The sequence below is a fragment of the Lycium barbarum genome, chromosome 11, assembly GCF_019175385.1.
Source record: "Lycium barbarum isolate Lr01 chromosome 11, ASM1917538v2, whole genome shotgun sequence".
Taxonomy (NCBI): Eukaryota; Viridiplantae; Streptophyta; class Magnoliopsida; order Solanales; family Solanaceae; genus Lycium; species Lycium barbarum.
In genome coordinates this window covers 120987221-121059309 of record NC_083347.1, presented here as the reverse complement: position 1 = coordinate 121059309, position 72089 = coordinate 120987221, and the positions used below count along the sequence as shown (strand labels likewise).

Below are 72089 nucleotides of genomic sequence, written 5' to 3'. Positions count from 1 at the left end.
CATTCGCTCGTAAATATTGTATTGAGAAGTGCTTGTAACGAGGTCCAGTGACGGAGCTAGAATTTGTACTAAGGGATTATCAACATTTTCGATCAAAAGAAACTAGAGACTAACTAGCATAGCCAAAGGTACGTAAGTAGTTATGTCAAATACTTTTGATTTGGGAATATAACACCACCTAATAATAAAAAATAAAAAAATAATATATATATATATAGGTCTGGTGATGTGACACTTATATATATATATATATATATATATATATATATATATATAGGCCTAGTGATGTGACACTTCTCTATAGTCATCATTCTTATTTATCTTTTATCTTCTTTTTTTGACCTTTTTTATAGTTTTCCCCTAATTTTTAATTAAATAATTAACATAATCTACCCTATTTATTAAGTTCCATTAAATTCTGCCACATTAATTCATTGTGTATTATTTATTTATTGTTGTATACGATTGGTTTTCTTCTAACAGATGATATGGTCATTGACCCACACCTTTTCCTATACCACCTCATTACTTTACTTCTATATATGTATAATGATCCGTTTCAATTGCCCATTATTTTCAATTTAAAAGAGTTGCCATTACCTTTTGCATTGCTGAGATATCAATATGGAGTTTGTTTCTCTTTATTTATCCTAATTATAAATCTTAAGTCGCCCCTTGATTTCCTTTTCAACAGTACCCTGACTCCTGTTTTTAGGTATGATTCTGCGTCTTTTTAAATTTCCTCAGTTGAGCATCTATAAATTCACTTGATTATCATTTTACCTCTCCAATTTTTTTTTAAAAAAATATTTATAAGAATTAAGAAAAGTTAATCAAGGAAAAGAAATTTCGTGATTTTGCAAAAGAATGACAAATTTTGCAAAAGAGACTCGATGAGGATAACCGGAAATTCAATGTGGGGATCAAGAAAGTAAGTGTCCTATTAATATTTATTTTCCATATTTTTACTTGGGGTCTCCACACATATATGTATCTCTTAGTACTTCTTCTTTTTTCATTCAGTTGATTCGAAAATTGTTGTAAGTTTCATTCTTTTTCTGAATTTTATTTTCTTGTGCTTATGGCAAGGACTTTTAGAAGATGAAAGTGAATGAGAAAAATGGTTGAATATATTTTCTCGAAGGATGGCAGATATAAGAAGATCAATGAAATATTTAAGGAGAATGGAGGAATGGTATATATTGAATGTTGTTGTAATATTATCACTTATTTAAAGAGATTTTTTTATTCATTGTTATCAGGGCCGGCTGGTTGGTAAGACAAGTAAGGCAATGACCTAGGGCTCCATTTTTTTTAATACCCTATGTGGTCGTTTGATAGGTAGTCAAAATTATCCCGGGATTATAATTCTAAGACTAATTTATCCCACTTTTTGGGATTATATTATCCCATTTTCCAGATGGGATAAAATAATCCCAACCTTAGTGGGATAAGGTGGGATATCCCACCCTTAGGATTAGGCTTCATTTTGTATCGTGTTTGGTAGAAGGTATAAATTTATCCCACCAAACACGGTACAAAAAGTAGTATTGAATATCCCGGCCTATATCATGCATCAAACGACCCCTATATATATATACTATTTAAAAAAAATGCATTATACACTTATACGTTAATGTTGGCTTTGAAGAGACAAATTTGGGCAAAAGTAAAAAAGTAACCTCATCCTTTTATGGGGAGTGGGGCCCGTATTAATTGGGAATATTTTTTGGGAGAAATATAACTTCTTCCCTTTTAAGGGGAGTGGGACCTTGGCATAGCACCAAAATTGGGAAACGAAAACACTTTTTTATAGATTTGTAGTATGCTTCTTTATTTGGGTAACTATTCTTTTGCCTATATTTACTTATTCCTTCTTCTTTTCATTATTCTTCTACTCTTAGTATTATTGATAATTCTCAAGTCTCTACACACTTAAATATTCTGCTGCAAAACATAACGCTTACAAAAGATCAAAATTTACTTTTTGGCGTCTTTTTCATATTATCAAGCATTGCAACAAACTATTATTATATTGAAACTGCGCAACACTATTTTGATATCATTATATTAACTTATCAAATTCTTGAACCAAGTTTTATTATTCTAACTTTATCTTATATTAGTCAATTTGCTCGCGCTTCCCGCGGAATACAACAACACAATTAAAATTATTTCATACATCGATATCATGAGTTCCCTTGTTAATCTAGGTTAAACTTCTTCCAAATACGTTAAAAAATACCAACAAAAGAAACAAATGTAAAGGCGAGATACGCACAAGAAAAAACAACAAAATGTTACAAATTAAATAAGTTTACCAGTTTATATCTTTTCAAAGTCTACCTTGGAACTATACAAACAATAGCACATGAATGAAATAAATGAGGGGGAAAAAGAAAAAAGAAAAAAAAAGGATGAAATTATACTACACCAAGATATTCTCCCGAAGAATCAAATACAAATATAAATATCTTAGATAAAGAGCAAAAACAGATATGCATAGAGCCAAAGGAATCTAGAATAAAGAGGGAAAAAGGCAACAAAAGAGAAAAAGGAAGAAATAAAAAAGAAGAAAAAGAATCATACTTGGGGCTAGCCCGACGGGAGAGTCCTTACCCTGCTATCGAACATTGGCTCTTTTCCTGTTTTTTTTTTTTTTTTTTTTTTTTTTTGCGCGGATCGCTCTTCAGTTGGGGTGGTCCTTAATTTTTGCCCTTAAAATTGGTGGTTTTTAAGTTTTGTTCTGCCTAATACCTCGAGATTGTGGATTCGAATCCCAGCTCAGTAAAAAAAAAATCGCAAGGCAGAATTTTGCAAATCTGTCCATGCAATTTGAGCCTTAAGGCAAAATTTGCATGGGGCAGAATTCTACCTTACATGAGCAGAATTTGTAAAACTCTGCCTTGCAATTTTTTTTTTTTTTTAACCGAGAGCAAAGGGCAAAACTTAATGACCACCAATTTGAAGGGCAAAAATTAAAGGTCACCCCCGCGAAGTACAATCCTGCAAATTGCCCCTTTTCGTGACATCAAAGTTCTCTCTTAATTGAGTAATCTGTTGGGGAAGCGCACTGTAAAGTCCAAAAAATAAATTTTGTATGAATGAACCAAGAGAAGTCCTCAGATTTTGATTTTTAAATTGAGATCCAATAGTAATGAAAAAATTAGTTCAAAAATTGTAACTATTGACAAATTAGTTCAAAAAAATTAAAACCTAACAAATCGAACAGTAAAATTGATCTCTAATCAACAATGCTTACATGCCTCTTAAAAATTGATGTGTCATGTAAGAAATAGGAAAAAGTTTGCAAAGACCCAAACGCAGCTTCCACAATTGCTCCATAAGACGAGACTCTAGTCATGTATGAAAAATCTCCCAACTTTATTATAAACTGACACAAGCGGTTGAAGGATTTTTTTTTTTTTTTTTTTTTGTTGGGATATGAAAGCTTTAGTCTGGATCATGAGTAATAGATGAAAAGGGAATAAAATTGATAGTAAATCTTAAAAATCTCCCGGTGTTTTCAGAGAAGAAGAGAAACGACTTTTCGGTGCGTACACATTAGATGGAGAAAACTAAGGGGAAAATTACAATTGTTGGGAAATTGACGGGGTGTAATGAATAGTAGTAGTAGGAGTTAATAAAAGCGACTTTTGGTTTTTGAATAAAGCACCTAAATACGAAAAATAGGGTTAAAAACCCGAAAATCTGAGGAAAAAGGCAAAAAAAAAAAAAAAAAAGGAAAAAAGATAAATAGCCTTTATGGCTTAGGAGAGCGGCAAGTCATTGGGCCTGTGTCCCTGCTTTATATAATTATATAGATTTCATTGAAAATTTGTCACTGTTGATATTCTTATTTCATAAGTATATATTTCTGTTTCAGTTATCATTAGAATTTATTCAATTTAAATATGTTAACTAGAAAATATGATTCTGGTTATGCAAAAAGAGAAAAAAAGAGAAAAGCTGAAGAATTAATTAAATCCCAAAAAGAAGGGTGTTCTTCAAAGGAACAAGTCACTAATATAGTTGAGTTAGATGATAATAACATCCAAGAACAAAATCTAGAAGAAGTTACTTAGAAATCTGACATAGTTCCAAAAAATCAAAAACTCCTAAATGATTTAAATAATTGCATCCCTAAAAATATATACAATCCAAGTCAATGGGATACTGTAGACACAAAGTTGAGAGATCTATTAGTAGAAAAGGGACCAATTAGAATAATTGACATAAATTTTCCAAATGATAAATTCTAAAGACATTTTTCTACAACACATTATATTAAAAAATTGGCAAAAGGATAAAGTCGTTTGTTTTTGTTGTAAATTGTTTAGTACAACTTCTAGTACTTGTAACAGTAAACTAGCTAGTGAAGGTAGTAATGATTGGAAAAATCATAGTGCTAAGCTCAAAGATCATGAAGTAACAAATGAGCATATTATTAATATGCTTGCGTGGGTTGATTTAGAAATGAGATTGCACAAAAATAAAACAATTGATAAAGATGTACAAGAACAAATTAATAGAGATAGAGCGCACTGAAAAAATTTACTGTCAAGAATTATTGTTGTAATCAAAACTCTTGGGAAAAATAATTTGGCATTTAGGGGAAACAATGAAAAGATTTATCAAGAAAATAATGGAAATTTTTTAAGCCTAATTGAAATGATTGCAAAATTTGATCCAGTTATGCAAGAACATATTCGGCGAATTAAGCATGAAGAAATCCATAATCATTACCTTGGACATAATATTAAAACATGAATTAATAAACTTGTTGGCGGGTGAAATCAAGAATAAAATTATTTAAAAAATTAAATTAACAAAGTACTTTTCAATCATACTTGATTGCACTCCAGATGCAAGTCATCAAGAACAAATGTCTTTTACATTGCGGAGTGTGGATATTTCAGCTACTCCAATAAAAATTAATGAATATTTTTTAGAGTTTTTAAAAGTGGATGATACAAGTGGAAAAGGTATTTTTGAAGTTATTATAGATAAGATAAAATTTATTGGACTTGATATTTGATAATTTAAGAGGACAGGGATATGATAACGGATCTAATATGAAGGGAAAACATCAAGGAGTTCAAAAATAACTTCTCGATGTAAATCCTAGAGCATTTTTATACACCTTGTGGTTGCCATAATTTAAATTTAGTACTTTGTGACATGGCTAATTCTTGTACGAAAGCTATATCTTTTTTTTTTTGGAGTGATACAACGTATATATACGTTATTTGCTTCTTCTACTAAGCGTTGGAAAGTTTTAAAAGATTTTATACCCAACCCAACTCTTAAATCATTGTCACAGACACGTTGGGAAAGTCATATTGAAAGTATTAAAGCATTAAGATTTCAAGCACCACAAATAAGAGATGCTTTATTGAAACTAGTAGATGTTAGTGAGGATCCAAAAACTAAAAGCAAAGCTCTACTTGTTTAGCAACATATGAGCTTGAAAATTTTGAATTTTAATGGGGTATGACTATTTGGTTGGTATCATATATTATTTGCAGTTAATTCAATTAATGAAAGTTTACAATCTAAAGATATGCATATTGATGTTGCCATAGATTAGTTAAGAGGTCTAATTTTATTTTATATTGCTTATAGAATAATGTTAACAGTTTCTGTAACTGTTGCCTCAGCCGAAAGAAGCTTTTCAAAACTAAAATTGATAAAATCTTATCTAAGATCAACAATGTCAAGAGAGATTGAATGGATTAGCTATATTATCAATTGAAAAAGAATTGTTAGAACGAATAGATTATAAAACGGTAATTAATAAGAGCCCGTTTGGATTGGCTTATAAGTTTTTGAAAACAGCTTATAAGTTGTTTTCAGCTTTTTTGAATGTTTGTTGACCAACTTATAAGCCATTTTGTGCTTAAAATAAGCCCAAAAAAATAATTGGGTCCGTTTAGATTAGCTTATCTAAAGCAGCTTATAAGCCAAAAAAAAAAAAATTGGGCTACCCCAACTTTTTTTTTTTTTTTTTTTTTTTGGCTTATAAGCTAATTTTTTAAGCCCATCCAAATAGCATCTAAGTTCACATCTAAAAAAGCTAGAAAAGTTAGCTTTAAATAAAAATATATGTGACGATCTTTCCTTTCTTTTAAAAAAAATAATTAAGGCCTCTTTATGAAGTTTGACTTGAGGCCCCAATTTTGTTGAGACGGCCCTGATTGTTATATGTTCATTTCAATTAGATTATCAAGTATTTATCAAACAAAAGTGTCGATCAATTTTATTTTATTTTTTGTTTATTTTTCTTTTGTTGCTCCTTTTCTGTGTATTAAGTTCCTTTTCATTTAATCTAAGGCGTATGCTTATTAGCACATTACTTCAATTATTTATGCATATTATTATTATAATATGCTATTTTTATTTAGTGAAAAACAAAATCCTTTAAGCTTAATTTAGGGAACAAAGTCAATATTTCTTATATCCTTATTTAACTTATTAACAATAGAAAAATTATGTATTTTTCCTTTTAACTTTTTCCAGTAAACCAATTTATTTTAAATAAATAAAATTTAATTATTCAAAAATTACAACAAACAAAGGAAAAAATCAAACCAGGGATTATCTGAGAAATTAAAATGTTATATTTATAACAAAAGATGGAGTTTCAAAAATTATGTGAAAGATTGACTTCAAAGGAAACAATATTTTTGTATTTTTCTCAAAATAAAATAAAATAAAATGTTGATGGTGTATATTTATAACTAAGGGTCTCAACATTTTTGTTAAAACATTTGAATACTTTAAAACTACATAAAAGTGAAGAGAGCGCAGTTGACAAAATTTTAGGTTTATTTATTTATTGAATTTCTCTTTGTATTTGGATATTCAAAGAAAGGTTCATTTCATAATTTATGAAAAATTTAATAAACGCACGAAGCGCGACCCAATTTACTAGTATAAACTAATTAGAAAACCATTAAATTTGATTAATGGTGGTTGCAAGAAATGGAAAGTAAGGGATTTGGAACCTAGGATCACAACTTCACATGAACTCACAAACCCCTCTCATCGAGTCAATGTATTATCTTTACCAAGTCCATGAGTTGGAATCCATAACTAGGGGCGTGCATAGGTCAGGTTGGGATCAGATTTTTCATTTACGAAACCAAATTAATTGCGTCGATTTTTATATCTATAAACCAAATCAATTACAATAAAAATTGTTTGATTTTTGTGAAATATGATATGAATGTCACACTATCTCATACATACCTAATTCAGTTCATTGTAACCAATACACACAGAACTATCAACCACAACAAAGGGAGAAAAGAATCATACATTAGGAACTTTAACTTTTGGGGTGGGGAATACATTCAATTTTGATTTGGATTTCATTTAAGTTAGTATATATATATATATGGATGGATGGTGGGAGAAAATTGCAAGACCAAACATGGTGTTAAAATGTTAAGAAACAAAAGTTATAACAAAGTTAAAGAAATATTGCAAAGTAGATTATAACAAATATTTTTATATATAAAATAATTTTTAAAAATATACATATATAATGTTAGGTTGGTTTGGTCTCCGTTTGATTTTTTTTTTTTAGTTAACACCAAACAAAATCAAATCATTAGTCAGATTGTTTTTTATTTCACTCGATTTATCGGTTTGTCGGGTTTCTTTGTATACCCCTACCCATAAAAAAAAAAAAAAAAATGCACGTCAATGAGTGTGTGCTCCTATTGTAGCAGTGCTGAATGAACGACTGAATTAGAATGAGATCGGGTAACTTTAAAGATGGTCCTGATTAAATTCTGAAGAACCGATGATTTTATTGGTGACTCATTCAAAAGAGGCTAACCGCTCAGATAGTGATGCTAAGAAATGCCAAAATTCAACTTCTTGCATGTTGAGAGAGTTCTTAGAAACTCTTCTAAGAATTGTTGTCCAGATATCAAATTTTCTTTAGTGATTTTATCTTGAGTCTGTCTAGATTTGACTGTAATCATGATGTCACATCCTAATTGTAAAATTTGGCATGAGCCGTACGCACAAATCCAGAGTTTTTTTTTTATATATATAGTTCAATTTACTTTATATATTTCTAATAAATCAAGCGTGGTGAAAACAATAGGGAACATATGTCACTTCAGTGCCCGCAATTCAACTATTAGGAACAATCTTTTACGTAAGAAAAACTTTCAAGAATAATATAACGGCCAAATTTTTATGGTATTAGAATTAAGAAGATACATTTATAAATCGGTAAGATAATTAAGCAATAAGATTTAGTATATTTCTATTTTAACCACAAATCTATTCCGTAATTACTGATAACGTCCAAATTCACTTCTCAAAGAGAAAGTGCAAACGGTCGTCGCAATAGAATTTACCCAATGGTGAGTCGGGGTCGAATTCACAGGGAACAATATACAGGCGATTTAAATAAGTAAGGAATTATCACCAACTAAGCTAAGCTAAATGCTTTTTATATATTTGATTTTCTTGTTTAACAACTAACAAAGATAAAACTAACTAAAAAGCGGGTAAAAGGATCAATGGCCACAAGTATGGATACAAAGGAAATTACGCTCAAGTAACGATCCAATGTATTTCACGATTTTACACCTAAGAGTGAGTTTACGCTAATTAGATAATGATTTCTAAAATCTCATCAAAAGTCTCTCGGCCAAATTGATAAATATCATTACTAAGCTTTCTCAAGCCTTAGAATGTAGACAACATGAACAATCAATATAATCTCAAGTAACTTTCCTATCTCTAGCTTAACTTATTAGATGAGGTTTAAAGCCTCAAATTCTTATTAATTAATCTTTCTCAATCTCAATCTTCCTCTCTCGAGCTCAAATTGAAGTAAATGGGTGGGTCTTAGGATTAGCTTATCCCTTAATAAATATTAAAGAGCAAGATTAATTAAAACAACATTAACTCACTTCATTAGCAATAAAAATCATTCAATACATAAGCAAAACAAGAGTTTCATCTAACACTTTAATCATAGAATATATCCATAAACAAGATTCAAGTTAAGAAAATAAATACTACACACTTAGATATTCATTACAAAGCAATGAATCAAAGAAATGGAGAAAAGTTTAAGAAAGTTCTCAATCCAATCTTCATCCCCAAAGGGTGGTGGAAAAACCCTAGCCTCCAATACTTGTGTTTTCTGCCAAAAATATGTTTTCAAGTGAGCTTGGTTAAGTTTTGTATGAGTTGGGAACAAAAAAACGTGAAATTCCATTTCTGCCCAATTTTGCCAGAAAAGACTTTTTGCGTTGGCGGCTAGACCTTCGCATTCGCGAAGGTTTATTGACCCGTTAACCATCGTGAATGTGGTCAACCTTCGCGTTCGCGAAGGGTATTTCTGGTAGAATTTTCTTTTCTTCGTTTTAGCTCCTTTTAGGCTCGTTTTCACTTGGTTGATCCCAATTCTCTTCATGACTCAATGCACCTAAAATAATAGCAATAAACACAAAGAATAACCTCATATTATAGATTAAGAACACAAAACCCAAAGCAAAGAAACTAAAATAAGTGGTAAAATCACCACTTATCAACACCCCCAATTTAATGTGTTTGCTTGTCCTCAAGCAAATCAAATCACAAACTCAATGAGGATCCATCAATTCAAGCTTAGGGTAGTATCAGTATCATTTTCAAATCACATTCTTCAATTAGGCATAAAACGCATGACTTTGGTTGGTACAAATAATTAGTCTACAAGCATGTGAAACTTTAACCAAATAACTCTCTCATTTCAAAATATAATTTGAAGAATGCAATGGAGATTCAAAACAATCAAGCAACACTCAAGCCTTAAGTGGCTCAAGACCACTAGTTTACTAGATATGCTCATTTGGCTCAACTTGGAATTTTTCAACATCACCAATTTATCGTAATCCATATGCCCTCAAAAGAAAGAAAGTCCCAAAATTACTATATTCACAACAACAACAACAACAACAACACAAGGGACAAATAACAAAAGATGGAATTTCAAAAATTATGTGAAAGATTGACTTCAAAGGAAACAATATTTTTGTATTTTTCTCAAAATAAAATAAAATAAAATGTTGATGGTATATATTTATTTATTGTTTTTTTCTCGAAGTAAAATAAAATAAAATGTTGATTGTATATATTTATAACTAAGGTCTCAAATTTTTTGTTAGAACATTTGAATACTTTAAAACTACATAAAAGTGAAGAGAACACGGTTGACAAAATTTTAGGTTTATTTATTTATTGAATTTCTCTTTGTATTTGGATATTCAAAGAAAGGTTCATTTCATAATTTATAAAAGCAAATAATATCCGTGCGAAGCGCGAACCACTTTACTAGTATAAACTAATCAGAAAACCATTAAAATTCGATTAATGGTAGTCGCAAGCAATGGAAAGTAAGGGATTTGGAACCTAGGATCACAACTTCACATGAACTCACAAACCCCTCTTGTCGAGTCAATGTATATTATCTATACCAAGTCCATGAGTTGGAATCCATAACTAGGGGCCTGCATAGGTCGGGTTGGATCGAATTTTTCATTTACCAAACCAAATCAATTGCGTCGGTTTTTATATCTATAAACCAAATCAATTACAATACAAATTGTTTGATTTTTGTGAAATATGATATAAATACCACGCTATTTCATATAATCATACCTAATTCAGTTCATTGTAACCAATACACACAAAACTATCAACCATAACGCCACAAAAGGGAGAAAAGAATCATACATTGGGAACTTTAACTTTTGGGGTGGGGAATACATTTAATTTTGATTTGGATTTCATTTAAGTTAGTATATATATATATATATATATGGATGGTGGGAGAAAATTGCAAGACCAAACATGGTGTTAAAATGTTAAGAAACAAAAGTTATAACAAAGTTAAAGAAATATTGCAAAGTAGATTATAATAATATTTTTATATATAAAATAATTTTTAAAAATATACATATATAATGTTGGGTTGGCTTGGTCTCCGTTTGACTCTTTTTTTTTAGTTAATACCAAACCAAATCAAATCATTAGTCAGATTTTTTTTTCAGTTTGACTCGATTTATCAGTTTGTCGGGTTTCTTTGTATACCCCTACCCATAATTACAAATAGAAAAAGCATGTCAATGAATGTGTGCTCCTATTGTAACAGTGTTGAATTAACGATTGAATTAGAATGAGATTGGGTAACTTTAAAGATGGTCCTGATTAAATTCTGAAGAACCGATGATTTTATTGGTGACTCATTCAAAAGAAGCTAACCGCTCATATTGTGATGCTAAGAAAAGTCAAAATTCTTCTTGCATGTTGAGAGAGTTCTTAGAAACTCTTCTAAAAATTGTTGTCCGGATATCAGATTTGATTTAGTGATTTTATCTTAAGTCTGTCTAGATTTGACTGTAATCATGATGTCACATCCTAATTGTAAATTTTGGCATGAGTTGTACGCACAAATCCATATTTTTTTTTATAGTTCAATTTACTTTATAAATTTCTAATAAATCAAGTGTGGTGAAAACAATAGGAAACATATGTCACACTTCAGTGCCCGCAATTCAACTATTAGGAACAATCTTTTACGCAAGAAAAACTTTCAAGAATAATATAACGGCCAAATTTTTATGGTATTAGAATTAAGAAGATACATTTATAAATCGGTAAGATAATTAAGCAATAAGATTTAGTATATTTCTATTTTAACCACAAATCTATTCCGTAATTACTGATAACGTCCAAATTCACTTCTCAAAGAGAAAGTACAAACGGTCGTCGCAATAGAATTTACCCAACGGTGAGTCGGGGTCGAATTCACAGGGAACAATATACAGGCGATTTAATCAAGTAAGGAATTATCACCAACTAAGCTAAGCTAAATGCTTTTTATATATTTGATTTTCTTGTTTAACAACTAACAAAGATAAAACTAACTAAAAAGCGGGTAAAAGGATCAATGGCCACAAGTATGGATACAAAGGAAATTACGCTCAAGTAACGATCCAATGTATTTCACGATTTTACACCTAAGAGTGAGTTTACGCTAATTAGATAATGATTTCTAAAATCTCATCAAAAGTCTCTCAGCCAAATTGATAAATATCATTACTAAGCTTTCTCAAGACTTAGAATGTAGACAACATGAACAATCAATATAATCTCAAGTAACTTTCCTATCTCTAGCTTAACTAAAAGCCTACATTACAACCCTTTAAGTCCTAATTGATTTTGAACCAAGTGTGTCTATTAGTGGAGAAATACATGAAGGGCAAGCTTATGGTACTACTTGTGCAATTGAACATCTTTGTGAGAGAAGAGAGTTAATTCTTTCTATTTAATATCCCATTTGTGTTTTGAATTACATTTTCTAAGTGTGGGATTCTCTCTTGAGTGTGAGGGCACATGAGAATTTAAGTTGTGAAATTGTTTCATTTTCCAATTGAGAGGAATGAACAAAAGAAAGTTGTTTTGTGATAAGGAGGCAAATTTTGAAGCTTTAGTGTCATGACTTGATTGCTACTTTGATTAACTTGATGTTTGAGCACTTGAAAGGAAAATGAAGTTTTTAAGAAGAAGTTGGTGATTCATATGTTTTGAATTAATTGTTGGTACCAATCAAAGTCACGTTTTGGTGCTTAAAGTAGACTTTTTAACTTGGAAAAATTGGGAAACATAAAAGGAAGACTAGGGCGCAAAACATTTTCATCTTTTGGCATAACACAAAAATTGGAGGCTAGGGTTTCATCACCAACACCTTGGAAGAGAAGATTTGGAGGCACCCAATGAGAAATTTTTTACCCATTTCTTCATCTCTTGCTATTTATTGAATATTTATGTGTGTAATATTTCATTTCAATACTTGAATCTCGTTTATGGAAATATTCTTGATTAAAGTTTGGATTGAATCTCTTGTTTTGCTTATGTGTTGAATGATTTTATTCCTAAAGAAGTGAGTTATTGTTTCTTTAATTAATCTCATTTTTAATGATTCTTAAGGGAGTAGCTAACCCTAAGACTTGCCCATTTATTTCGGTTTAAACTTGGAAGAGGCAAACTCGGGATTGGAAAAGATTAATTAACAAGAATTTGGGGCATTAACCCTCATCTAATGGAAATCGACCTAGGGATAGGCGACACCACTTGTAGCCATATTCGGGTGTTCTTAATGCTCCTAATTGCTTTAGGGATATTCAATTAGGTAGTCTAGTTAGTCTTCGGAAGAAGCTAATTTAGAGTCATTATCCGAGGCTAAGTAATATAAACTCACCATTATTTGTAATCATGAAGTACATTGGATCGTTACTTGAGCGTAGTTTCCCTTGTATCCATGCTTGTGGTCATTGATCATTTTACTTGCTTTCTAGGTTAGTTTACATTTTTGCGTTAGCTATAATTTTCTCCAAAAACCAAAATATTATCAAGTGTTTGGCTTAGTGTAGAAAGTGAAAATTCCTTACTTTCCTAATCGCCTATATATTGTTCTCTGTGGGATTCGACCCCGACTCATAGTTGGGTAAATTATATTTGCATACGACCGTGCTCATTCTAATTAATAGGGTGGATTTGGACGTTATCAAAAATGTTTTGATAAGTTGGTATTTTACCAACTTATCTCTTCTTTAATCTTATATTTTTGCTATGTTTGCTTGAGAAAATAGTGCATTTAATATCATTTACATCTATTTTACAGGTTTATGTGATTTAGAAGTGATCGGAAGAAACCAAGTGAAAATAAAGTCAAAAAGAGGTCAAATTGGACAAAACTGCACAGTTTTGCAAAACTGTCAATTAGCAATAAAAATCATTCAATACATAAGCAAAACAAGAGTTTCATCCAACAATTTAATCATAGAATATTTCCATAAACAAGATTCAAGTGAAGAAAAATAAATATTACACACTTAGATATTCATTACAAAGCAAGGAATCAAAGAAATGGAGAAAAGTTTAAGAAAGTTCTCAACCCAATCTTCAAATATTCAACCCCAAAGTTTGGTGCCAAGACCCTAACCTCCAATACTTGTGTTTTCTGCCAAAGATCTGTTTTCAAGTGAGCTTGGTCAGGTTTTGTATGAGTTGGCAACAAAAACGTGAAATTCCAATTCTGCCCAGTTTTGCCAAAAAAGACTCTTCACGTTCACGAAGGTTTATTGACCCGTTGAGCATCGTGAGCGCGATCAACCTTCGCGTTCACGAAGGGTATTTCTGGCAGAATTTCCTTTTCTTATTTTTAGCTCCATTTTGGCTCATTTTCACTTGGTTTGATCCCAATTCTCTTCATGACTCAATGCACCTGAAATAATAGCAATACACACCAAGAATAGCCTCATATTATAGACTAAGAACACAAAATCCAAAGCAAAGAGACTAAAATAAGTGGTAAAATCACCACTTATCAACACCCCCAACTTAAAGTGTTTGTTTGTCCTCAAGCAAATCAATTCACAAACTCAATGAGGATCCATCAATTCAAGCTTAGGGTAGCATCACTATCATTTTCAAATCACATTCTTCAATTTGGCACAAAATGGATAACTTTGGTTGGTACAAATTATTAGGCTACAAGCATGTGAAACTTCAACCAAATAACTCCCTCATTTCAAAATATAATTTCAAGAATGCAATGGAGATTCAAAACAATCAAGCAACAACACTCAAGGCTCAGTAAGTGACTCAAAATCACTAGCTTACTAGATATGCTCATTTGGCTCAACTTAGAATTTTTCAAGATCACCAATCTATCGTAATCCATATGCCCTCACAAGAAAGAAAGTCTCAAAATCACTATATTCACAATAACAACAACAACAACAACACAAGAGACATATACACAAAGTCACCCACACTCAACAAAGAAATTCTAGTGCTGACAAATATCACACCATAAGATTGTCCTTATTTTCATTCATCACTAACTCAAGAACATTCAGTTGGAGATCACACAGGGACTTTTTAAGCTTGTAATGTAGGCATAGGAAAGGGTAAGATAAGTATTTGGGATACGAGTGACTACGCCCTCCTTGAACACTACACAATATGTTTTGTCCACTTTCCTCTTCATTTCAAAACATCACTCCTTCCTTTGCATACTAGTTTCGCCAATTATTCCAACTTCTTTTTGTGCAACCATTTTTTTGATTTCTAATATTTTTGTTCTTTTCCAATTTCTTTTTCACAAAGATAGATTTTTTTGCACAAAAAGATTGCAACCTTTTTGTATTTTTCAAATTTTCTTCATTTCTTTTGACTTTTCCACAACACCATTCTTCACCACTTCTCAAGCAACACTAGCATCCCCAACTTAGTCTTTTGGCCTCATATTCACAATTTTAATGTTCAAGGAGGGAAAGGTTCAAAAGAGAGAATTTCATCAAAAAGGGTAAAGGCTTGTACTGTGGCAATCAAAGAAAAGATCATAGGCTCAAATGGGGTTACTAGTGATAATATTTATGCAATGTTAGGCTAGAAAGGCTAAAGAGGCTTTCTCAAAAATCACAAAGATGCCCAAGGTCATCTCTCCAACCAACATAGCCAAAATTAGCATTGAACGACTAACCGGGCAAGTTCTAGATGATAAAATTAAACATAAGAATTATTCAACAAACACTCATCACACATGGCATATGAACTAGTAAAGATGGATCAATTGCACTTTCTAAGCAATAACAAATAAAGCAATATCTCATCATCCAAAGTAAACCCACCTAGTAGGTAAAGAGTTACAGTATGAGCCAAAAAGTTATCACAAAGATCATACTTTCCTATGCACCTTGCTTTTTAACTTTCACAAAAATTTTGGAGGGGTATTCGCATTTCAACATTTCACATGCAAGAGACTAACTCTATTAGTACCAAACAAGCCAAGAGTTTCCACGTTTTTCCTCTGAGGAGCACCTACATCTAAACTAAAAGACTAATTAAAGAAGCTAAGAAAGAAATAAAATAATAAAAGTGACAAATCCACAACATGCCAAAAGAACAAAAATTTGACCATGTTCCTTTTGCAACAACGTCTATCCACAGTCACACCAACAGTCACAAAACAAGCCCGGCAAGGGCACACAATATCCATACATAAGACAAAAGCCCGACAAGGGCACAAATCAAGCATAACCAAAATATGACACATGTCACCCCCAACTACAAACATTGCAGTGTCCTCACTGCACATAATCAAAACAAAACATAAAGTAGTTTGAGGGACTCCCTGAAGTCTGCATCAGACTGGCAATTTTTTTTTCCAGAAAAATTAACCCTTCTCGTTCGCGAAGTATGCTTTCTTAAAATTAAAATTAAAATTAATTTTTTTTCAGAAAACTTAACCCTTCGCGTTCGCAAAGTATGTTTTTCACCTCAATTCTGCAATTTTCAACAGCTACTGGTTTGGGGCTGTCCGGAAATCTCGACCTGCTCAATACAACTCCAAAAATTCTGAAACTTTGCAGATTAGTCAAAAACAATAAAATAAATTATTCTAAAACTTAAAATTTCAAAAACGACTTAAATTTTTTAAAACGATGGGTTGCCTCCCACCAAGCGTTTGATTTAACGTCGCGGCATGACGGTTACTAACTTTACCACTTTTCCTTCCATTTGGAAGATATGAATGTGCACCCCAACTTTGAATCAAGATTATGATGACACTCATGGGCTGGTGGTAGAAAAGCAAAGAGACCAACTCTCAGGTGTCGCATCTTACACTTCTTGGCCTTTAAGTGGGGGATGTCATTTTGTCTTCTTGGCATGGCAAACATCAAAATGAAAACGCTTGGTTATTCATCTCCATAATCCTCCATAGACTCGATTAATTCAACTTCCATTTCACCAACCAAGAACAAGGTTGAAAAATGGTTGGAATATGGTCTAAGGTGCTCCATTTTTGACATCCTCACCCAAAAATGAACTAGAGTCTTCAAAAACCATTTCATGAACTTTTTTATGTAACTCTAGTATCATTTCTTTAATCTCGGCATCTTGCGTTATTTTTGGGTTGGTCGGTTGACAATTCACCATTAGCTCTTGAAAATCGATATTGAACTCTTCTTCAATTGAAACCATCTCAAAATTATGTTCCATGGCCCTTTGATATTGGAGCATCACATGCCTCAATCTTTGCATTCAATTCGGCCTCCAATTTTCGTATAGCAATTTCAAGTAGCTCCACTTCATGACTTTGCTCAACATGCACTTTGAGAAATTTTTCCATCATCCGTGAAATGCCTTCACAGTGATCCCTATAGACTTCAAGTTGTTGAGCTTGATTCATTATCCAATCTTGGCTCAAAATTTCCACTTTGTCAAGTTTTTCTTCATTGTGAGAGTCGTCCAAATCTTGTAAAAATTCTCCCATGGTGAAATCCATGTTTTGGAGAGTTTCATCATCTCCATATTGAACTTCTTCTCACCATTTGACCACAACTTGCATATATTTTTCATTCCTCCCCATTATGCTATTTATTATTTTCTCAATTTCTTCTTTTTGATAATTGGAGATTTCTTCTTCAAGATTTTTCTCTTCTTCTTCTTCAAGTTGAACTACTTCTTCAATTCCACAACTCTCGTTATGGTCACAAGAATTTTCAGGCTCATCTTTTAAATTTGAAATCTCTTCTTCAATCAATTCATTTTGAGGAGTCGACACTTCCATGACAATGGACGAATTGGCATCCTCAAATGAATCATTCATTCTTTTTATAGCTACTCTATTTTCCAAAATGGATTGTTGGATGAGTTTTCACTCCTCCTCCATTTTAGCCTCCCGATCTAAGTATGTTTGGAACATCGCCATGATGCCTTCAAATCTGGCACTTTGTCCTTCACTTGTCATGTCATTGTTCCTATCAAACTCAAAAGCACAACTAGCATTTTCTTTAGAACAACTTGGGAGAGGGGGAGCAAAATAATTGGGACAATCACCCCAATGTCCACCTTGACCACATATATTACAGATATTCCCATCATAGGATTGACGGTGCACACAACTCTCTCCCGGGAGCATTTTCACTATCTTGCCAAAAGTGGGGTCATCCACAATATAAACATGGGTCATCAAAATATGGGTTTCAAACATCAAACCCATTTTCATTCCAAGATGCCATAGTGACACAAGTACAAAAATAAATGACAAAAATAAAAAACTAACACAAAGAAACACGAAAAATCACAAAAACATATTCACAAGTTTGGACCAAAGCAAGCAAGATTAAATCCCGAACTAACCCAAATACGCCAAATTATTCCTTGGAAACGGTGCCAAAATTGATAACGTCCAAATCCACTCCTCAAAGAGAAAGTGTACACGATCGTCGCAATATAATTCACTCAACTATGAGTCGGGGTCGAATCCACAGGGAACAACATAAAGGAGATTCAAATAAGTAAGGAATTATCACCAACTAAGCTAAGCCAAACACATTTTCAATATTTTATTTTATTTTATTTTATTTAAATAAAAATAAAACTAACTAGAAAGCGGGTAAAATGATCAATGGTCACAAGTATGGATACAAAGGAAATTATGCTCAAATAACGATCCAATATATTTCACGATTTTATAACTAAGAGTGAGTTTACCCTAATTAGATAATGATTTCTAAAATCTCAGCAAAAGTCTCTCGACCAAATTGATAAATATCATTACTAAGCTTTCTCAAGCCTTAGAATGCATACAATATGAACAATCAGTATAATCTCAAGTAACTTTCATATCTCTAGCTCAAGTTATTAGATGAGGTTTAAAGCCTCAAATTCTTGTTAATTAATCTTTCCCGACCTTTATCTTCCTCTCTCGAGCTCAAATCGAAGTAAATGGATAGGTCTTAGGGTTAGCTAATCCCTTAAAAAACATTAAAGAGCAAGATTAATTAATACAACATTAACTCACTACGTTAGCAATAAAAATCATTCAATACATAAGTAAAACAGGAATTTCATCCAACACTTTAATCATAGAATATTTCCATAAGAAAATAAATACTACACACTAAGATAGTCATTACAAAGCAAGGAATCAAAGAAATGGAAAAAGTTAAAGAAAGTTCTCAACCTAATCTTCAAATCTTCAACCCCTAAGTGTGGTGGAAAACCCCTAGCCTCTAATACTTGTGTTTTCTGCCAAAGAACTATTGCTTTCAGTAGCTATCCACACAAGCATATGATGTTTAAGTGTGAATAGAGGCCAAGAACTCCAAAATCCGAGGGGTTGACCCTTCGTAAACGTCACAACCGATGACCTATAGCCTTTATTATAGAAACTATATGGTAATTGAAAGACTATAGAACAAAGTATCAACGTCCAGGAAGTTGCAAAGGGATTTCCGAACAACCCTGCATACAGGACGTAAGGATAACAGATAAGGAATCGGTAGCATCTATCCTAAGGGTGAGGTACTCTCATTGCATACCTACGCGAAACAACTTAAAGTAATGAAAAAGCACGGGACCCACCGTAGCCAGCCATATCAAAAAGTTTGGGATGAATTGAATAAAGGAAAATTGTTCAAGCGAGCTTGGTTGAGTTTTGTATGAGTTAGGAACAAAAAACGTGAAATTCCATTTCTGCCCAATTTTGCCAGAAAAGACTCTTCGCGTTCGCGGCTAGACTTCACGTTCGCGAAGGTTTATTGACCCATTGATCATCGTGAACGCAGTCAACCTTCGCGTTTGCGAAGGGTATTTCTGGCAGAATTTCCTTTTCTTCGTTTTAGCTCCTTTTTGGCTCGTTGTCTCTTGGTTTGATTTCAATTCTCTTCATGACTCAATGCACCTAAAATAATAGCAATACACACCAAGAATAGCCCCATATTATAGATTAAGAACACAAAACCCAAAGCAAAGAGACTAAAATAAGTGGTAAAATCACCACTTATCAATTACCTATTAAAGAACTGGCCACATTCAATCCTACTGCAATCAAATATCCTTTTTTTCACAAATTTAATAAGTCTAACAATAAGCTAATGTTCACAAAGCACAACCTTGTTCCAAGGACAACCATTAATTGTTCTAAAAGCTTTTTTGATCATTTGTATAATGGATGGGGACTCTAATAATAATAATCAAGTGTTAACATAGTGTTAAAATGAAACCAAGTATTTTTATTTTTATTTTATTTTATTATAGCCTTTTTAGGAAAATATTTTGATGATTAAGGACTATTACTTGTTCTAAAGCTCTTTGGATCATGTGTGTAATGGATGGGGACTCTCATATGAATTGTTACAACATTGTGTAAATAGCATCAAGTCTTTTTATGTATTTTATTTTATTTAATTATAGCCTTTTTAGGCAAATAGTGGTCCTGGTTTATATATCACTACCAGTAGAGTATAGATCAACTATGTAATCTACAATATAATATACCCTTTGGCTATTGTTAACTTCTGGTCTATGATAGACCTATCCACGCTCCCTTAGATTAACACAGTTTGGGATTTTTTTTTCTTTCTGAGTTTGGGGTTTGGGGTTTGACCTTTTTTATTTTTTATTTTTAATTATTTTTACGAGCTTTACACTTGAGCCCATTCACCAAGCATCTCATTCCAAAACAGTCCCCTTTATTTATGTGGTCTAAAATCGGTCATCAACATGGAGGTCTATAATAGACCATAAATTGTGGTTATTATAGATATGGTATTTGTTTGGGTATTACTCCACTCAAAAAACAGCATTAAATCAACAAAAATCAGAAAATATCAAAAGAATACAAAAATCATAACAAACGCTAATTTCATTAATATAGGTGGATTTAAAAATGAAAAAAACACCACCCAACAAAAATAAACTAAAAACCTACTAAACTAGGGGGATGGTGGGGGGGGGGGTGATCAGAGCATCGGGGTCAACACCCTCGAGCTCTAGAAACACATGCAGCATGTGTATGATTCTGCGGATGGCAGCTTCCAACCGCTCACGATCCTCGCCGAGGCCCCTAAAGAGCCTCTGAAAATCGTTCCTGAGGAGTAGCACCTTAGGATGTGGTGCTCTATACTGGGGGTGACGGTTTGCATCTCTATTTCTTATCCTTCTCGGCATTTTTGATAAACTTTTGGGATTGTTTTTGATAAAGAGTGATGAGATGACTTTTCAAATAGGCTCAGGCGATTTATAGACTCATCACCTCGGTTTAGTGAACCTTCAGCCAATGGATGAGCGATACGTGTAAATACGCATGGATGTGGCATTTAAATATGGGTTTGATTAGACATAACCACAGGCTTTTCCAATTTTTATTCGTGACATTTGGCGATTCGGCAGTCGCTGGGCTTTTAAAGCGATTATAGATCATATACATGGTCTATTGTAGACTAGATTCTAAGTTTATTGTGTACTATACCTAGTAGATATATAGAACACAGTAGTGGTTTATTATATACCATTATACAGTTGAATAATATTGAACTGGCATTCAATTCTCTGAAATATTTATTTGAAGAATCAAAAACTGCAAAGTACAAGAAAAATACAATGAAATATATTGAAAAATACATCAAGTTCATCCCTCTCTATTTTGGCATATTGTTCTCTTGTGGCCGCTTCCCTTGCAAAGTGAGCACTTTTTTCTCCTCCCTTTTACACGTACTTTGGGCTTAAAAGATTTCGTGATGCCAGGGATAAGCTTTATTCTCTTCCTTCCAAGTTTGGGCTCATAAGGAGGTGGAGCAATATACATCTTTGCATACTCCTCGGGCACAACCCATTCAGACTCTGGAGGGACTACATTGATAGTTTCAGCAAATGCAAGGATATAAGACTGAACTTTATACATCAGTGAAGAATACTTGTAGATGCTTAAACCATATCCATTTCCATACTTTAATCTCAAGGCTGCCATGGCGTGAGCACTTCGTAATTTCACCAAGTCATACTCTCTACAAGAACATGTTTTGTTCAGTAGATTGACTTTGGCAGTTCTGCCACTGCCGATAACGGTGAACTCGTCGGCATCCCCATTTATACTACTGATAAACAACCCTTAGTCATCTTTTCCCTTAACGTTATTTCAGCCCAAAGGCACAAATATATTATTTGAATTGCCGATATCTGCACGCATCTGCCTGTATATTTCAGCAAACCTCCTAAAATTGGAAGTGAATATGGTAGACACGGGGTACTCTCATTCATCCCTTAACATTGAGTTAAGCGACTCGGCAATGTTTGTGGTGAGAACATCATACTTGGCTGGAAAATGTGCCCTGCTTCACTTTTCAAATCCAATCTCAAACTCAAGGCACTGAGCTGCTTCAGGGCTTTTATCCCTAAATTGCTGAAAATGTTCATCGAACTCCTCGTAACCATGTGCCTTTGCTGCATTAAAGTATGCATGAAGAGAATATCCACATTGGAAATTCTTTTGGAGGTTTTCAGAAAGATGCTTCATGCAAAGTCCATGGTGAGCATGCTCATATCTCCTAGAAATATCGTTGGCTATGCTCTTGTGTCTATCAGAGATGATGCACAAGTCTGGTTCATCAGCGATTATAAACTTGAGCTCCTAGAAGAAGTAGCTCTAAGAATCATCACACTTTTTGTCCACACCGCAAAATGCAATAGGATAGACATGGTTCTCAGTATCCTGTGCGACGGCAGACAACAAGACAGCCTCGTACTTGCCGTATAAATATGTGCCATCAACGGAAATAACCTTTCTCATGTGGGTATATCCTCGAATGCAAGCTGTGTAAGACACGAAGTAATATAAAAATCGGTTGTTATGTGAAAGCCTGATGCAAATTCTAGAACCCGGATTTAGACTCTCAACTATGTAAGAATAAGCTAGTAAGCAACCATACCCGTGCTCTAGTGTCCCCCTAAGCTAGTTCTTAGCAATTATACCAGCCTTCCAACACTTCCAGTAGCTCGGTTTACAATGAAACTCCCTGAAAACCGTCCTCTGGATTTTCTTTGTCGATGGCCCTTTGTTTTCAATATAGTCATTCATCAAGACTGATGCAATGACATGTGACGAGGCATGCTTATGAAGGCTGGTAACATGTTCAACACCATAAGTGTGCTCCCTAACGTACTTGTAAATGCTAACCCTATCCAATCTCTCGTACTTATTACATCGCAACATCCAGCCACAATTAAGAGATGTACATTCCACCTTATAGTATTTGATACTACTCTTGATCGATACAAAACCGAATGGCCTCTTTATTGCAGCTTTCTTCAACAAATTTTTTAAATATTCCTTGCTATCGAATGTTTGCCCGATGTAAAAATTAGTTCCATCATTGAAGACATGGTTGGTTTGTGATCAACTAGGCTGCCCATCACATTCTTCGACATCAATATCATGATCATCTGTATCCATTGAATGATCACTCATGCTCTCATTTTGCATTAAATTTGCATCGACTGGCTGCTATAGGGGTGGGAGTGGTACTGCTGATGTTGTCGCTGTTTGAGACCTCTCAACAACATTTATTCTCAAAACAAATCTACAACTATCAGCAGCAACATCAAGCATATACAATACCACATGCCTATCATTCGTTATGAAAGAAGGGTGAGCTTTTCCTTTAGCGGGCATACCATTAATCATATAACTAATGCGCAAGTCGTTAGGCTCACAATCTAACTCCCCGCTTTCCTTTACGCTCTCAACCAAATCGTTATACGTACCATTGCGACGCACGGCGATCGGCACTGTCACCTTGCTCAAAGAATTCCAATTCCAACATTTTGGGGTCTCCACTCATTCACCCATGTAATCACCACCTACTATAACATATTCTCCAATCGATGTCATACTAAGGATACAATAGACTATTGCTATGGTCTATAATTAGTCGATGACTAGACTTATAACAGTACCAGTTCCAAACCAAAAAAAAAAGTAGAGATACAGCTTTTTTAATAGAGAATTGACTCCACAAGAGGATTTAGAACCCAAAACGAACTCCACTACCAGTAGACGGGGACGAAATTTGCACCTGATAATTGAGCTTTGACAACAATGGTGAAAATAATTCGAGCTTCTTTTCAATGATTTCTAAGAGGTTTAAGTTACAATGACTGAAGTAGAGAAGAAATCCGTCATTTGGGACTGATTTTCAAATGAAAAGCCGGAAATTTGGCCAGAAACGGGATCCGAAAAGTGCAAAAAATTGGGAGCTTCGACTTTCGAGTTTTTGGGGGAACAAAAAACATTTCGCCTGCTCCAATTGGGGTAATTAAAAGTTGGTGGTTGGGGGGCTGTTTTGTATTTTTTAAAACTATGGGTCTAGGATTGACAACTGGGGAGACTTCATTTGATGATGTCATAAATAGTGGCCTTGTAGCCAATTCTTTGAGACTTATAGCCTTTTACCTAAATAAGTATTGAGAATGGTCTTTTAGCAAACTCCCCCAAGAAATTACGTTATATCTTTAATCTAATTGTTTCACTATAGAGTATGGACTGGATGGGTTGGTGACAACAAAATGTGATGTCTATAGTTACAGGATCATGTAATGGAAATGTTTACAAGAAGAAAGCCTAATGACGAAATGTTTGAGGGAGATCTTACCTTGAAGCAATGGGTGAGTAATTCACCCCCAGAGGCAGTAATAAATGTTGTAGATGCTAACTTGGTAACACTAATTGATAATTACTTGAAGTTAGATTGTGCGGCATCGATCATGAAAGTGGCACTAGATTGTTGTGTCGAATCTCTTGCAATATGGACAAACGTGAAAGATGTTGTACGAATACAATAGAAGATCAGGATTTAACTTCTCGCATGTTGAACTTGTTCTTGGAAACTCTTGTTCCAATTAGTTGTTTTATTGCAAATGTTTGCTAAATTATTGTATCGATTTGAAGAATGAATTTTTATTTTAGCACTTGGGTTGTAAATTGTTCTATTTTAGCTTTATTAATGTTAGTTGAAATAAATCAATCTGACTTTTCCTCTTAAAATAGTGTTTTCAAGATTACTTGATAAATGTTTTCCGAGCATGAATTGGCCAGGAACAATAATAAGATAAGTAACATCATAATTATAAGCAATTAACTATATTGATAAATGTAAACGTATTTTATAATGTTAGTGCGACAATGCTTGGTTGACAATAGAATCAAAACGAGTTCGGTTAGATAAATTTGGGTTTGGTGATTCGTCATTTAGCTTATTTGAGTTAAATCCTTACAAATTAGATATTCTATCCACAAAAATACTAGTAATAATACTAAATTCAAACTTAGACTTCTGCAGAGTCCTCAGTGAGGAAATTATAAATGTAAATTGAATAACTAAAACCAAAGAAATCATCTTGAAGCAGACTGAGTTTTTTTATAAACAAATTGTTAGAGGAATTAACTATATGAATACAAATAGGCAAGTAATACATATGTTTTACATGAGAAACACTAATAGAAATTTCCAACAAGTTAACAGCCATATAACAGCAAGACAACAAATCAAAATGGCAATGACAAAAAAATCCGATCATAAAGCCTACAAGATAAAAGAGGGCAGCTTGGTGAATGAAGTATCTTGCGTTCACGCAGGATATGGAGAAGGGTCGCACCCACGGGTTGTAATGCAAGCAATCTACCCAACACAAATATTAGTGACTGATTCTACAGTTCGAACCCGTGACATGTAGGACCCACAAACACAACTTTATCGTTGCTTCAGAACTTACATGATGATGAATAAAGAAAAGGGATATTTGCATTATCATTTTACTCTCTTCTTTCAATACAGTACGTGTATATATATATATATATATATATATATATATATATATATATATATATATATATATATCCAAATTAAGTTCCAATTATACTCTAAAGAAGCAGAAAATCAGCCTCCATTCTTCAGGATTTTTTTAAACAACCAATTAAGAATAGAAAAAATGTTAATTAGCCCCCTCAATTTCCTTCCCAAGAGAGAAACTTTACCCCGCAACTTTTTTTTATTTTTTATATATTTTTACCTCTAAGGTTTGATTTCTTGATTTTCCACTTGTTCATTGCCCTGCCATGTCCAAACTATATCTTTTAATGAAGGTTTTAAGCCTTGATCACAAAACTTTCTATATTCTGCAGTGTCTCCTGATTTTTTTTTCACTTCCACAACATGAAAAGCTGGAGTAATCTCAAATATCTCTGCATCAATAGCTAGTTGCCCTTTTCTCCCTTCTTTGTTTCCTTGCATTTTCACCATTCCGTCTTTCTTCTTCACCTGTTGAAGACATAATTGAGTAAATAAAGTTTTTTCTCTTTAACAAATTAAGGTTTTTGATGAAATGGTCACAAAAGCGAAACCTCATAGGCTAAAGGTGGTCAACTTTAATCTTTTGGATGAGATGGACCCACAGGATAAGCCACATAGGCTAAAGGGTGCTCAATTGAACATTCTTCGCAGAAATTAAATTGTATGTACAGGTCAAGTATCATATATATTAACCCTTGAACAATCTTAGTGAAAAATCCGACTTTTGGATCACACAACTTCAACATAGTATGAGACCGAAGAAATTGCATGGTTTACCCTTCAAATGGGCTGGTATTTAAGTTTTGCCCTTAGCAATCGAACTTATGCCTAGCGGCGCATAAATTCTTTGCGTGGCATAATTGTGAGATATTATGATGCGAAAATATAAACATATGTCTGCGAAAAAATTATTTGTTATGACGGGCAAATATTAAAACCAACAGAAAATTCCATAAGAGCCAATGACCCCTATGAGACCAGGTTGAGGCCCTGGGTTCTAAGTCTGACTACCATCTATTATAAAATTGAATTTCATGTGCTTGTCTAGTAAAAACGGAATTAGGTCGGCCCATATACGTGTATTAGGTGACATGTCAAAGATAATCAAGAAAAATAAAGTGTGTCTGTTTTTAAGCTTTAAAATGAAATGGTCATGCAATTCTGATACCTTAAAACTCCCCATCGAAGCCACTTCCTCTAGCCTCGATACGATAGTGGACGCGGACTTTTGTGTCGTGAATCTAGCATCCGATCTGTGGCTCTTATCTTTCTCGAACAAGCTAGAGAGATCAAAACCAGGAGAAAGAGAAATGATATCAAAAGCATTCAAACAAGTTGGCTTCATTGTTGATGAGCTCTGTTCTTTGTGTCCTGAAGAACACTCTGCATCCGAATCATCCACAATATCGAAAACACTACGTGGCGAATCGTCTTGTGCTTGATCTAAAATTGGCGTTTTATCAATTTGCTTGAATCCTTTCTTGAACCAATGATTGTCCATTAGCTTAGCCAATGTAATTCTTGAAAATGGATTTGGATCAAGAATTCTTGAAAGAAGTTTTTTCACTTCAGAAGGGAAAAATTCAGGGCATTTGAATTCCCCTTTACTAATTTTCTTGTACATTTCCATTAAATTTGAATCATGGAATGGAAGATAACCAGCTAACAAGACAAATAAAATGACCCCACATGACCAAACATCCGCCTTTTCACCATCATACCCCCTTTTATTTATTACCTCAGGCGCGACGTATGCTGGAGTTCCACATGTCGTGTGTAGGAGGCCATCTTGTCTTTTCGTCTCGAAAAGAGCACTCAGGCCGAAATCGGAAACCTTTAGATTTCCGGTTTCGTCCAGGAGGATATTTTCGGGTTTCAGATCGCGATGATAGACACCTCGGCTATGACAAAAATCAACAGCTGCGATTAATTGTTGGAAGTATTTTCGCGCCGCCGATTCCCTAAGCCTCCCTTTAGCAACCTTATTGAATAATTCACCACCTCTAACATATTCCATTGCAAAATAAATTTTTGTTTTGCTAGCCATTACTTCATAAAGTTCAACAACATTTGGATGTCTTATTAGCCTCATGACTGAAATTTCACGTTTGATTTGGTCAATTAGGCCAACTTTCATGACTTTTTCTTTGTCAATTACCTTCACAGCCACATATTGCCCGGTTTTGAGGTTTCTTGCATGATAGACTTTGGCAAATGTACCTTGGCCTAACAATTTTCCAATCTCATACTTATGCATCAAAATTGTGCCTTTCTTCTCCGTTTTCATGCTCTTCGCGCTCATCTTGGATGACAGATGATGCATCCAAAGCGCGCGAAGAAATTGAAATTATTGGCGAATCATCGCGTATTTGCCAAATGATTTTTTTTTTTTTTTGTGTAGCATGGATTTATGGGAATATTTGTTGAATCTTGAGTAATGAGGATGAGAGAAGGAACATAGGGGAAAATTAAGCGTGGGTTAGAGGTGTGTGTTGGGAGAAATCTAGTGGTATGGAGAAATATCATGGAATCATGGCTAGTTGTTAAAATGGGTTATTTTGGGAAACTAAAGAAAGATGGTTAGATTGAGATATCAAAATTTTGGGTAGTTAATGCAACAGATAATAAAAATAGAAAAAGCCTATATGCATAGATTCATCCATCTCTCTCTCTCACACACACACACATTGATGTTCCATAAAAAGCTTCATTTAATTATAAGCATTAGCCTCAATAAGCTGTAAAATCTCATGCATGTTCTAGTTGATGCTGATCTGTATAATTAAAGGAGAAGAAATATTTTATATGATTAACTTATTTACATAATAGGTGGAGTAGGGATCTGGTAGCTCAGTTGGTTGACTACCTGAACGTTTACCTTGTTGGTGAGGGTTCGAACCCCCCACGTTGTAACCCCCTCCCCCATTTCCCTTGTCCTACCCCTATATGTAATAAAAAAGTTATTTAAAAAAAAAAAAAAACGTAATAGGTGGTCGTGAACACACGCAAAAACTTTTCCAGAGTATTAGTCGAAAATGTCTAGTAGGAACACTCTATCATGTATCCAGGTGCTCATCTAGAATGCATGATATATAGTTCGAATGTCTAAATAAAACTTACTGACAAGTTTAAGAAGCCGTCGATGTATTCAACCAAATAAAAACCAAAGATTTGGCATATATACGTATAACAAATTTAGGCATGCATAATAAATATTCTAATAAACACTAATCCCATACCATAATATAATTGATCTCTGGCTAATTAATTATTACTATGCTCTTGTTCCCTCTTCTTGCCCCATTGTTGCAAGCATAGCCTTATTCTCTTTGCTGCTGCTAAGTATTCCACACCTTGAATTGGTGTCAATATGCGCAATATCTCCTTTAGTGTCTTCATCCTCAACTCATCAGCTTCTTCTAGTAAATTTGCCATGTTATGACCATGTTTATCTAAGGGCTCATTTTCACCTGCTAAGAATTATAATTAAGTAAATAAAAATATGATTTTATAATGCTTAAAATTTTAAATATATAGTTAGTCAAACAACTTTTCTTTTTAGTCTGTTTAAAAAAGAGTATCGATCTTATATTTAGTAGCTCTTTAGTTCCAATATCCTACATGATATGTCTAAGAACACAAGATTCTAAAGGCATTTTAGTACATTAAGTATGCATATCTTTAGTTTAAGATCACAAAATTCAAAAGTCTTCTCTATTATCATAAACTTCTTAACCAGAGGAACCGGGATGTTGAAAACAAAAATAAGTGAATAAAAATGAGGTGACGTGTCGAAGACAAAGTTAAATAAATAAACATGGAGTTTAACTTATAGACATCTTAATGAAAAAAATATTTTACACTATTAGATTACCCAAAAGATATATATATATATACAGGTAACAATAACCCCATAAAATGTGAAATTCATAATTTGAAATAACACATGTTACATGTCAATCCATGATAGGTGTGGATGACTTGATAGTGCAAGAAAAACATTTACATCATCCGCGAATATTAGTTTAATTTGTGATAACATGCTAGTTATCATTTTCACAAAACTATCAATTAATGTTTATGAAGAATTTATCTTTAATTATCCAAAACTTACCTTAATTAATATCTTCTACTCAACTATAATATATAAAGCTATAAAACTCGAACTTTAGACAATTTTGGTCACACGCAATTTAAAATTACCTTCTTCAGTGTCACAATTTTTGGCCACCTTGGCTATCGGTTGATCAACAACATCTTCTTGCAAGCTAGCCAACCTTGAAGAAAGCTTCCTTTCTTCTGCAATAATTTGTCTCTGCAACTTATCAATCATCACAATTTGCTTACCACAAAGCTGACCAAAATCGCCGATCTTTATACCCCGTAACAACGATAGTAAAATTAGCTCATGAAAATATAATATGTCCAACCGCTTCAAAATGTACGAGTTAATAATTATTTGTTTTTTATTAATACCATCCATTTTATTACCCTTACTATGCAACTCATCTAAAATATTTTGTTATATAGTCTAAATTGACAACCTTGTCACAATATTGTAAAAAAACTTTCTTTTGCTTTAATATGTTATATAAGTCATAACAAAGAAAAAAAATTATTACGTAATTAAACAAACTACACTACAAGAAAAAATATGTTTGGCAAATTTCTTTTTGTTGCCATAGATTGATTATTGTTGCAAAAAGTATTTTTGGCAACAAAAAATGCATAGACTTTTTCCAACGGTTGTTATTGCAACAATGCGCAACAACTTTTTTGTTACTGCCAAAAGTACTTTTTTGCAACAATAGTCAATACTATGACAACAAAATTAAATTCTTTGGCAACAAAAAAGTTCATTTGCCAATAATAAAACTAAGTTGTTGTCAAATATTAAATTTTTTGTTGTCTTTTCTATACTTTCTTGTAGTGCTATCACAACAACCATGTTGATACAAAGTCGTCTTTGTTAGAGTTTTTACTCCCAATATAGGACTTTCCGACGGGAATCCAAATTTAGTAGTGTCCTAGTACAGATATCGAACACCAATGGGAAACCAAAAAAAAAAAAAAAAATCACAAACAACAAAACTAAAACTTGTAAAAATTTGGGCAAGTTGGGTTGTGACTCATTGTTCAGACCGTTTTGACCCAAGTCATTTCAACTCTTGACCTTTTGGCGGGTCAAATGACCTGTCTATTTATTAACTAAAATCATTTTGACTCATTCAAATTCAATCCAACCTGCTTATTTAACACCCTTACCTGTAGGTACTCAGCAAGACGAGACTCAATATCGATACCACAGAGCGCATAAATTAGTCGTATGAACGAAGACGGTCTGCACCCCCCGATCCACAGGACCGAGTTCTCCAAAGGAGTGCACCAAGTAGGCGCGTAAAATGGCGATACGTCGACTCGTGCAAGTCGACTACGGCCATTCACGTAGCCCCGGAAGTTGTGCACCATTTTTTCCAGTAGCTCATTCAATTCGACGTTGTTTCGCTCGTTTTTTCGAGCTAGAGCAATGGCGTTTTGAAGCTCTTTTAGTTCCTCTTGTTGATTGTTCATCCATGACTCGTATAAATTTTCTTGTTTATTTCTATCAGTACTATTACAGCTTGTATTTGCCATATTTGGTTTTATGAGAAATTCATGAGCCATATTATGTAGAGGTTATTTTGGATGTACTTGTTTTCTGATATATGATGTGAATTAAATAGGTTTTTTCTTTTTTTCTGGTCGACATATGCAGCAAGAAGATAAACTCTTGTATTTGCTAGGTATTGTTTTTTTGGACAAATCATGATTTTGGGGAAAACCAACGTAACGTCGTTTTGTTCTCATCCTGTATAACAACATGTGATAAAGTGCCGTAAAGCAACATTAGTTCCATTCACAAGTACACAAAATATATGATATTCTCCATGTCATTCTATTAAAGGTATCTAGGATTTTGTTAGAAAAGTTGTGAATAATATCTCCACACACAAAAAAAAAGTCCCTTATTGATTAGGAAAAGGTTTCTTTTTTATTTTATAATAAATTATTTGTTGAACTTATAAAGAGCTAGTTAAAAAGATTGGACTTACGCACGTGAGAAATGGATCTGAAGGCAAAATTGTATTTTGGTCCCTCTCCATATGCACGAGATATACGTGAGGATTTGGATAAGCATTTAGCTCATTAAGACAATTAACGTTATAATTGTTATATATTCTGGCTATTATGACACAATAATCATTGCTTCCTTATCTATACATATACAGGTTTTGGTTTCTCTTCAGAAAGATACTAGAACCTTGTTGTTTTCATTTTGACTTTACGTTTTTCTTATAAAGAAATGAATCAACGACGCGCTCAATCTTAATTTGAAGAATTTCCATGGGTTTCTACAATTATTTCAACCGATATTTATTAAAGAATTATAAATATATAAGTCAGAAAATAATATAGAAAAACTGTAAAAATAAGATATTTATAGAATATTTCAGAATATATTTTTGCTGCATACATTACCGTACTTCATTTTAAAACCCATTATAATAATAAATGGTTTTTTATATAAAAATGTAAGACCGAAGAAAATAGATGAAATGACTAACATGGGTTACGGCGAGATGCATGGTTGGGATACCTTCACCTTTAACCAGAGGTCTTAAGCTCGAGCTCGTGGAAATGGGAAAAAAATATGTTGGGAGTGCCGCCTCTATAAATAGATCCTGCGATACGCGATTCAGATTTCGTCGAGTTCCAATACACATTCCAAACACGGATCGGGAAAAAAAAAAGTATGATGAAGTGCCAAATGAGATATCATGTCTGTCAAGTTTGAGGTCAGCCTCGTTGTATTTGTCCCTCAAACTATAACATCAGTGAAACATAAGGTTGTGTTATGAGCTTCCAACTATAAAGACAAATTCTTGAAACTCAAAATCATGTGATTCTATCATCTTTTAATTTGTCTTTTTTTTTTCTTTTTTGTCGCTTGTTCGTTCCCCCACACCAGCATACTTGTTTAATTTCCCGATGGATTTTGTAAAATTTAAAGAGAATCATAAAGAATATATATATTATTTAAGTAATATAATGTTAAAATCCGAGTAATATAACATTATCTTTTGTCTCAACGAATAGAAATAGAACAATAGAATGTACTAAAAAAGGTAGAATGAGTCCCAAAGTATGGCGTATATCAGATAAGGTATTTATAAAGTATCTTTTTTCGGAAATAATAAATATGCTTAGGCCCCTTAGGCGTTTGGACAATCCATATTTGGTTAAAATTGAAGAGTTATTTTAAAAATAATAAATATAATTTGGAAATGAGTTTCACATGAAAAAAAAAGTTCAAATTTCATGAGTGAAAGTTACTATTTCATCACACTTGAATACTCCTTTTTTTTTTTTTTGGCTAATACTACATTTTAATATTTAAAATATTGGTAAAACATTAATATTCCCTCCGGCCCGATTTATGTGGCACCTTTCAAATTTTAGATTTAGGTAAATTTTTCTTTGACCATGAATTTTTCATATATCTTTTAAATATTTTTGAATTGTCAATTATTCTCATTTATAGTATTATTGTTTTACCTGGTTTTCAAATATGTAAATTTTATGTCAAAAACTTACCTTCTTTGTCGAATACACGGTCAAAGCTAACATGTTTGATTTCGAAATCCGAACAATAAATTGGGACAGAGAAGCTTTTATTTTTCAAATGTTTTGCAAATAACGATTTATCTTATTAAAGTGGGACTTTTGGTACTAATATAATATTAGACAAATTATAAAAAATTGATAAATACAAAAAAATCAGCAATGACGTTATCTCTCAACTTTAAAGTGGAAATTCCTTTCCTTTTGTTTGTCTTTATGTTCCTTAAACATAAATTATGTATGCCGGAAAGAAGAACATAAATAATGGTGGATCCTATACATCATTTTAGTTTTTTAAAATATTAGAAATTAGAATAACTTGAAAAAATCCAAAACAATGGAAATCATCAAACAAGAAATAGAAAACCCTTGTTCACGTGGCTGCTCATTTTCAATTCGTAATGGTAGTAGTAGGAATTTTTCTTTTCTCCTTCATGATAATAGGGAAAAAACAAATAATCTTTGACCCAACTTATGCAATGCTTCTTGACCAAAAATATAAAATTATACTCCTACCATGCTTTGATATGATTATAGGGATCAGTGCACGAAAGAGAACATGCAGAATGACAATGAAGCATATGGAAAAAGAGCACAAAAATACGAATTCAATATTGTATATTTTTTTGTCAAACTTTTAAAAAGTTAAAAGTGGCTCTTTTTAGTAATATATATATATATATATATATATATATATATATATATATTAGAGTAAAAGTGATCAGTCGAGCTTTTAATAAAGAAATAAGTATTTTTAAATAGTAACAAAAATTATTATTTATGATTAAAGCACTGTTTCACTGCATAGCAATAGAGCAGTATCAAATCGAGGCAAATTGAACTCAAAGAGATGGACCGGGTCCCGCGTAAGTAGTGGAGCATGTCAATGACATATGGTACTGACTTTCATACATGTACAGTGAAAGGCATGGAAAAAATCTGGTTTAATTGCATGGTTTTCCCTTCAAATTAAGTCTGTTAACCAGTTTGAACCGGACCGGACCGGTAACCGGTTAACAAACTGGCAGGTTTCTGGTTCAAAAATCGGAACCGGCCACCGGTTCCGGTTTATCGGTTAAATAATCGAAACCAGACCGGTCCGGTTCAAAAGTGTCAAAAACCTCTTCTTCTTTTTTTTTGTATATATATATATATATATATTATAGTATATTGTAGGTATATTTACATATGTTATATAAGTTTATAAGTAAAGTTTATATATTTACTGACTAACAACAATACAACATATACGTATATAATATATATATATTAAGTTATATGCTTAAGTTATACTACATATACCTAAAATATACTAAGAATATACTTATATATATCAATATACTTAGATTATATAACTTTATAAGTAAAGTTTATATATTTACTGACTAACAGCAATACAACATATACGTATATATATATATATATATATATATATATATATATATATATATATATATTAAGTTATATGCTTAAGTTATACTAGATATACCTAAAATATACTAAGAATATACTTAGGTTATATAACTTTATAAGTAAAGTTTATATATTTACTGACTAACAGCAATACAACATATATATATATATATATATATATATATATATATATGTTTAAGTTATATGTATACTATATTGACTTATAACTTATATATATGTTTAAGTTATATGTATACTATATATACTTATATATTATAACTTAAGTTATTTATAGCTTAATGTTTTTCTAAGTTTATAAATTTGTATTTTATAAATTAAGTATATTTATATTATAAGTATATTCTTAATATATTTTAGATATTTTTCAAGTATATAACTTTCTAGTTTTTAATTTAAGTAGATGTATATTATAAGTATATTCTTAGTATATTTTAGGTATATTCCTAACTTAATATAAGTAAAAATATGAACACAAATAAATAGAAGAAAGCTCAATGAGCCACATATTTTATTCATTCTTGGATAACATTTATTTGCAAGTTGTAGTTTTTTTTAACTTACAAATAATACATGAGTTGCAAAGAAATAGTACAATAAGAAAATCACCAATTCTCAATCATTTGATTAATTTCCCCCATATCATATTCGGCCATGGAGATATCTTCAAAGTCTTCCATTTGGTCCGCTCCACTTGCTATCAAATCTTCAATCTCTTTCTCTTCGCCTTCCTCCGCTTCTAAGTTTTGGTTGCGTTACTCCGATCTAATTCAATCACGAATGCACACTAGTACTTGCAAGCTAAAGCCGAATAATGAGTGTCTATGGTCTCCAATTTGTTGTCTTCCTTGGCTAAATGCACTCTCCGAAGCCACGGTTGATACTTGAACCGTAAGAATATCTCGAGCCATTCTTAAGAGTATCGGATGACTTACCTTGTATTTCTTTCACCATGCTAAGACGTCCAAATCATCTAAGAGTTCAACACATTCCTTAACATCTTCCCAATGTGTAAAATTTAACCAATCATCATTATTAATATTATATTTGTTGTGAACTTGTTATATGGGAATCCTATACTCATATGCTTGTTGTAGCATAATGTAAGTGTAGTTGCACCTAGTCTCAATTTCTACTTGAATATTTCTAGGTCTAAGGTTATTTTCCACACAACAATTCTTAAAATCTCTAAGTCTTCCCCTATTAGCATTACAAAAAAGAAACGCAACCGCCTCTTTAACTTTTTGAATAGAATCGTCAAAACACACAAGACCATCTTTAACAATTAAATTTAAAATGTGACAACTACATCTCACATGAAAAATATTTTTTAGTGGAGGGTTTAATTCTCTTTTTAAAAAACCAATCGCCTTTGTATTATTAGAAGCATTATCTAAAGCAATACAAAGTGTTTTTCTGTAAATGTTAAAAAATCTCATAATAGTAGACATTGAATCCGCTAAAAAATTTCCATCGTGACGACCTTTCCCTTCATCATATAAAAAAGTTATAATTCTTTTTTGCGTAACCCAATTATCATCAACCCAATGACATGTAATGGCAAAAAAAAATCTAACTTGTTAAGATTAAGACACAAATCAGCGGTAAGAGAAACATTACAATTTAAAGAATTAAATACATGGCGCAAATAAAATCTATATTTTTTATACAAATCTATAACATCCGCTCTACAAGTACTTCTAGGAATACCCTCAAATAACGGATTATAACAACGTTGAATGTAAGTAACAAACCCCAAACCCGAAGGAAAGGAAAATGGTAAATAATCATAAGCTACCATTTTAGCTATTTCTACACGCTCTTTTTTCTTGTCATACTTAAAATTTTTACCGGTTCATGGGTCTATCGTCATTTGAATACCCCCCACATTTGAACATGTTTGCTCTCCCCAAACATCCATATGTTTCTTTCTCATATGACTATTAGTGTACCCGTTCCACCATCCTTACTAGTTCTTTGCCTAAAAGCAAATACTTGTTTACATATGTTACAGTTAGTTGTTTGGCTTTCCTTATCCTTGGTCATAAAATTTCAAATTTTAGCGGTTGGCTTACGAGTTCTAGGCGGTTTATCTTGTGTATGTGATTGTGCAGGACCTATATCTCCTATGAGATTTTCGGGAGCTTGTGTTTCATCATCATCATCATCAATTTCATTAAAAGTGTTGGTATAATGTTGTTGCATTACCTCATGACCTAAAAGTGGATTATTTCCACCATCATCAATACCTAAATTAGGTATTTCTTCCACAAATGTTTCCTCATTAAACTCACCCCTAACAATACTACTACTACCGACATCACGTCTAAATCTCTTCACCATTATTAAATAGAATTAATTTAAATCACTCAAATAAATCACAAGAAAATAAATTGCTAGAATTAAATTGTAAAAAATAAAGATAGAGTTGGAACGAAGGTACCAAATTGCCGACTAATTTCCAACGAAGTGAAGGCGGCTAGAATTACAAATCCACCAAAGCTACTTCGGATTGTTGCAAAATCACCAACTCCACCAACAATATTATAATTGTAAAATTAATAATTGAAACTATAATAAGACTTTATAATATTTAATTGAGAGAAATTTAAAGTGGCTAATTGTTGCAAAGTAACTATAATTGAGATATTGAGAGAAAGAGAAGAGTGAATTGGTGTGGATTAAAATGGAAAGGGGTTTATATAGGGGTGGGGGATGGGTTAAAGTGTTAAAAAAAAAGTTTGGGGGTTGGGGGGGGCCAAAATATGGGTTTGGGACCGTTTGGCAACAGTCATTTTTGCAAATGGACCGTTGGCCAACGATCCAAATTAGCAGCCCAACGGCTACATTTAAAAAAATTTAATTAATTCGATCTATTTAACCGGTCCGGTTCCGGTTTTACCGGTTTAACAAGTTCCGATTCCAAAAAAATCGAAACCGGACCGGTAGTTAATAAACGGTTAACCGGTTCAACCAATTAACCGGTTCAACCGGCTCCGGTTCCGTTTCCGGTTACCGGTTTGAACGGGTTAACCCGAACCGGTTGACGGGTTTACTTCAAATGAGCCGGTCTTTAATTTTTTTCCCTTCAAATAGACTGGCCTTTATAAATTTTGTCCTTGAAAATCGAACTTATGCCTAGTGAGGCACAAACTCTTCAAGAGCGAGTGCATATTTTGTGAGATATTATGATACGAAAATATTAACTTATGCCCCGCGAAAAAGTTATTTTCCTTGAGGGACGAAAATAAAGACCAGCGAATAAAAAAGGGTCAAAAGTGCAAATGATCCAATAAATCTATATTGACAACAAACACGTATTGATGAAGTAATTGCCGGGTTTGCCCTTCAAATGGGCTGGGCTTTAATATTTGTCCTTCAAATGGGCTGATCTTTAATATTTGTCCTTCAAATGAGCTGGTCTTTAATATTTACCCTTCAAAGTCGAATGTATGCCTAACGAGGCATAAGTTCTTTAAGGAGCTGGCATAATTTATGAATAATATGATGCGTAGGGGCATAAGTTCGATAATGATAAAAATTAAAGACCTTAAATACCTGCACAAAATAGGGACAAAAGTGCAAATGACTCATTATTGATTGATAGATTACTTTTTCAATTGGCTAAATACTTGCATTTTTTGCGTGGATTATCCTTCTTTTGGGGTGGTCTTTAATTTTTGCCCCTCAAATTGATGGTCTTTAATTTTTGTCCTTCGCTTAAAAAAGTGACCGAAAATACCTTGAGGTTTCAGGTTCGAACTTTCGCTCAGTCAAAAAAAAAAAATGCAAGGCAAGACTTTGGGAAGAGTCTGTCTTATGCAGCATAGGTTGCATTAAGGCATAACTAAAGTTATGCCGAATCCGGCATAGGTTACCTTAAGACATAACTAAAAGTTCGCCTTATAAGGCAACCTACGCCAGATCCGGCATAACTTTAGTTATGCCTTAATACAACCTATGCCGTCTCTGGCAAAGGTTGTCTTGGCATAACTGAAAGTCTGCCTTATAAGGCAACCTCTGCTGGATCCGACATAACTTTAATTATGCCTTAATACAACCTATGCCGTCTCTGGCAAAGGTTGCCTTGGCATAACTGAAAGTCTGCCTTATAAGGCAACCTCTGTCGGATCCGACAGAACTTTAGTTATGTCTTAAGGCAACCTATGCCGCATAAGGCAGACTTTTTTCAAAAGCCTTACCTTGCGAACTTTTTATTTGTTATTTTTATGCCTGAGCCAGGGTTCGAACTCAGAACCTCAGAGTATTCTAGGCGAATGCAAAAATTAAAGACCGGCAATTTGAGGGACAAAAAATTAAAGACCACCCCGAATAAGGGGCATTCCTGCGAATTGTCCAAATACTTATAATAAAAAATAAAAAAAAGAAGAAAGCCCACTATACCACTTGCCCAATGAGTCAACTACGTATATACACATCTTAAGGAGAAATATTTACGAAACGTGACGATAGTTTTATATTTACAAAACATAACATTACAAACCCTATACAAAACATGCTTTTTAATATATATATTTTATTTTTATTTTTGCTTAAATTTTTTTTTTTTTTTTAAATTTAAATATTTTTTGGCTCAAAAATTTATGTATGAAAGTTGTATGAAATGTGTATATCTCGCTCAAGCCTTAAAAAGTTCGCTCAAAATTTATTGTATGAAAACTATATGAAAAATGTATGAAATGTGTATATCTCGTTCATGGCTTAAAAAATCCGCTCAAAATTATGTGTATGAAAATAATATGAAATTTATATCTCGCTCAAGTCTTAAAATTTCGCTCATATTTTCGTATATAAAGTTCATGTTAGATTTCTGTAAAATTAATACAACAACAACAACATTGTATACAACTTTGATACAACATTCAAGACTTAAAATAATCGCTCAAATTTTTGTGTATGAAATATGTATATCTTGCTCAAGGCTTAAAAAATTCGCTCAAATTTTATGTATGAAGAACGTATGAAATGTGTATATCTCGATCAAGGCTTAAACATTACGCTTAAAATTTTATGTATGAGAATGGTATGAAATATGTATATCTCGCTCAAGACTTAGAATTTCATTTACATTTTTCGTATATAAAGTTCATATTAGGTTTCTGGAAAATACAACTACAACAACATTGTAACAACTTTCATACAATATTCAAAGGCTTAAAGTTTTCGCTCACAATTTTGCGTATGAAAATTATATTAAAAATTTCGCTCACATATACACATTTCATATATGTTTCATACAGCTTTCATACACAAAAAAAATTGAGGTAATTTTTTAAGCCTTTGAGCAAAAAAAAAAATTAATTTTTTTAAAAAATATATATTTTCTGGAAAAAAAAAACGAAAAATATATGAAAATCCGTCATGTTTCGTAATATATCATTATATTTTGTAAATAAGGAAAACTATCGTCACGTTTCGTAAATATTTCTACTTAACATGTATATATATATGTTAAGTAGAAATCCATCATACTTATCGAATTGGCTAAATACTTATAATTAAAAAAAAAAATGAAAGCCCACTATAACACTTGAGTGGACAGATAATTACGGATATTAGATCCATCATACTGTTACTAAAATTATACTATATCATATTGTCATCTATATTGGTGTTTTGGGAACTTTGGCTTTGCTTCGAGAAAAAAGAAAAGTGATCCCTTCTAATGTTCACGAAGATGCAGTTGTCAAACATCGAAGATGACAAAACACAATATATTCAAATAATTATCAGATTAAAAAATAAAAAAGAAGAACAATACTATTGATATTGTTGATTGAATGCATGTTTATATTATGTATTCACATCTATGTTGTCGCACTCGTATCGAATTTTTAAAAGTTGCATTACTTTTGGAGAATCCGACACATACGTCAATATTTTTCAAAAGTCCAAGCATCGTAGATCCACAGACACATACAGAGACAAACATGAGAATAATTTAGGTGATTACCAGTAAATCTTTTCATAAACACTAAGGGCCTGTTTGGAAAGTCACCCAGGTAATTGGAATTGAATGTAATTGGGTGTAATTACACAGTTTGGCTTGTTTGTTTGACCAGGTAATTACACAGTTAGGTGGGAATTAGGTGTAATTGACAGGGTGTAATTACACTCTCCAATTCTCAAGGGGGAGCTGAGAATTGAGTGTAATGTAATTACAGAGTTACTTCTTACTTTATTTCTTTTTTATTTTATTTTATTTCTTTTCTTTTTTAATTTATATTATTTAATTTATTTTTAATTTCTTTTCTTTTCTAATTTATTTTTTATTTCTATTAATTAATTTATTTTTTATTTTTACTTTTTAATTATTTTTATTTTTTAAAAATATATTTTTCTTTTTATATTATTTATATTTCATTTCCTATCTTTTCATTCTCAACCTTTACTTCGTGTGGTTCCATGCAATTGCTCATATATATATATTTTTATTCATTTAGCATAACCGTATTATTATTCTAATTTTTGAAACTACATCTCTTAATATTAGAAAGAATGAGTCATTAACAAACTTGGCATATAATGAGTGACGTTATTAAAGTAGAATTTCGTTATGAATGTGGTTATAAACTTATATTTTCCCTTTCTTTTGAATTATAGGAGTATTTACTTATGTTACGTTGGAACTTACTTATGTAATGTTGGAATTTGACATAAGAGTATTATGTTAAAAATAATCTTTTGGATTTTGAATTTAGGTTATATTTTCGACTTTAATTTATTTGCTTTAGTACTATTGACTTGTTATTTCACATTGCTTGTTGTTTATTTTTCACTTATAATTGATAGAATTTTTGTTAAACATTTGAATAATATTGTGGCATTATATTTATAATTTTTTTTTCAAACATAAAATTCCATGATGTCCTCACAAAAAAAGTATGCTTTTAAGTTTTATAATCAATTAAAATAAAAAATATTATTAATTTGAAATTATATATCAACTATTTTTTACAATATTAGTTACAAATATATGATTATTAATTAACATATTTTCAAGAAACAATGTGTTATTTTATAGCTAATTTAATATCATTTATAAAGGCACATATTTTTTAAATATTAATTTTAAATTTTTATAGTTAATAATTTTTTTAAAATTAAACTAACTGTGTAATTACACTTGTGCAACCAAATAACATACTTGTAATTACACTGTAATTACATTATGACAAACAAACAGGTCATTGTAATTACAATGCTGTGTAATTACTAGGATAGTAATTACACCAATTCCAATTACCAAGTGGCTTTCCAAACAGACCCTAATTGATAATCTAGTAGAAATGATAAGTAACTGATATCACAGGTCCAAATTCAATGACAGTGTAAAAAAATCGTTATATTGTCAGTGTCGGTAGATATAACTTAAATCTATTTGATATACGTAAAGCCACGAGAGTCAAAATAAACCAAAACTTCTTGACTCCATCAAGAGCTAAAACAATTACAACAGTACTTTAAATTTCATCATGGTCCATATAAACCAAATAAAAGTTTGACAAAAACCTAAAATAAAGAAAGAGTAAATAAAAGGGCATAGACCATAAGATATGGAGACACACATATAGAACACTGATGTCCTGTTCAAATTTTTCTTGTACAAGACCCCACATAAAAGGGCATAGACCATTAAATTTCCCACAAATGAAAATGCAGAAATGTCATTCTTGGCAAAGACAAAACAATAAAAAAATAAACTAATATACAACAACAACAATGCCTCAATCCCAAACAAGTTGAAGTCAGCTCTATGAATCATCACCGTCCATGTCACACAAATAATAAAAGAAGAAACCAATGTACAACAGCTATTACACCTCAATCCCAAGCAAGCAGTGGGGTCGGCTATATGAATCCTCATTGTCCATATCACTCGAATAATAAAAGAATAAACCAATATAGATGATAAATGTATAGAGGACGGTTAAATATGACTGCATGAGGGGCTTTAAGAGAAACGATGTATTTGTGTATTCATATGTAGCAAAGCAACACGTACGTACTCATACAGGGGCAAATTAAGCTGGATTACGCTGCCTCACTGGATAATAACTCAAGTTCAGCCCACCACAAAGGAGAAAGCCTTGGAACTGCAGCATTTGGTGATACATCAATTGCTTCCCTTAATTTATCAATGGCTTCTTTGATAGTTGGTCTCTTCCTTGGATCTTCTTGAAGGCATTGTTCAATTACTTCACAAATAATCATAAGCTCATTATTCTTGAAAGACTTCAATGATGGATCCACCAGTGAGGCGATATTCTGCTTGTCATGACGAAGATATTGTACCGCCTGAACAAAGCAACGGTATGACGTTTATAAATTGTAAAAGAAGGAAGTTCGACTAATCTACTCTAGCCAGAGGCGAATTCAGGATTTATTGTCAGTGGGCTCAAAACAAGCCTTATTTATACACACACACACATGCAAGCATAAAGTTTTCGGCTATGCTGCTCGGACTCTCGGAAAATGTTGCCGCACTCGTGTAGAATTCGCCAAAATTGCACTACTTTGGGAGGATCCGACACGCACCCACGGCATATTTGAAGAGTCCGAGCAACATAGGTTTTTGGTATATGTACTTATGCTTCAAGATGAAAGCAGTTTTATGTCAGTGGGTTCAAAATGATCCTAATTAATACACACATGCAAGCATAAATTTTTTGGCTATGTTGCTCGAACTTTCTAAAAATGTTGTTGCACCCACATCGGATCCTCCAAAAATGCACTACCTTTTGGAGGATCCGACACGCACACCGCGACAAATTTGAAGAGTCTGAGCAACAGAGGTTTTTGGCATATGTAGTTATTGTTCGAGATGAAAGCAATTTCCTGTCAGTGGGTTCAGAATGAGCCTAATTAATACACACACAAGCATAAAGTTTTTGGCTATGTTGCTCGGTCTCTCAAAAAATGTTGCCACCCATGTCAGATCCTTTAAAAATGGACTATTTTTGGAGGATACGACATGCACTCGGCGGCATTTTTGAAGAGTTCGAGCAACATAGGTTTTTGTCATATGTACTTATGGTTTGAGCCGAAAGCAATTTCGTGTCAGAGGATTTAGAATGAGCCTAATTAATTCACACAAAAAAGCATAAAGTCTTCTTTTGGTATGTACTTATGGATCGAGACGAAAGCGATGGGTTCAAAAGCCGCTCTAGATCTGCCTCTGCCTTTAGCCAAACACAAGAATTGCAGCCTAGGGAGCAGAATACAAAGTTGACATATGAAAATAAGGGGAAATTGGAGATTTACCCAGTTCAGAAGAGACTCTTTTTCGTCTGAATAAGGCGATTTTCCAGAAATTATTTCTATTAAAAGAATCCCAAAGCTATAGACATTAGTTTCCAGATCAGCAAGCGGCGGCAGCACGGAGTTCTCTAAATCATCACTAGAGGACTTCGACTTGTCTGTTAGTTCTGACCAGAAATCAATCTCCGTAATCTGTAAAACAATAAAGTACTTGTTTACTTCGACAAGGTCTAGAAGAGTTCCAAAATCCATATATAGTAGATAAAGTAGGCATTTGGACATTAAAAATAAAAAAAGTAGTAGTGTTTGAAAAAAGTTGAAATCTTAAGAGTGGGAAAAAAAAACACTTGAAAACTGGTCAAAACCAACTTTTTAAACTTGAAACTCATCTTCAAAATCGTTTTTAAAAAATAAGTACAACGTATAACAAAACGTCGCATTGATTTATTTATTTGTTTGAAAAAAAGTGAAATTTGTATGGAAAAATTGGAGCAAAGTTTTTTGATGACTTATTGACGGATACATATCTATGAGAATCTGACCTTAGCAGCATAATCGTCGGTCAAAAATATGGCCTTTGAATTCAAATTGCAATGCGGCACTGGGGGGTTCAATTCGTGCATGTATTGAAGACAATATGCCGTACCCATAACAGTTCTCATCCTCGCAGGCCAGTCAAGATGATCAGCTTCTTCAACTAGAACAGTGGAAAAAAAAATTAGTTCGCATTCTTATTAATACATTAAAACACTGTCATGAATTAATTGCTAGAAAGTTTAATTACCATGAAGATGCTCGAAAAGAGATCCGTTAGGGGCATATTCAAAGACCATCATCCGAGTGAAAGGTTCGTCCTCCTCGCAATATCCAATAAGGTTAACGAAATTCTTGTGGTTCACTCTTGAAAACGTATCGATCTATTCAGGTGAACAAGAAGAGATGTCTATGAGCTCTATAATTGAAAAAAAGTGAAGTGTTAATCTGTGAAAGCAAAGAACTGATTAACCTTCTTCCTGAAGGCTGTTTCCGAGTGCAAAGACCAATCTTTTAAAGAAATTATAGTAGTGGAGATAACGGCAATCTCCACTCCGCTGGACAATGTTCCTTTATATACTATATATGAATCGCCACTTGTAATAATGTTGCTAAAATCCTCACATGCTGTTTCAAGCTCAGACCTGTTCAGTTTTGGAACCCCTACAATGTTTTCACAAGCAAAGTAATTACAATGGAACAAAAAATCACAGATTAAAATGACGGATTTCACATTCCTATGGTTGTCGCTGAAAAGCAAATTTGTGGCAGGAATATAAGCTAGAGAAAGCAAATGGATGAGGAATGACCAGTGACATTTTAGAAGTAAAAGGGGGAGGATTTGGGGACTTAAAGCGTTATTATTGACATCTCAGCCAATTCATTCTCATGGGACTAAATCCTCGTCCTAGAGAAGATATAGTGAAAAAGGGTATATAACAACGCTACACTAAAAATATTAGTCGTCCAATTCCTCATAGGAGGAAAAATAGCAGTGCCTCCCTTTATTCCAATAAAATATTATAAGTATCGAGTAATGGATTAAAAGTTGATCACATTCGACAGAAGGTATAAGTAGCACACTTATAACATAAAATGAGAGAAGATTGCTTGAGATGATTTTGGTCATGTCTTGCGTTGACCTAAAGATGCACCGATTCATAGGTGTGAATATATGGTGACTGAAGGTGTTAAGAGGGGACACCTAAAATCAGATGGAAGGAAGTTTTCTCGAAAGACCTACAATATCTTGGAATCAATACAGACTTAGCTAAAGAAAGGGCATAATGGAAGAAAAAGTCCATATAGGTAATATCTACTACTTGGGAATAGGTTTTGTCTTGTTAATATTATTATTATTCCATCTATGGAAAAGGCTCAAGTATGCCATTGAACTATTGGAAATGGCTCAATTATGTCACTCGTCAATAGTTTGGCTCATTTATGTCATCGCCATTACCAAAATGGCTCATCTATGCCAATTTGGCTCATTTATGCCATCGCCATTACCAAAATGGCTCATCTATGCCATCCTCGTTACCAAAATGGTCATTCATGTCATTTTTCATTAATACCGGTTTTACAATTACAGGTCCACGTTGTTTAATTAAACCAGTCCAATTTCAAATCCCAAATTAATTAAAAAAAAAAAATCCGACCCAAAATAATGAAAAATGGCATGAATGAGAGCCACTTCGGTAACGGCGATGGCATAAATGACCCAAACTATTGACGAGTGGCATAGATGAGTCATTTCCGATAGTTCGATGGCATATTTGAGCCTTTCCGTTCCATTTATTTACATATTTTTAACTTATCTTCACTTGTATCTTTATTTGGTGTTATTATGACATAAGTTGAGCTTAAATGGAATAGTAAGGATTCATATAGCCGATCCCAACTTATTTGGGACTGAGGCGTAGTTGTTGTAAGTATCGAGTAATGGGACCATATCAACTAGCAAAAACTGTTGTTAATGATTCAACTAACATCAGGGGCCGGGACAGAATATTAGCAGTATCACTTTTCGGCAGAATATGATGAAAGTACCTGTAACAAATGCTTTTTGCAGCTGTCCACTCAATCCAGTCTTCCAAGGGCCAATTGTTCTAGCTGCTCTGATTCGGCATATTAAGAACACAGACACAGCAAGAATGAGCAAAAATACTCCGACGCAAATCCCAACTACATACTTCCAAGTATTTTCAGATTTTCCGGCAGGTGGAGATTGACTATTAGTCGGCTGTTTAACAGCAGGTGGCTGTTTAACTGGCTGAGACTCATGAGGTGGAGCTGGAGGTGGGGACAGTAAGTCTGCAGGAGGTGTTGTTCCATCGGAATTTGGCACAGCACGGAATGATCCGCTACTTCTGCTACTTGGCATTTGAATGACGGGTCCCAACGGTCCTTTGATATTGGCAGGAGCAGCAGCAAGGTTACTGGATTGTTCAACCAACTTACGGCGTGCAAACTCCTCTTGGTGTTGTAGAGTGTGGATGATGTGAGGTCTCGATGAACCTGCTAGGCAATGAAGAACTTTTATTAGTAAAAAATTCTTTCGAAATATATGACATGTTTGCTCAGAGAAAATGACAAAAACGGTCCCTTATGTTTGAGGGTAGGTTCAAAATAGTCCCTTAAGTATTGCACTGAACAGTTTTGGTCCTTTAAGGTTGCCAAAAGTTAATGCTTTGAGTCTCCGTCAAATATTTACTGAACTCAATCTCTTAGATTTGACGTAAACTATGGGAAATTTTTTTTAGCAGAAACTCATATTTAGAGGTACAATTTTTGTAGTTTATTCTATTTTTGATTAATTTCTAGAGTCTGATACAACTTTTTGACGTGTAATTTCAATTATTTGTGTTGCATCTTTTAGGATTTGATCGGACTTTTTTGGTGTTTATGGTTAAATCTTTTTTTCCACTGTTTCTATCAAATCTAACAAACATAGATTGTTAAATATTCGACGGGGACTAAAGTGTTTATATTTAACAAACTTAAAGTACCATAACTGTCCAGTGCATACTTAAGGGACTGTTTTGAACCTACCCTCAAACATAAGGGACCATTTTAGTCATTTTTTCTGTTTACTCACTTGGAAGGTCGTCGGTGCAGTCTTTACAGTCATCCACAAAGCCCTTTACAGGGGATGGCCTAATGAAATAGAAAAATGCTTGTTAATGATAAAATTAATTAGACGACACATGCTGTGAGAAACTATTTAATTTACTTACCGTTGGAAGAAACTGAGGTAACGGGAAAGTGTCCCTTTTATTGGTTCGATAAACAAGTTTATCGTCTTGAATGGTCTCATGCTTCCATGCCAGATGCTGCCATAAACATGCATCAAATTATCAGAGAAAGCATGCAAAATATGAAGACATGGTACTAAAACAACTAAAAAGATCCTACCAATGGCGAAATTTTCTTATACAGCGAGTTCCGGCAGCAAAAGCAGAAGTGATATTTTCATCGAATTGAAATTCCGAGACTAAATGAAGCTTCCCAATTTCCAAAGGAACACTCTCTTCAAAGTTATTGTTATGAATCAACCTGAAAAAACGAAGTATGTAAGCACAGTTGATAAGCATTTTGGAATAATAAATGTGTATGCATATGCATAGGGGTGGCAAAATTAGCCCATGAAAACATCACCCCGCCAACCAGATCAAGTTTGGGCGAATTATTCAATTTATTAGCTCAGCCCATTTTAGCCCATCTAAAATTCAGGCTGACATGTCACCCAAATTGACCCATGAGAAACCTTGTCAAAATATTTTGGAAAAGATTTTTTTATTTGATAGGTTATATATAGCCATAAAAAAGAGAAAAATAGTTTATTATGTACTTAAGAAATTACTATAAAAGAACAAACAAAGAAATTAAAACTTGGTAAGAATTGGGTAGGTTGGGATATGACCCGCTTTTTAGCCCATTCTACCCCAACTTGTTTCAGCCCAAGTAACTTTTGGGTGGTTCGTATCATTTTTTTGCGCGGATTGCCCTTCTTTTGGGGTGGTCTTTAAATTTTGCCCCTCATATTTGTGGTCTTTAAATTATGCCCCTCATATTGCTGGTCTTTAATTTTTGCCCTTCGCATTGCAACTCTGAGCGTTCACGCGGAAATCATGAGGTTGTGAGTTCGAACCCCCGCTCAAGCATAAATTAAAAAAAAATTGCAAGGCAAGGTTTGGGTCGCGTGTATGCTGGACCCGGCATATACTTGTTAAGGAATTACCAAATTTATGCCGAACCCAGCATACTCATGCCTTATGGGCAGACTTGGCATAAGTATGTCGGGTCCGACATAACTTTGGTAATTCCTTAACAAGTTTATGCGGTGGGGGCATACTTTTAATGGGCAAACTTTTATGCCGGACCCGGCATAAACTTGTGAAGGAATTACCAAAGTTATGCCGGACCCGGCATACTTATGCCAAGTTTGCCCATAAGGCATAAGTATGCCGGGTCCGGCATAAGTTTGGTAATTCGTTAACAAGTTTATGCCGGTGGGGGCATACTTTTAATGGGCAAACTTTTATGCCGGACCCAGCATAAACTTGTGAAGGAATTACCAAAGTTATGCCGGACCCGGCATACTTATGCCAAGTCTGCCCATAAGGCATAAGTATGCCGGGTCCGGCATAACTTTGGTAATTCCTTCACAAGTGTATGCCGGTGAGGCATAGCGAAATTTAAACTCTGCCTTGCGAATTTTTTTTAAAATTTTGATTGTGTGGGGGTTCGAACCTGGAACGCATGGGGTTTAGCCGAAGGGCAAAATTTAAAGATTTCAAATATGAGGGGCAAAATTTAAAGACCACCCCAAAAGAAGGGCAATTCTGCGAACTCAGCCCATTTTGACCCGTCCAAATTCAGCCCAACCCGCCCATTTTGACACCCGTACACACAACAAAATCATTAATCGTGCATGCAACAAAACATTAACTCTTAAGATTCTTTCTTTTGGTAAAGGAACATTAACTCACAAGATTCTTAGTGATTGCAGGTCTCCTATTGCTGCTGGAATTGGTCCACTCAAATTATTATCCCTCAAGTCAAGCACTTCCAGCATTCCGAGTTTTCCAAATTCTTTAGGAATAGCACCGAAAAAATGGTTTCCTGAGAGCACGCTGTGAAAGCAATCAGACAGAAAGAAGAAATACTGTTAAAGATTCAAACACACTTATGCCAAGAACAATGTAAATACAGAATACAAGATAATGAAAGCTGATTAGTGGAGCCGAAACTTATCCTTCCTCTGCCCTACCTTCCTATTTACTTTACCTATATAACTCTTAGGCTATGTTGCTCAGACTCTCCTAAAATGATATTGCACCCGTGGCCAAAAATGCAGTACTCCCCTCTGTCCCGATTTATGTGAAGGTGGTTGATTGGGCACCGAGCTTAAAAGATTAAAAAAAAAAATTGACTGCGCACAGAATTTAAGAGATAAAAAAAAGACTTTTGAGGCTTGTGGTCTAAAACAAGCCTGAGAAATTTCTGTGGTTATAAATCATTTCATTAAGGGTAAAATGGGAAGTCCAAAATCAAATTATTACTAAATATAGAAAGATGTCATTCTTTTTGTGACTGACTAAAAAGGAAAGAGTGTCCCAATTGAAGTCCAAAATCAAATTATTACTAAATATAAAAAGATGTCATTCTTTTTGTGACTGACTAAAAAGGAAAGTGTCACGTAAATTGGGACAACGGGAGTACTACTTGTGGAGGATCCCGCACACACCTTTCAGCGTTTTTGAAGAGTCCGAGCAACAGAACTCTTAGTTTATTCCTAAACAATTAGTTCCATCTCCATTAAATACTACGCTGAAATAATCTCTTCTCCATAAGTCTAAAATTCACTTGGTCTAGTTATAACATCTTCCCTACCACAACAAATTTCATTTAGAAACATGTCGTTCGTCACTCGAGTTTGATACCCTATTCAGACCGTCCTTGGGCAAATGAATTAGCCGTACCGATTTTTATCTACATTGCTATAGAGTGAGGATGCATGAAGGTTTGGCGGCAATAGTTGGCACATACAATTCTCAGTTTAGGTCCCCTACCACACAGATCAAGCAATCATAGCTCAATCCTTTTAAAAACATAAACTCATTTCCGTTATCAGGGACATAATTATTGCTCATGACATCATATCCATTAACAGATCTACCGTCACATGAAACTAGCCATAAGATAGAAGTTATTTCAACCTTCTATAGACAGTTCAGGTAAAAATCCATTTAAGACTTAATGAGCAAGAGCCTCAAGGAAAAGCATATTAGTACAGCTAAAACTTACAGTGATCTCAAGTGAGTAAGATTCCCAAGCTCTGGAGCCAGAGTTCCTTCCAAAGAACATCCATGGAGATTGCTGAACAAAGTGAGGGAAAAAAAGGATGACTAATTTACGAGATAAGAAGTACTCCTATAAGAATAGTCTAAACATACAATTTCAGTATTTGCACTTCATTTATCATCATTATTACTATTAAAGAACATCCATGGAGATTTCTGAACGAAGTGAAAAAAGAGGACGACTAATTTAACAACACAAGAAGTATCACAAATAATCTAAACATACATTTCAGTATTTGTACTTCGTTTATCATCATTATTACTATTAAATAGAGAAAATCTATTGTCAAAACAATCTAAACTAGAAAACTTGAATTTCCATAACAAGAAGAGACTTACAGCATTTGCACTTTACCATCCACACACTCGACACCGAACCACATGCACGGGTCACAATGATCAGCATTCCAGTTTTCAAGAACTCCATTTGGATCAGAATCCACATTCAATTTGAATCCCAACAATGCCAATCCTGTTTCTCAAATCAACAGTAATCAGCAAAACAAAGAATAAGCCAATAACTTGAATAGACAATAGAAACTACAGAATAGCCCGTGCGCCGGGGAGACCTAAGATACAGCCCAAGTGAGTAAAACCATGAAATATCAAGGTTTATATCCCCGCAAAGACAAAAAACTCTGCTCCCTCTGTCTCAATTAATGTTGGCACACTTTCATTTTTAGTCTGTTCCAAAAAAATAAAAAATAACATCTTTTTGTATTTGGACACAATTTAATTTTTAATATTCTCATTTTACCCTTGATGAGATCATTTATAGTCCCTTGCTTTAGACCACAAGCTTCAAAATTCTTTCTTTCTTAAACTCCGCGCCCAGCAAAACATGACTACATAAAATGGGACCGAGGAAGTAAGTGATTTCGTCTCATATGCCTAAACCTCGATGGGCATAGTAATTGACACCTATGCTTGTTGGAGGTACAGGGTGATAATAAAATGAACCTTTGCCTAACTTAATCCCAAAAGCTAGCTCATGAGGTGAGGATTGTCGAATATCATATGAAGAAGCAAATTAATACATCCCACACCGATGTGGGACACTAACATCTCCGCATGCCCAGAACTCGACATCTAGAGCATGAACAATAACATCAGGCCCAAGTCCTCTGCTGCTCGAACTCTCCAAAAATGTTGCCGCACCCGTGTCTAATCCTCCGAAAATGCATTACTTTTGGAGGATCTCCGCAAGCACCCGTCGACATTTTTGATGATTCCGAGCAACATAGGGACCAAATCGGGTAAACCAAGAACTGAAATAGGCCTAGCTCCAATACCATCATAGTAAAATGAAACTTGGGCCTAACTCAACCCCTAGCTCATGAGGTGAGGATTGTCCAAGACCATATAGAGAAGCAAATTAACCCATCTCACTCTGATACTGGGTATTTAGTGGAACAGTCGAGGTGCAGACAAGCTAGTCCGAACACCACAATCATCCAGAAGTAAAAAAGAAAGAAACTAGTGAATAACCAATGTAGACAAATAGTAACAATACCTTCAGAATTAAGAGAGCAACATTCATGAACATCCAAAAGAAGAATCAAAATGGTGAGAAACAACAACTTGATTCCATAAATGTTCCATCTACTCCTCATTTCTTTTCAACAGCCAGGATTCTGTTGTACAATATCTCACACAAAATCGCCAGCTTTTTGGTACGAAATAACTTCCCGAGCAACGAAAGTCACTCGGACACACGAAAACACATTTGCTTATCTGCACAACTCTATACTAGACAACAAAAAAACCAAAAATATTACAAAAAATAAATAAATATATTAGCCATAATGGGGTCTCTCATTTTTCAAAAATTTATATAATTTAGGCTATATTACCTCTGTTTTCGCCATCATTACATAAACCCGGAGTCCTCAAAATTTCCAAGATTCAATTTTTAGCTGAAAATGCAGACACATAAATAAGAAGAATTAATAAAATTTGATTCTTTTTTCTTTTTGTAAAGCCAGAAAAGGTGATCAAAAGATAACCACATTTTCAAGCAATCAAACAGTAATATTCAAAAACAATATAGAAAATGTTAATAAAAACCAAAAGGGAATAAAGGGTAAAGATAAAATTTACCAGAAAGCTGACAGGGATCAAATTCTTGAAATTTTTCAAAGAAATTTAAGCTGGAAAATAATGGTGAAGCAAATAGAAAATGTGGGATTTCTAAGAATTATAGAATTAAAGTTCCAAAAGAAAATTTTGTTTTTTGAATTATTTAAAATAACAACACGGGATGATAGAATGTACGCAAATCTTATGTCTGCCTCGTGAAATTATTTAAACAAAAGAAAAGAAAACTCAAAAGGGTATTAAGGGTAAAGAAAAAAGATTTAGCAGAAACATCAAATACTTGAAATTTTCAAATAATTTAAGCTGGAAAATGATGCTGAAGCAAATTGAAAATGTGAGACTTTTATGAATTGAAGAATTAATATCCAATAGAAATATTCAAAAATAATTTAGGAAAAGAAAAGAAAAACTCAAAAGGGTATTAAGGGTAAAGATAAAAGATTTACAAGAAAGCTGACAGAAATGAAATTCTTGAAACTTTTCAAAGAATTAAGCTGGAAAATGATGCTGAAACAAATTGAAAATGTGGTTATTTTATGAATTATAGAATTAAAATCCAAAAGAAAATTTGTTTTTTGAATTATTTAAACATCATTACCAATATAATCTCACAGAGTGGACAGAGTGTACGCAAACGTTATCCTGCATGGAAAATTATTTAAACAACAACATAACTAATATAATCTCACAAAGTAGGTATGAAAACCTTACCCCTATTTTTCTAAATAAATGAAAACAAAACTCAAAAGGGCATTAAGAAAAAAGATTTACCAGAAAGCTGACAAAAGATGGAATTCTTGAAATTTTTCAATGAAGATAATTATGGTGAAGCAAATTGAAAATGTGGGTATTTGATGAATTGTAGAATTAAAATTCCAAAAGAAAGATTTGTTTTTGTTTTTTTGAATTATTTTTGTTTTGTTGAGTGATCTTTTTTTTTTTTTTTTTTTCTTGCAGGATGATCTCAGAAGAGGAACCTCTCTTCGACCATCCCTGAGAAAGAGGGTTGAGGAGAAATGAAAAAAAGAAAAAAAAAATGGAAAAACTTTCTCTCTCTTCTTTTCTCTCTCTAAGAAAAAAAATGTGTTTTTTTTTTCTGTGTAACACTACAGCCATCATTGTGTCTGACACGTTTATGACACGGTTTTACAGGTTAAATTTATGCATTATCCCCTTGTTAGGTTAAAATTTAGATTATGTTTGAAGTTTTATTTTTAAAGTGTATGCAAATACTTTGTTTTTGAGGCGGAAAATATTAGATTATCATCTAGCGTTCAGGAGAGGAGGTAGAAGCCCATATACGAGTGCGCGACTGAATCCAATAAGTTTTTCTTAAACAGTACATTTACGTTGAGAAGTTCGTTAAATATGTAAACATATTAAATTTAGAACTCAATTATTTATCACTTGAAGTCGTGGTTGTAAAATTCAGAATTTATTAAGTTGAAATCTTGTTTCGACTCTACTTACGTCTATAAAAATTTAGAATAATCTAATAATTTTCTCATAAGATTTTTAATTTACTCAATCTTGTTTCGACTCTACTTACGTCTATAAAAATTTAGAATAATCTAATAATTTTCTCATAAGATTTTTAATTTACTCAAAATAGTTTTTAAAAACGATCTAAAAGATTCATAAATTACGTCAAGAAAATAACAAAGGGCCAATTTTTGTTACTTTTTTTTACGTACGTTTGACTAAGATCGTGCTCACTGTCTTTGTCCTTGCGTGCGTGCCTTTTGACAGCAAAGTGCAAACTGTACTTGTTCAAGAATAAAAGACAGTATACAAATTTGCAGTCACCATCGAAGAATAAAATAAGATGATTTGAACGTTTTTATGGTTGTGTTAGAGAAATACTCGTCTGTCATTGATACTTTTTCTTTATTAGCCTGTTATTCAAAGGGATGATCATTTCTATATTTTGGTCGTTTCGTTGCTAGTCAAAATAGTCCCGGGATTACAATCCCGGGACTAATTTATCCCATCAATTGGTATTATTTTATACCATCTGAAAGATGGTATAAAATAATCCCAGTATAAGTGGGTTAAGAAGGTATAAATTGAGTTATTCCAGCACTAATTTTTATACCACGTTTGGTACAAGGTATAAAATAATCCCGGAATAAATTTATACCTTATACCAAACGTGATATAAAAATTAGTACTGGCATAACCCATTTTATACCTCAAACCAAACGACCACTTAGAGTTTAGAAATCAAATGACCACGGTACAGGGGACTTGGCACGATATACTCACGAGTTATGGCATAGCACGATAGCTTTCCCGTTATTTTTTCTGTTATCAGTACACTCACTGGGTAACGGATTTGGTCTGTTAGTTACGTACGAGTTTACGAAAATCCAGTAGTTTTTGCTCATACCAATGTATATGTATTAATATATTTCCCAATATTCATTGACATTTACAAGTATTTGATTGTGAACCCAATTATTATTGTATAATAACTTAAAATTATTATAGGAACTCAAACTTCAAATCCAGATTTGCCCCTACCTGACCTTCTTGGGCTTGTTTGGTTTATTGTTGGACGAATGGATTTTCTAATTTAAGGTGTTTGGCTTGGAATTTTAGTTTTAAAGATTTGAGGAATCGAAGACTAGTGAAAATGAAGACTAACAACTTGTTTGGATGGATGGTTGTTACGTATCGTTTCATAATGTATCATATTGTATTAATTGTATTGTATTGTTTTGATGAATATAACTTTTAAATGTCATTTTTCGTCATTTCATTATGTCAGGTGTAAAAAAATGAATTTTGTGTCTAACACAACCCTCAAGAGCTAGGTTCGCCCAAGACCAAATACTCACCCACAACCGATGTGGGAGAATCAATAATCCCATACGCGCAATACTGGACATCTAGAGCCATGGATAATATAAGATGGGGCCCAACATCGGGTAAACAATGAATTAGGATAAACCTGGCTATGATATCATGTTCAAGTATGTGACAATCTCATCTAAAAGTTTAAACGGTTAGAAAAAACACACTTTTACTATTTAATTATATTCTCAACATCAGGTATGAAGAATAAGCTAACAATATTACAAAAAAGAGAGTAAGAATAATAATAGACAGTAGAAATAAATATTTTTAAAATTAATATTCATATTATAAACAAGACAACTAGCAGCGTGGTAGCCTTGCACTTATCTCTTTAGGTATAAAATATGTAAAACCACATAATTGGGATGAACTGATGAAGTCTCAAAAGTCATCAAGGTTCTTTTCAGGCAACCACAAAAGCACTAGATGAACCTTCAAAATGCTTAACTGAACCAAAAAGAGCCTTTGCAGCACCAAAGTGTCTGATTCTGTATACACCTGAAGCAGCTGATTCCGGTATTCTCCACTCGATCTTCGCCTCACTTCGAGTGCTGAGTTTAGCCGGTCTCGACCATATAAACCGAAGGCTAAAATCGTCATCATCATAAGCGGGAACCCAATTGTCCTTTCCTTGAAGAATCTCGACAAGGGCAAATGTACCCTCGGTCATGAGATCATTTCTCGGGCATGCTGAATGGAAAGAAACCGAGACAAGGTCACCCTTCTTGAACGTGGAACTTTGAGGAACGTCTGTGATTAAGTCCCCGAATTTGGAACCGAGTGGGGTGGCATCCATTATGACAGGTGGCAACAAGCTTATCTGCTTTTCGAGCATATCGGGGGGCTGAGGGCCCGCTTGCAAGGTCTTTCCTGTGATAAGAGCAGTTGCTAGTTTCTTGAACTGTTGGATGTAAGCGCTAAGCGTATGCGGACCATAGAGTGTAGAGGCACCCTAAAAGAATTTCACCAAAAGTAATTTAAGATCATAGTAGAGCAACTTATTACACATTTGAAAATGCTCCAAGAGACAACTAATTGACATTAACATGACAAAAGAGATTTAAGTTTTCAGACAAGCAGAAAAACAAAGTTTGGGAATTGCTAACAAAGCAAATTAATAGTTAACCGGGGGGGGGGGGGGGGGGGGGTGTTGGATAAGCTAGCAGCAGAGTGATTGCAACTAAAAAGACGAACCAGGATTTTAATTTGTAAAACATTAAGGTGTAGTTAGAGGAGTGTACCATATAATTTAGCTCTTAGGTTGAGATGAGAATCATAGACTTTCTATTGCCCACACAAGAGAATTCATTTTCCTTATATTTAACCTCATTGTAGTTGATACCATTTAAGTCGGTCTTTATTGTCACACACTATCTTGGGAGAACTAGATACTTGTAATAGAATAACTGTCTTTAGAACCTTACCCTTTCTTTCTGTTTCCTGATTCTGGAAATTGGATCAAAAAGAGGGATGTACAATGAGTATAAAGGACTTCTCGGCACATTTATATTATAACTAATGCACTATATTTTCTAATTAACTGACCTCATATCTCTGTATCTGGTACTCCTCAAAGGTGGTTATATATTGTGAATATGTATTAGTCAACCCAGCTATCACAACATGAATATTGCTATCGAACTCCTTGGTACCCCCACTCGTAAGCACCATCTTCACGGCATCTCGCAGACGTCTACCCGCCATGGTAGTGAATTCTATTGTGAACAAAACAGGAAGATTTATGTAAAGTGTAAGAAGAAGACATCTCAGAATCTACCACTGCATTAAAAATCACTAGAAATAAAAGAGATCATAAGTCTTGATTGATACCTCCAGGTACACTGAGAATGACCAGCTGCCCTATTCTTAGAATCTGAAGAGGAAGTATTGAAGGCTGCCAAAAAGAAAAGACAAAGGAATCAATCATTGAACATTATAAACAGGAAATCTTGTTGAATGCTTCTAAGTATGCAATTAGATTAGGCTTTTACATGTTGAAGCCACAAAAACCAGGTATGACAAGAATTTGGCCAGAAAAATGAATCATATGACAAGAATTTGGCCAGCATTTGGTTAAAGTACAACAACAACAACATGGCCAGTGTGATCTTATCAGTGGGGTCTGGAGACAGCAGGTTGTACGCAGACCTTACCCCTACCTTGTGAGAGGTAGAGAGGCTGTTTCCGGTTGACGTGCATAAGGTTAAAGTACATCATAGGGTTAAAGTGAGATGAAAAATAGTAAAGCTTGATAACAAAACCTATGGATTTAAAGGTGTAGAGGCTTACTTGTCAACTGGTATAGTGGTAGAATAATAATCAAATTTCTAACTTTTGCCCTCAAATTTTGAAATGAGAACACTAGATTAAGCAACATTGTGTTATATTGTGCCAAAGTATTTTAACACATTTGAGATTCCGAATATCGCAATAGGAAACTCTTCTTAACAAAAAGATAGTATTCCTTTTAGCCTGATATCACAAGTACACAAGCATTCTACCGATAGAAACTTGAGGAAGAAGAACACATAATCATTTGTTGCTAGAGATCCTCTCCGTGTGGAAATATTTTAGATGTGACAGAGCAAGAAAGCTATTTACCGCCCAATCATAAGGCAGCTTCATTTCACCAGTATCGAGCAAAATGGGCTTGGGAAGTTGACACTTTTTTTGTTCTTCGCCTGGTGTTTTAAGCAAGTTTCGCACCAACCTCCAAAAAGCATTTCCCTGAAGATTTTTCCAGTAAGATGAGCAAACATAAAATCACTTCATTCACTCTGATTGATATTGGTCAAATAAACAAGAGAGTTCTTTTTAATAGGGAATTAATATCATTTTTGGTCCCTCAGTTATTGATAAATTCTGATTTAGTCCTCATGATATCGAACTAAGCACATTAAACCTTCAAATTAATTGAATTGTGCACTTCTGATCCCTTTACTTGTGAATATTCACAAATTTATCATAATTATTAGTCGTTCTATTACATAATTACTCATGTGTTATGTTAAGTTTGTATTGGTACCCTATATTTGATGGTCATGTAGTAGTAGTACTATATAAATAGTCAAATATAACATATTTACCACATGAAGGGACCAGAAACACATGTTTTAACTAATTGAAAGTTAAATATGTTGAGTCATATATCACAAGGACCAAAAGCAAAATTTACCAATAACCTAGGAACCAAAAGTACTATTATCCCTTTTTAATACCTGGTCATCTCCTTGCTTAAAATCAAATGCTCCAGGTCCATCAGTTGTACCAGCAGCAAATGCAAACCCCATTGCAGCAGGACAGGTTTTAACCGTTTCAGTACTACCGCCCTCTTTTGGAACTGTAACCTCAAGTTTGGAGAAGTCCACATAGGTGTGACGAGAGTCAACTTTGCCTTTTACTTGCTCTGTTGCTTTATCGAAAAGCTCCACGGCTTTTTTAAATTGTCTCTCTCCAATGATGCGTGTACTCTCAAATTCATCTGGATATCTGTCACCAAGCAAAGGATGATGTTATGAATCAAACTACCCAAATTCATTTCTCCAAATAGTACTCACAAAGATGGAAATGTGCCTAAACCAAAGTAATAGACTATAATGTGTACCCTGGTCCTCGACCATAACATAGCTCGTTCTTTCCACCGCATGTACTATGATTGAAGTCACAAGGAAGCCCTGTGTCTGTGCAGAACGCACCGAGCACATTGGGACTGACATCACCACAGTTGGTTTGACAAAAAGCAGAAACAAATCTCGGCCTATCAGCCAACCTTAAAGCACTTCTGACACGTCTGGCCACGCTCATCAACCTGGTGACTGGCTTACCTGGAGAAGACTGGAAAGAAGCAGCAAGTTCTAGTAGCTCATGATCTGCATTTAGTTACAATCTGATTAACAAGTGTCTTTCGTTATGAAACAATTGTTTTTCTCAACTTTCAGCAAGCAATATATTACTATTATCCTCTGAGCTTTCTCTTATTTTCATTATATTCTGTTTTTCCCAAACAGAAAGTGAAAGGTCCAGAGAAGAACTCTAGCGATTAGAAATTGGAACATGTGGCCATATTTGACTAATATTTTATGAAGAATAGCTCATGTCAAACAAGTCAAAAGTTAATGTTAAATCATATAATAAATAGGTTTTAAAGAAAAACAAATCCAATTCATCGATCTAGGTACAATCTACTATTAACAAACAACCAGCACTTTGGCTCGACTGAGATAATTAGTAATATGGAAAAGGAGAAAATCACTTACGCTTTCCACGTACAGTTGGTATGATGTTTGAGACTCTTCGGGGAAGTTCTCTCGCTTTAGATATATTAAGGTGTGGTGTTCCAGTATTTTTCTGATCGAACCAGTCTTCCATAAACCGTGCAGCAGCTCCTTTGTTGTCCCCACTAATCAAAGAGTTAGTTCGACTCATAGAAGTTCCATGAGTTGCAAACCAATTAAAGCTGCCTACTGGACCCCATTCATCATCAACAAACTTTAAAAGGGTCATTTCTTTGTCAACATTGTACTTATATTTACTACGTTCTCCAGCAGGGTTATTCAAATAAGCACTAGGGCTACGACTCACGCCAGCATCCAGTAGCTCCCCTGTTGATGACAACCAAAACTCAGTTAGTCTGATGCTAAGATGAACTTGTTAATTACCCAAGACCAAAGTTCCTTCTGTCGAATATATAGTTTTTTTTTTCTTATTTACTGTAACTAGAAAAGAGCACAAGCAGAAGCAGAGACACCAGTATTTGAGCAATTTACTCAAATGCAAGCAACAACATTCAAAAAAGCTGATTTGGTGATACTAGTAACAAAAATAACAATAATATAGAAATAAATAAACCCCAGATGAAAAAGATCAAAGCAAAAGACTAAAAATTGGGGAGCAAATTCAAGCAGGTAACTAGTAAGTTCCCCCAAAATATTTTCTCTGAGAGCAGTTAGCAATACCGTTATATAAGGCCATAAACAGAACGTAGTAAGCAACTAATAGCCTGTTTGGCCAAGCTTCTAAAATCAGCTTATTTTGAAAAGAAAGTGCTTTTCAAAAAAGTACTTTTGGTGAAAAAAAGTTGATGTTTGGCTAATTAATTTGAAAAGTAATATTGGTGAAAAACAGTGAAAAGCACTTTTGAGCAGCAATTAGTGTTAGACCAAGCTTTTGAAAAGTGCATCTAAGTGTATTTTCTTAAAAGTGTTTTTCAGAAAAGTTGGAGCAACTTTTTCCAGCTTCTCAAAAACAGCTTCTCAAAAACAGCTTCTGCTTCTACTCAGAAGCACTTTCTCTTCTCCTAAAGCTTGGCCAAACACCTCAACTTTGAAAAAAAAAGACACTTTTAGCCTTGGAGAAGCTTGGCCAAACAGGCTATACAAGAGGACAGGCACCAACCATCGGAGAAAAAAAAAAAGACACATAATGAACAATTGTAAAGATCTAACAGGACAGCTGGACATAGAGGAAAACTAAAGATTGCAATCCTTTGTATCATTGTCAAGCAAAAGATACAGAAGATATCATCAGCCTCCTACCTTTATTAACAAATATTGATCCAGGTCGGAGGTTTTCATGAGCTTGTATGATACTTTGCTCGATCCCATTAACTACAGCATCAAATGATTGACGGACAAAACCAAGAGATGTTACGATATAAGTAACGTATTGTAGATAACCACCAGGGCCAGCATGGGTGTGAATCCCACTAATAGCAACATTTTGTTCTGTGTAAAGATCCCCATACCTGGAAAAGCAGCAGTTAACGCAAAATTTAGCTTATTACACCATCAAGCATGAACCTAAATCTAGTTAACATAACAAGAAGGTTTTGCATCTTATCATACTTGAGTCCTTGACAGATTCATTTGGAAATAAGAGGGTGTTTGGCTAAGTTTATAAGCTGATCAAACCTATCACTAAGTTTATAAGCTGATCAAACCTATCTTATAAGCACTTTTTAGCCTATCTACGTGTTTGGAGTTTGGTAAACGCCAAAGTGCTTATAATTTAAATCAGCCAAAAGTCATAAGTTGATCATCCCCAACTTATGGTTTTTCAGCTTATAAGCACTTTTGGTTTGACCAAGTATTTTACTATATTATCTTTTAAAAGTTTTTCTAATTTTTTTCCCAAAACAAAATTCCTAGCTTCCTCTTCACTTTGTATCCATCATTCCTCCTTTTTTTTTTTTTACAAGGATACTTTTAAATTTATATTTTTTTGGGGGGCAAAAATTCTAAGGGTATTTTAGTCATTCTAACAAAAGAACAGCTTATCAACACTTTTTTTACCAAACACATCAATTGCTTATTAGCAGTTTCAACACTTCTTTTCAAATATGTAACTGCTTATTTATGAAATTAGTTTCAGCACTTACAGTTTATCAGCTATTTACAATCAGCGAACAAAAAGGGGCTCTAAATAAACCATATTAAGGAGAGTAGGAGTACCTAGCCTTCAATCTCTCAAGAACTTTGATGGTTACAAGCTGCGAGGCCATGCAAGCATCAAGGTTCACAAAAGCAACTCGCTTCCCCTGAGGTTCAGCCACAATGAACGTACGAGCTCGCAATCTGAAGTGAAGGCCCGATGCAATCTGTTCCATGTTAGCATATCCCATCATGTTTACATCAGCAGCCGGCCCAGTTATATCATAGCTTCCAAGCCCGATTAAGTAATCGGAAGCTTCAACTCCTCCTTTGCCATTCCCTTGTGATACTAATAACAGCAACAGAGCCAACCAAATCATCCCTATAGAACTCCCAACCTCACCTTTGAGACAAACAGATAATAATCCCATCAAGTTATCAACGAGGCGCTGTCTTGCAGCTTAATCAGTTGAACACATCCTCCTATATAGAAAAGGAATTACAAACAAAATTTTAAAGACTCAAACTTTAGATACTAATTGCAGCTACTAAAGATATATATAAGCTCAACAAATAAGAAATCCTCTAACATCAACAAAAATAACCAGAACTTTCACTAAGCAGTTTCTAGCCTTAAGCTAACCCCAATCAATCCACCTTTTAGTATGAACAGGTAACTAGGTGGATAAAAAACCCAAAAATATAAACCCTAAGTTAAACGTGAGCTTAAAAGTTACCGAATCGCGAAAAGAACCTGAGTAAGAGGTGCATAAAAAATTACAAACAAAGTTTCAAAGATTCAAAATTTAAATACTAATTGCAGCTAAAGATCTATGTCAGCTCAACGAATGGGAAATCCTCCAAGTAGGGGCAGCCACAGTGGTAATTTCGGGTCCTGCAGAACCAAATAACTTCGGTTCAAACCCTGTATTTGTGTTTAAAAAAAAATACATTTAATATGTACAAATAATCTATCCAAAACCAATAACTAAATGAATTGCAACCAAAATTTTAAAGATTTGAACTTTAAATACTAATTGCAGCTATATCAGCTCAACAAATAGGAAATCCTCTAAAATCAACAAAATAAGCAAATTTTTACGCTAAGCAGTTTCTAGCTTTAACTAACCCCAACCCATTAGCGAAAACAAGTAGATAGGAAGATAAGAAATAAAAAATAAAAAATAAATAAAAAACATAAACCCTAAGTTAAAGGTAAGCTAAAAAAGTTACCAAATTAGAAAAGAACTTGAGTAAGAGGTACATAAAATTGTGCTAAACAATTATACTTGAATCAACTAGTCCTCGACAATGAGATATATACAAAAATCTTAAAGATTCAAACTTTAAATACTAATTGCAGCTAATGATCTATATTGGGAAATTCTCGAAACGGAGACAGAGCTACAGGTTCAAACAAATCCAGTAACTTTTCCTTAGATTCTGTATTTGTATTAGGAAATTCATTAAATGAGTATAAACAAATCTGTTAGTGATGAACAAGTAGATAGGAAGATTAAAAAAAAAACCAAAACATTCAATATTTCAAGTTTTCAACACATGAATAAGCAAAATTTTACCAAGAAAATTGTAAAGAATCAAACTTTAAATATTAACTGCAGCAGAGTGGAGCAACCAAATAACCTCTACTCAGATCCTGTATCTATAGTAGGTAATCCATTAAATATGTGTATATAAATTTAACTGCGAACCAAATAACTAAAATGAACTACGAATTCGATAGCAAATCGAAACCCATAAAAATGAATTGCAATCAAACTTCTAAAGATTTAAAAAAAAAAAAAAATGACAAGGTAAAATAGAAGTAACACTTTAAAGATTCAAACTTTAAATACAAATAGCAGCTATGGGTTCCATGACAAATTATGAATCCATAAACTTCAAAGATAAGCAAAAATAATCAAAACTTTACACTAAGCAGTTAGCTATGAACAAGTAGTTAGGAAGATTATCTTTACCCAAAAAAAAAAAAATATTAAAGATTCAAACTTTAAATAAATCCATTAAATATGTATAAATATTTAATTGCGAATCCAATAACTAAAATGAGCTATAAATTCAATGCCAATTCAGAATCCATAAAACAAATTGCAATCAAAATTTTAAAGATTCAAACTTTAAATACCAAGTATTTTAAAAGATTAAAACTTTAAATACTAAGTATTTTAAAGAATTCAAACTTTAAAGGTGAATAAGTAATTATTAGGAAGATAAAAACTCAAAAAACATAAACCCTAAATTAAAGGTGAGCTAAAAAAGTTACTAAATTTGGAAAAAATAACCTGAGTAAAATTGTGCTAATAATAGTAATTCTTGTTGAATCAACTACTCCTCAATAATGAAATACAACCAAAATTTTAAAGATTCAAACTTTACATACTTAATTGAACATAAAGATTGAAGCCATCATATTAAAATTCTGGATTTACCTTAAAAACCTCAAAAACATAAACCCCAAATTAAAGGTGAGCTAAAAAAGTTACTAAATTTGGAAAAAATAACCTGAGTAAAATTGTGCTAATAATAGTAATTCTTGATTTCTTGTTGAATCAACTACCCCTCAATAATGAAATATATAAAACCAATTTTAAAACAAAAAAACAAATCAGTAAGGTATGTTGCGGCGGAGTGAAGTATCAACTTACAAATTATTACAATACGAAGCTTCATTTTTCCTGCTTACGTGTGAAAAATACATTCACTTCAACTTGTCCTTTTGTCTAATTTTAATTTAACACTGAGTTTTAAGAAATTAAAAAAATACTTTTAAATTTTATATTTTTAAATTAAAGATACGTTGAATGCCATTTTAAACATGTCCAAGTTGGAAGTTAAAATTAAAAAAAAAAAAGTAAAACAAATAAATTGAAATCGACCAACCACACTTAGGCCCCATTTGTCCATAGATACAAAAAAGAAATCACTTTTTTTGAAATTTTAGAGTTAGAGTTGTGTTTGGCTATAGTTTTTGATGAAATGTAATTGTAAAAAAGTGGAAAAAAAATTAAAAAAAAAATTTGAGTTTTTGGTATTCCGAAATACAACTTCAAATTGTATTCGGAACTTTCATGGCCAAACGCTAATTCTGAAAAAAGTGAAAAAAAAATTAAGAAAAAAATGAATAATTTTTATGGCCAAACGGCACCTTAAACACTACACTTCCTTAATTGGGACCCATATCTACATTTGCTAGTGGGACCCACCTCTGAAATGTTGTTAGAAATTTTGCTACTACAATTTTATCTTGAACAATATGGCAAAGGATTGGAAATATCAGTATTAATAATTCTCAAAATAGTAAAAGTAAAAGGATCAGTGTTATTATAAGTGAGTTTTGGAATATGCAATTTTTCAAATCTGTGACTTTTAAGGAATTATTAATAGTGGCTGTGAATTGGATAAGGATTTTGGGGAAGAAGACGATTGTTTTAAGTTTTAACAATTCAATATCACTTAATGTTTTTAATCTTTTTTGGTATAATTGTCAAATCAAGAATGAAGTATTACATTTTTTTTTTTTGAGTTTTCTATTTGAAGTATAGATGTTTTTATATTTTTTATCTAGACTATCACCAACTATTTTATAGAAACATAACTCTATTAGCATTTGATAGTGGGTAATGTACACTCTCTTTTTTTTGTTTAAAAATAGTATCAAATGATACCCCACACGGATAATTAAAGGAACTAATTAGAAATTATTATTTAAAAAAAAAAGAGATAATAATAAAAAACGTTTTGATAAATAATTGGTTTAGTTTAGTAGGAAATGCAAACACTTAATAGTTTAGGTGTGTTTTGATAAATAGTTAGTGATAATTCATGCATGAAACACAAACACCTGATAGTTTAGGTAAAAAACTCATAAAAAGATTCTACTTGATCATGTGTGTATTTTACTATTATCTTTTTATCTTTTTAATTGAGTAGACACAAAATTTAAGAAATTAAAAAATATATATATAATTTAAATTAAAGAAGCATGTAGTTATTTAAATCATGTGATCTTATTTGTCAGTAAAATATTGAAATTGGATAACTTACTAAGGCCCCGTTTGTCCATAGATACCAAAAAAAAAATCACTTTTTTTTGGAATTTTGAAGTTGGAGTAGGAGTTGGAGTTGTGTTTGACCATAGTTTTTAAAATTGTAATTTTTGGTAAAACGTAGTTGTAAAAAAGTGAAAAAAAATTTTAAAAAAAAAGTTTTTAGAGTTTTTGATATTCCGGAAATTGTATTCGAAATTTTCATAACAAATGCTAATTCTGAAAAAAAGTGAAAAAAAAAATCAGAAAAAAAGTGAATAATTTTTATGGCCAAACGGGGGCTAAATGTAGAAAGAAAAGCGGACAAACTAAAACCAAAAGCAAGACAACTAAATTGGCAGGGAGGAATAGATACTTTACAAAAACGATGTTTCCGATTGGTAATTCAACACCACACTTCCTTAATTGAGGGTGGTGGGACCCACGTATGCAAATATTGGTGACGTGTTTTATTGAAACCTGTCGTATGCTCAATGTTCTAGAAAATTTTACAATTTTGTCAATAAAAAATGGAAATCTCACTAATTGTACATCGTTGGACTTTAGAAGTTTTAAGAATTTTTTTATGGTTGCCGTGAATGTGGGGTTTTTGGATGGAAATTTTGGGGAGGAAGATGATGGTGCTTTTATTAAATGTATCACGTGTATTACATCAGTGTTTTTAATTATTATTTTTTTATCTTTTTCAATTTACTCACAATACCTTTTTCTTTTAGTTAATTTATTAAGTTAATGGTCAAAAACACATACTCAAACTACCCGTTGTTTTTAACACATAAATGGTAATAATTCAGCTATAAAAAAGATAACTAATAGTTATAGTGCAAAACTCGCGAAAAAATAATAGTTACCGTTATGACGTAAAAAAACTTATCACAACCTTCGTCTTAGTTGATGTAAAAATATTTGATCAAGAATGAAATTTGAGCAAAAATTATAATCTGAAGTAAGTCTGAAAATTTTTGTACCTATAAATCATTTTATTAAGAATAAAAAATAATAATAATAAATTGTTATTAAAAATAGAAAATATATTATTTTTAAAACTAACTAAAAAAGAATATTTGGGACAGATAGTAGATGCTATAGTATCACTATAGCACAGTGGTACATGTATTAGCAGACCAACCAGCCTCACAAGTCACAAGGCTATGATAGGGCCAGTACAAAACATGGGATTGTGGGGAGATCTATTACTTCTCCCGAATTGGAGGTATGGGATATTAAATTCTAAAGGATGACTAAAGTGTGGTGGTCCTTTTATATTGATACCCTTTTAATTGTATGGTAATTGTCTAACACTCTAACTCATCTTTATTGTTGTATTTTTCTTTTTAAATATGTTCTGAATTGTTTTACTTGAGCTGAGAGTCTTTTGGAAACAGTTTTTCTGTCTTCACTAGGCAGGGATAAAGTCTACGTACACATCACTCTTCTCAGGCCCACTTATGAGATTATACTGGGTATGTTATTGTTATTTAGAATTTTTACTGGTTATAGCTTCTTATAAGACATATTTAATGATAATAACTACCATTTTATTTATTTATATTTAGTAACTAATTTACTTTTTTTATTTACCATCTATAACTACATCAGTAAATTACAGTTATTGGTAAATATACACAGTTAAATACACTCAGTAACTGACCGTATTAGACGCTACCATATTCCCATATCCCAAGTTTAACGGATACATCATTATTCAACTTGATTTCTCTCTCATTCTTCATTAATTTTCACCGTTTGTTTCTCCATTACCTCCTTCACGATCAACATTAGCAAAAGATTCTTCCGTGATTTTTGGGGAATGTATATTTCTTTAGATTTTTTCTTGCTCTAATAGTGTATTTTCATATTTTAGTCTTTTTCTTTCCACCAAATTCAAGTCAATTGAATTATTAAATTGCTAGGGTTTCAAGCAAGTGGAAGTTAAATGCTTATACATTAATGGTAGACGGAACAAAATCAAACATGGTTACTCGAGGTACACATTCTACTCTTCAAAATTTTGGTTATCCTTCTTTTGATTTGGGGATTTCTCAACAACAACATGATGTTGTTGCAGGTTCGGCTAAGAGAATCATTGCTGAAAGAAGGACAAAAAATAAGCATGATCCTTCCCACATGAAAAGGCCTAAAAAACCGGTAGTCACAAAATCAACAAAGAAAATAGATACCGGAAAAGAGATGAAGAGGAAAAAAGTCGTACAACATGAAGCTGGAGAAGAGGAAGAGTTTGACCCAGCGATGAAGCAGGTATTTTTGAACTTCCGAATATTTTTGATGTATGTTATGTATTGATGTATGATCTGTAATGATGTATGTTATGTATTGATGAATGTATTTGATATATGTTATGTATTGATGAAGAGTGTTATTTTTTTCGTATTTTTTGAATGTATGTTATGTATTTAGAAAATTGAGGAACTGAGAATCATATTTTTTTTCTGTGTATCTTATGTTATGTATTTGGAAAATTGGAAAATTGATGAACTGGGAATCACATATTTGGAAATTTGCTGAGTATTTGAAAAGGTTGTTGAACTGAGAATCATGTATTTGAATTTGAAAAATTGAAGAACCTGGAACCATCTTCAATGTATGTGGTGTATTTAGAAAATTGATGAATTGAGAACCACATATTATTGGAATTTTACTGTGTATCTGAAAAGGGTGATGAACTGAGAATCATATATTTTTTAATGTACACATGGTTATTTCATTATTTGTGTACATATTTGTTGTAGTTATGTATGGTTCACTCTAATTTTCTTCATCAGTTTCATATGATATTCGTATACATATATTTGTTGTGTCTTCTTTTTAATTAACTACTTGTATTTATACAGGATGTTAAATTCTTTGTCCAATATCCTCCCAGTCATGCAATACAATATGCTTCTTACATGAACCCGAAAGTTAAAAAATAATTGAAGGACAAGCTTACGGATAGACAGTTTGAACTTTTTTTCGAGACTATATTTGGGAAATACCTCGACATGCAGCATTGTGAAGTTCAACCACAGATGTTCAGGTGTTTTATGGTTAGAGAGCTGAAAAAAAGTACCCCTACTGCCTTTGTTATTGATGTTAATGGTTTCGAATTGACGTTCCAGCTTTTCGATTTTGCATTAATGACTGGGTTGAAGTGTTTTGGGGAAGAAATTGTTGTTAACTCTAAGAAAAACAGACTGTTGGATACATATTTTGGGGGTTCCAACAAAAGTGTGAAAAAGGGTGAATTGCTTGAATGCTTTGAGGATCAGAATTGGGGCGTTGACGATGATGCAGACGGAGATGCTATAAAGATTGCATTACTGTATTTTATCCATACATACATCCTATCCGGTGAGAAAAACAATGTAGTCATTCCAAGGTTCCATTTTGACTTGGTAGAGAGTGGGCGGTACGTAGACTATACATGGGGAAAGGAAGCGTTTGATGATTTGGTCAGAAGTATTCACCATAAGATGGATAAGACAAAACAGTATTATTGCCTTCGTGGTTTTCCGTTTGCTATGCAAGCATGGCTATACTAGTGCTGCTCCAACGTTTACCCAAATTTGACAGTAAAAAATGGAGATCGTATTCCCAGAATGTTCAACTGGAAAACTATAGACGGGACTCCACACTTTAAAGATCTCATGACTGGCATGTTCAATGATGACGAGTCAGAGGTAATTTGCACTCATTATTTTTAATGCAAAATTACATGGATGTTCAAATTAAGACAACGTACTTTTCAACATGTTTTTGAATCATAATTATTTATTTTGATAAAAAATACTGAACTGTCAATCAGATTGTGAGTTTTTTTCAAATGTATATCCACATGTATCTGGAGCATAATTATGTATTTGAACTATGTATATGAAATTATGTATTTGAACCTATGTATATGAAATTATTCATAGGCTCAATATACATGAAAATAAGTGTATATCCACATGTATCTGAACATATGTCAATCAGATACATGTATCTGAACCTATGTCAATCAGATTACTAGTCATTTACAAATGTATAACCACATGTATCTGAACATAATTATGTATTTTCAACCTATGTATATTAAAATAAACATAAGTTCAAATACATGATTTTTTTTTTTTAAATATTTGGTATTTTTGTATCTGACTTATTTAAGTACGATATTTTTGCAGGACCGTCTTACTTATAGGAATATTGTGTCGACCATCAGTGAGATTGAGGAATATTTTCAGCTGGTTCAAAACACATCACTGTCTTCATTTTTAAGAAGAAGCATCCATTCGCGGAAGATCCAATCACTGGCCCAGTCGACACAGAGCTTTTTGATAAATACTTGGAGTGGATTCGCAAAGGGCTGCTTGTCCGGCATGAAAATAAGTATGTTCTTCATGTAAATTTTGTAGATACATTTACTGTTTAATATAAATATCAGTCATTTATTTTCATATCAACTAACTGTATGTATTTTGCATAATTCTTTCGTAGAAAGAACAATGAAGACCGTTACAGAAAGAAGATGGCAGCTTTGGAGAATGATGCAGATTATACTTATAATTTTGGCATCACAATAGTAGAGAACAAAAACTGGTTCTACCAGTTATCAATGAGTGGCCAGCTGTGGAATGATGAGGTTCAATAAAGATATAGATACATAAAATACAATATTCCATTTTTTTAAGATTTATGTTTTTGATGTTTTTAATGTTTATGTGTTTCGATTTTCAGCACATTGACGTGATTTTCTACTACTTGCGAAAGAAAGGAAAGTATGACAGAAGGAGCACTTTCAAATACACAACAGTTGACTGTCTCTTCATGCGAAAGGTTGATCAAACATATCTTGCATACAACAATCCGGAAACTGGACCCAATGTAGCCAACGAAGAAGACGATATATGTCAATATGTTAAGGGCTACAGATTGCATGCAAATGTCCCGTGGCATTCAGTTGACAATATTTTTATACCTGTCAACATCAAAGAGGATAATCATTGGAGTTTGGTCGTACTCTCATTCAATGACAGGTAGTTTATGTATATATCTTTTAGTTAAGTATTTTCAGTTTCAACTGTGTTTTAAAGAATCATATATTTATGTATACTCTTTTCGGATAATCATTGTTGGCATTCAAAGTGTACTTTATGTATCTGTAAAACTATCCAGTGTATTTGGTTCAAGTTTATTGATATTTTTTGAATTTACATTCCATGTATCTGGTTGCCTTTTTTTTTCAAATACAACACCGTTTTTAATGTGTCATATGTTTCTTTTTGGTACGACAGGCGACTTTATGTGTACAACTCATACCGAGGCAGCGCAGGCCACAATGCGGTTGTTAGAAAGGAAGTACAAAAGCTTGTTGCCCTCCTACCACATTATCTACACATAAGTGGATTCTAGACTAAAAAAACTGGCATAAATTGGCAGAATCACCCAGCATATACGGACATGACACAGAATGAGAACATTCAAGTGGAGTATGTAGAAAATTTGCCGCAGCAAGACACTACCAGCATGTACGTATATTTTAATGTATTACAATTTTTCATATACGGGGTTCATTCTAATAATTCTACTTCTTTTATACCTTTCCAGGGATTGTGGTGTGTACGTAGCAGCGTTCGCTGAATATCTAAGCACTGGTGAAGGTATCCCAGCACAAATCGATGCAACAATGCTCCGCAATAGGTATGACGCACTCCTTTGGGACTA

At 33.2% G+C, this 72089-nt stretch overlaps 5 protein-coding genes across 16 annotated transcripts in view; 1 reads left to right on the top strand and 4 right to left on the bottom strand.

The window, feature by feature from the left end:
* Positions 1-25283: 25283 nt before the first annotated feature.
* On the bottom strand, positions 25284-28200 carry LOC132619254 (CBL-interacting protein kinase 5-like). Its single transcript, XM_060334192.1, has 2 exons — positions 26887-28200; positions 25284-26186 (listed from the first exon to the last, which is right to left on the bottom strand). The coding sequence occupies exons 1-2, from the start codon at positions 28039-28041 to the stop codon at positions 25941-25943; spliced, it is 1401 nt and encodes a 466-aa protein (XP_060190175.1). The 5' UTR covers positions 28042-28200; the 3' UTR covers positions 25284-25940.
* A 156-nt stretch (positions 28201-28356) lies between these two features.
* LOC132619255 (protein DOG1-like 3) lies at positions 28357-31413 on the bottom strand. Of its 3 annotated transcripts, none has more exons than XM_060334195.1 (3): positions 30984-31413; positions 29922-30123; positions 28357-29188 (listed from the first exon to the last, which is right to left on the bottom strand). In XM_060334195.1, the coding sequence occupies exons 1-3, from the start codon at positions 31380-31382 to the stop codon at positions 28983-28985; spliced, it is 807 nt and encodes a 268-aa protein (XP_060190178.1). In that variant the 5' UTR covers positions 31383-31413; the 3' UTR covers positions 28357-28982. The 3 variants fall into 3 exon arrangements, with proteins under 3 accessions (XP_060190178.1, XP_060190176.1, XP_060190177.1); XM_060334193.1 differs by having other exon boundaries at positions 29922-30039; XM_060334194.1 differs by having other exon boundaries at positions 29922-30033.
* Positions 31414-42427: 11014 nt separating this feature from the next.
* On the bottom strand, positions 42428-54205 carry LOC132617793 (protein MALE DISCOVERER 2-like). 5 transcript variants are annotated; one of them, XM_060332869.1, is made up of 16 exons: positions 53861-54205; positions 53688-53731; positions 52846-52908; positions 52506-52741; positions 51332-51464; positions 50937-51008; positions 49619-49762; positions 48042-48182; positions 47864-47959; positions 47725-47783; positions 46677-47144; positions 45100-45290; positions 44878-45010; positions 44636-44790; positions 44097-44285; positions 42428-43130 (listed from the first exon to the last, which is right to left on the bottom strand). In XM_060332869.1, exons 4-16 carry the CDS (start codon positions 52603-52605, stop codon positions 42867-42869), a joined length of 2145 nt encoding a protein of 714 aa, XP_060188852.1. In that variant the 5' UTR covers positions 52606-52741; positions 52846-52908; positions 53688-53731; positions 53861-54205; the 3' UTR covers positions 42428-42866. The 5 variants fall into 5 exon arrangements, with proteins under 5 accessions (XP_060188852.1, XP_060188850.1, XP_060188854.1 ...); XM_060332867.1 differs by having other exon boundaries at positions 52506-52736; XM_060332871.1 differs by lacking the exon at positions 53688-53731.
* A 1877-nt stretch (positions 54206-56082) lies between these two features.
* LOC132618587 (neutral ceramidase 2-like) lies at positions 56083-65120 on the bottom strand. Of its 6 annotated transcripts, none has more exons than XM_060333616.1 (10): positions 64983-65120; positions 62398-62799; positions 61483-61691; positions 60205-60549; positions 59553-59817; positions 59167-59437; positions 58550-58675; positions 57779-57842; positions 57494-57663; positions 56083-56900 (listed from the first exon to the last, which is right to left on the bottom strand). In XM_060333616.1, exons 2-10 carry the CDS (start codon positions 62745-62747, stop codon positions 56352-56354), a joined length of 2349 nt encoding a protein of 782 aa, XP_060189599.1. In that variant the 5' UTR covers positions 62748-62799; positions 64983-65120; the 3' UTR covers positions 56083-56351. The 6 variants fall into 6 exon arrangements, with proteins under 6 accessions (XP_060189599.1, XP_060189598.1, XP_060189600.1 ...); XM_060333615.1 differs by lacking the exon at positions 64983-65120 and adding an exon at positions 64840-64976; XM_060333617.1 differs by lacking the exon at positions 64983-65120 and adding an exon at positions 64767-64892.
* Positions 65121-70986: 5866 nt separating this feature from the next.
* LOC132620227 (uncharacterized) overlaps positions 70987-72089 on the top strand; it is a 1212-nt gene continuing 109 nt past the window's right edge. Inside the window, exons 1-4 of the mRNA XM_060334912.1 lie at positions 70987-71401; positions 71660-71735; positions 71805-71893; positions 71973-72089. The exon at positions 71973-72089 is cut by the window's right edge and continues 109 nt beyond it. Of these exons, the coding sequence (XP_060190895.1) occupies positions 71061-71401; positions 71660-71735; positions 71805-71893; positions 71973-72089 (623 nt within the window). The 5' untranslated portion in view covers positions 70987-71060. The remainder of the gene's footprint in view (positions 71402-71659; positions 71736-71804; positions 71894-71972) is intronic.

Coding starts and splice junctions, on each gene's coding strand:
- LOC132619254 (XM_060334192.1), bottom strand. CDS start 28,041: ATGCATCATCTGTCATCCAAGATGAGCGCGAAGAGCATGAAAACGGAG. Junction 26,187..26,886: donor CTTCGATGGGGAGTTTTAAG/GTATCAGAATTG, acceptor TGTCTTCAACAG/GTGAAGAAGAAAGACGGAAT.
- LOC132619255 (XM_060334195.1), bottom strand. CDS start 31,382: ATGGCTCATGAATTTCTCATAAAACCAAATATGGCAAATACAAGCTGT. Junction 30,124..30,983: donor GTCTTGCTGAGTACCTACAG/GTAAGGGTGTTA, acceptor TATTTTCATGAG/CTAATTTTACTATCGTTGTT. Junction 29,189..29,921: donor AAATTGTGACACTGAAGAAG/GTAATTTTAAAT, acceptor AATTCTTAGCAG/GTGAAAATGAGCCCTTAGAT.
- LOC132617793 (XM_060332869.1), bottom strand. CDS start 52,605: ATGAGGAGTAGATGGAACATTTATGGAATCAAGTTGTTGTTTCTCACC. Junction 49,763..50,936: donor CTTACTCACTTGAGATCACT/GTAAGTTTTAGC, acceptor TTGCTTTCACAG/CGTGCTCTCAGGAAACCATT. Junction 48,183..49,618: donor CTGCAATCACTAAGAATCTT/GTGAGTTAATGT, acceptor TCGTTTTTTCAG/GTTGATTCATAACAATAACT.
- LOC132618587 (XM_060333616.1), bottom strand. CDS start 62,747: ATGGGATTATTATCTGTTTGTCTCAAAGGTGAGGTTGGGAGTTCTATA. Junction 60,550..61,482: donor ATCAATATTTGTTAATAAAG/GTAGGAGGCTGA, acceptor TGTCATCAACAG/GGGAGCTACTGGATGCTGGC. Junction 56,901..57,493: donor ACCAGATACAGAGATATGAG/GTCAGTTAATTA, acceptor AAATTCTTTTAG/GGTGCCTCTACACTCTATGG.